Genomic DNA, 71,816 nt, shown 5'->3' with positions numbered 1-71,816 from the left:
AATTGAATTTCGTCTAGAATAATTTTAGCCACTGCCGACGGGTCTCGATCTAATTGCTGAAATTTCCTCCTATTGCGCTCCTGCCAAATGTGATATACTAGAGATGCTAATAGGTTGCGATAGGCGGCGTTAACCACGTGCTTTCCTTGCCACTTTCGCGCAGCTATCATCACATCAATCATCCATCCTCTGTTTGTCCATGAAAATCGGACCTCCCTGCGTAAGATTCGAATACACTGTTTTGAATAAGGGCACGAAAATAGCATGTGTTGGTGAGTCTCCGATGTACCCCTCGAGCAAAGAACACAATCCTTATTAAGATGCTGTATCCACGGACGATCCATGGTGGAAAGTTGTTCATGTAGAGCTAGCCATAAGATAAACGAATTTCTGGGAATTTTGAATGGCCCATAAGGAGTGAATACCAATCTACCTTTGGGCCTAAAAACCGAAATATGTCATACACCCTCCTATTGGTGTAGGCCACCCCTCAAAGTGATTGAGTCTTGTGTGCCTTGTAGTGGAGGCAAGTTTTGGATGATGTCCAACATAATATTATTTGCCCATGTGTGTGTGGGCGCAAGAGGCAGTGGCCAATGTCATACTCCATTGTGAATAACCTCTCTAAGTAGCATGTCTGCTCGTGTGTGGGTGTGATATGAGTCGTGTGGAAATATAGTCGTTAAGATCCCCATAGGATGCCAAGGATCCTGTCATATATATATTAATTCCCCATTGCCAATCTTATAATGGATATGATGTTGTAGTATATGTCGAAGTCCACGCATTTTGCGCCAACCCCATGCCCCGGAATTGGCCTCAACTGTCCATATGGATTTGCCTTGAAGTCTCTTGGTGCAAATCCATGTTATCCATATAGAATCGCTAGATCTGCTTACTATTCTCTAGATATGTCTACTCATAAGAGTTTGATTGACGGCTGCTACATCCATGATTCCTTGTCCTCCTTCTTCCACTGGACGACACACTTGATCCCATGAAACCTTCAGATATCCAGAGGTTGATGCACCTTGGCGGAACCGTTTCTCTATCTCCTTAATAACTCCTTTTGGCAAAATAAATGGCATAGCCCAATAAATTTGTAGCGATATGAGGACTGATTTAATGAGTTGAACACTAGCTGCAAAAGCTTATCAATCTTAATAAGCAAAGGATTGCAATCAGAGATGGAAAATCGAGAGGCAATAAGTGGTAATCCGAGATATGTGACTGGCAATTCTCCCTCTTGAAAGCTGAGAATGCTAAGAATTATAGTTTTAAGCGGCTGAGCGGCTTTAGAGAATATAACCTGACTTTTAGCAGCATTAGTATGAAGACCAGATAAAGAGGAAAAATTGTCCAAACCTTCTTTGAACACCCATATAGAGGACGCATCAGCACGACAGAAGAGTAGCAAATCATCAGCAAACGATAGTTGGAAGAGCCGCGTTTCCTCACATCGCCAATGATAACGAAATCCGCCTTGACTTTCGATCTTCTGTTGGATTATGAGACCAAGAATTTCCGTAACCAATACAAACAGATAAGGAGACATAGGATCCCCTTGTCTAAGCCCTCGAGCCCCCGCAAAGAATCCATGAATGCCACCATTCAATGCAATAGTAAAAATTGTGGTTGTAACGCATTCACGTATCCATCCAATGAAGAGTTTTGGGAATTTATAAAGCCGTAGAACCACAAACAGAAAATCCCACTCCACCATATCATAAGCTTTACGCAAATCAATCTTGAACGCGTTCCAAGGGGGCTTACGTTGTTGGTTGTAGCCCGAAAATAATTCCTGCGTCAGTAACACATTATTCCTAATACTACGACCGGGACAAAAGCATTTTGTGCAGGGCTAATTAATTTGTTAAGCACCAACCAAATTCTCTTGACTAATATCTTAGTAATAGCTTTGTAAAGCACATTACATCACGATATAGGCCTGAAATCACTAACAGATAAGGGATTGTGTACCTTGGGAATTAGAGAAATAACCGTGGAGTTAATTTGCTTTAGTAGTCGGCCATTATGAAAGAACTCCAGTATTGCATTTGATACCTCCTTACCAACGATAAACCATGCGGCTTTATAAAACCCACCGAAAAACCATCAGGTCGGTGCCTTGTCCTCCTTAATGTCAAAGAAGGCCTCTTTAACTTCATCTCTGGTGACTTGGCTAACAAACCTATCTCCTTCCTCTTCCGTTAGCGCATGTGTAGCCCTCGATCTCAAATGTCCTAGAGTCAGCTCCTTTCCTCGGCGTTCACCACCTAATAAGGTCTCAAAATAGCGCACAAATTCTACAACAATCTCCTCCTGGTCGTTGATCATATTATCATCCGGCCCTTTAATTTGGAAAATCCGTTTTGTTGCTCGTCTGGTGGCCACTTTATGAAAGAAGATCCTCGAGCATTGGTCACCCTCCTTCAACCATTGCATTTTAGCCCGTTGCCGAAGCATGCTTTGTTCTAATTTCACCGCTTTCATGAGCACGATTCTACAACAGTGCTCCAATAACAACAATGTCTCATCATGTCTGTCTTGTGCAAGGAGTTCCTGGGCTGTAGCAAGGAATTCCTTGGCTTGCTGTACATTGAGAGAAAGATCCCCTTTTTGTTGTGACATCAACCTAAAAATAGGCTTAAGAGCACATAACTTTCTAGTAACCGCATACATACAAGTACCCTCAATATCATGTATCCACACCGACTTAACAACATCTAAAAATTGAGGAGATGATGCCACGTAGTTATCAAAATGGAAAGGACTTACATAGTTAAGTCGGGAACCACCTTGCAACAATAGCGGAGAATAATCTGAAGTAGCTGGAATAAGGCACCTATAATAAGCATTTGGCCACATGTGTAATACCACATCATTGGCCAAAACCATTGGCCAAAACTTTGTCAAGTCGTTTCCACAAGCTTCTACCATCTCTACTACAATTATGCCAAGATCCTCTCTACTTTTACTCATGAATATGAGTAATACTAAGGGATAATTATACACAAATTAACCATTCTACATATACACTTATTACAAACATCTATATTATTTATATAAATTATCTCTAATTTTTAAAAAATTATACATACAGCCCCATAAACGTCAATTTTCAATATTTTTTTACTATCAGGAGTGATTTATATAATTACGCAAAAAATAAGAATAGTTTGTATAAATAACCCATAGATCATGGTGTGTTAAAATTATCATTTCTAATAATAATTAGTAACCGAAACAAACTCAATGCAATAAAATAAAATAAGTAATTGATTAAAATTGATAAAATAAATTAATTTTAAATGTATATAACTAATAAATAATTGATTTAACTAATTAATCAAAAGAAATAATGATTTATAATGAAATATAATGATGTCCCCTAAAATTGTTAAGCCAAACCCACAAGCTAGCATACTAGCCCAGCTGACGAGAGTCAAACTGGCCCACCAATAGGATGGGTAAAGCCCACCAACAGGACGAAAAGCCCACAGGCCTACCTGCTGCTTTACTGAACTGACAAGCCAAGAAATATGCCCATATAAGTTAGACATGTCATCATACAGCTGGGAGGACATGTCATGTAGCTTCCCAACACGTTTGTACACATCACCTGAAATATCTCTAGGTAGTTTCAAGTAAATCGGGAATAAAGAAGTGGAAAGATTGTGAATAACTAAATCCTGAGAAAATAGGCAAGTTTGGTAGGCTCTCGCCCAACTTACATATCTCTTCCAATTTTTATTTTACTAACAGCTTGTTGCGTATGATAGCTAACGCAAAGAGCTTTTCAATATTGTACGACATTCAGCAATTATTTTCATATCTAACTTTGTACAAGTCTATAAATAAAAATTTTGTGCAGGTATTTTGGGACACATCATCAACATTACTCTTACTCTCAAACTCTCACTTACTAGCGTTACTCTCTCTCGGCCTTTTAGCTATTTCAGGCTTACAAATTGCACTCGACACAAATATTCACCATTTTCAACCATATATTACCATTATTCTCACTTTGTTTCAAGTTTTTCCTTTTATTTCTTCTTTAATCAGTTGCTGACTTAAACATCAGAGTGCTAACTTCTGTTTTGCAGGGCTAGTCCTCTAATATCTTAGGATTTCTTGGAAATCCTTCGTCCCTTGTGGTGTAGCCAAATTTCTGGTACGTATCATTGGCATCGTCTGTTGAAACACTTCAGCTTTGGCGTGAGAAATGGCAAATTCTAATAATGGAGGTGACCACGGATCCTATGAGGGAAACTCTTCCCTCTCTGCTGCGTCCGGGCCTGCTGTTTTACCTATAGATCTTGTTGTGGGAGACATCAACATCCTCGGACCAAACCTAACACCAGAAGCTAACGCTCTGGCTCCTGCTGCAGCTCTTGACCCAACAACTTGGCCTGCTGTTCTGAACTCGCTCTTCTGTGAGCAGCTCCAACAATTCATCATGGAAACCATCAACTCAACTCTTTTGGGATCTCAAGCCAGCGGAGTAGGACCCTCTTCCAAGTTGGAGAGAGGGGAACTGCATAAAACCAAGGTATGGACGAGTGCATCTCTGCTGGACTCTAGCATGATCACTCCACTCTTACTAATTTTTCAGCAAAGAAGTAGCTAGGCAGCCGCCCCCTAACAATCTGGTGCTCCCTAAAGAAGGAAATGGTGGATCTTCACCAGCAGGTAGCCAAGGAGACCCTGTCTGCTGAGCGGGGCATTTCTTTTAGTGAGCACATCATGCCAAAAGAACTTGCTCATTCCAGGCACCTTCGTATGCTGCACAAGTATACTGATAGCACTGAATGTCGTGTTTTTCTTACTACGCCAACAAGCTCTGCCCAACAATCGTTCGACCAGCTCCTTGTTGGATCAGTTAAATCTTTTGCAGAATTCAGTTCCCTCTTCCAACACCAGTTCGCTAGCAACAAGAAGTACATAAAGTCAACTATTAGCCTTTTTGAAATAAGAGGAGAAGGAAACTATGAGGACCTATGTCCAACTTTTCAATATAGTATCTTAGAGCTCCCTACAACCCACCAAGAGATGCTAATCGATGTATCTACTCAAGGGCTCCGTGGAGGACCCCTGTTCGAATCTTTGGCTAAAAAACCAGCGACAAGTTTCTTAGATGTGCTAGCACGGGCTGAAAAGTACATGAATTTGGAGGACGCTTGGCTGGTGAAGAAAATGAACGTGATAGGAGAAGGGAGGGCGACTCGCTTTCCACACGTAGGATAAAGGGAGAACCATGAGGCCGTTTTAACCCCCTCGACCTAAAGAATGACCACTACACACCTTTCATAACTAGTCCAGCTAGGATGCTTGTGGCATTGGATAGACTCACTACTCTGCAATAGCCCAAAGGTTCAGAGGAAGGTCATTAACTCCCAAAATTCAAATATTTTTGCAAGTACCATAGAGAATATGGGCATGACACCAATCGTTGAGCCAACTAAGACAGGAAATAGAAAGATTTATTCAAGCCGAACATCAAGGATTACGTGGATAAAGAAAAAAAATGAGAACAAAAAAAGAAGAGCGTTCCCAGCATCACAAACGAAAGGCTGAGCAGTAAAATGAAGATTCCCAAATGAGGGAAACATAGGAAGAAAGAAACCTCCAAAAGAGAGGCCAACATAGTGAACATCCCTGCTAAAGGGATAATTCATATGATAGCAGGAGAACCCGTGATGGGGATTCAGGACGAGCTAGACGTGCCTATGCATGAGCTTTTAGAATCATCATGGAGATAGACGACAAGGCGCCAACAGGAGGACCCGTGATCCATTTTTGTCCTGCTGACGCCTAGGGAGTATATTTGCCTCATAATGATGCACTTGTTATTTTTGCGACAATAGCTAATTATATTGTTCAATGTATATATTTGGATTCAGGTAGCTCCGCGGATATCATGTTCCACAAAGTATATCAGGAAATGGAGCGGGGGACGTTCCGCTGGAGCTTGTGGACAACTCGTTATATGGTTTTGTAGGAGAGGTTGTCCACCCATTGGGACAGATTTCACTTCCTCTCTCCTTGGGGTTCGAGCTCACTAGGACCAGTATGGTTCGATTCCTAGTCATGGATATGCCATTTGCATACAACCTGATCTTAGGACGACCTACTCTGAACACCTTCTAGGCTGTTGTTTCTACATATGATATGAGGTTGAAGTCTCCGTTGGAGACAAGTACGGGAAGTTAAAGGCGACCAATACACAACACGAAAATGTTACGTAGAAGCCATAAAAAGCAGTAATAACAAAACGAAAGTGCGTACGCCTAACAAAGAAAGCAGTAAGAACTTCACCCAGCAGAAAGATCAAAAAGTTGTGGTCCCAGCTCGTGTCCAACAGGTAGAAGAATTATTAAGCATCCAGCTGGTGCCAAGAGAGCCATATAAAATTACCAAAATAGGTTCCCAGCTGAGCTTTGCATTAGCAGGACAATTAACTACCTTTGTACAACAGAATGTTGATGTCTTTGCTTGGATATCCAGCGACCTAGTAGGTATTGACCCTAGCATAGTTGTGCATAGTCTGAACATAGATCTAGCCTGCCCCCTAGTAAAACAGAAGAAGAGGCATTTCAGAACTGAGAAAGACAAAATCATATAGGAGGAGATAAGTAAATTGTTATCAACATGACACATAAAGGATATCCAATTTCTAGAATGGCTGTCCAACGTCATGCTAGTGCCTAAACCAGGTAAGACATGGAGTATGTGTATTGACTTTTGGGACATTAACAAAGCATGCCCTAAAGATTTCTACCCCTTACCTCATATAGACCACCTGGTGGATTCCACATCTAGTCTGAATTATTGAGCTTAGTGGATGCCTTGTAGGGTTATCATCAAATAATTCTTAATCCTGATGATCAGAAGCGAGTTAGCTTCATCACATTAGGGGTGACCTATTGTTATGTTGTTATGCCTTTTGGATTTAAAATGCAGGAGCTAAGTATCAATGCTTTGTGGACCGCATGTTCCGAGAATAGCTAGGAAGCAAAATGAAAGTGTATGTTGATGACATGCCTGTAGAAAGCAGGCAGATGAACCGATACCTTGTTGATTTAGCTGAGACATTTGACACATTGAGGAAGTATCACATGAAGCTCAATCCAGCCAAGTGTGCTTTTGGAGTAAGAAGTGGCAAATTTTTAGGATACATAGCTAAAGAGAAGGGGATATAAGTTAACCCCGAGAAATTTCGAGCTACCCAAGAGATGAAACCCCCCGCTAACCTCAATGAAGTATAGAGATTAGCAGGACGTTTAACTACTCTAAGTGGTTCATCTCCCGATCGGCAGAATGAAGCTTGCCATTCTTTAGGGCTCTAAGGAAACCTAGTACTTCGTCTGGGATGAGGAATGTAAGCAGGGTTTCAAAATCTGAAAGCATACCTAGCACAATTGCCCTTGCTCACCAAAAAGACACTAGGTAAGACCTAATACCCCTACTTGGCAGGAAGGCAACAGGCAGTTAGCTGCGTACTCATCAAAGAAGAATGACACAAAAAACCTATTCTATTACGTGAGCAAGGTATACATTGGACCAAATAATGGTACCCTGAGGTAGAAAAGTTAGCTTTCACTTTAATTATAACAGCACGCGAATTACGACCTTATTGTTTTATCACATTATATTTGTGTGCGTACTAATGCCCCATTGAGGACCACTTTAAGCAAGGCAGAAACCTCGAGAAGAATGATAAAATGGGCCATCGATCTTAGTGAGTATGATATTTCATACCAGTCCAGGTCGGCTATCAAAGCACAAGTTTTGGCCGAATTCATGAACGAAGCCACACTTACATAAGAAGATGAAGGTAACTGGTTACTAAATGTAGATGGCTCTCCACACTTGCTGGTAGTGGAGCTGGAATGTTGCTCACCAACCCGAAGGGGGATGAGTTAGAATATGCTATTCGATTCGACTTCAAAGCTTCTACATGAGGCCGAATATGAAATCCTCGTTGCAGGTATCAAGATGGCTTTAGATGCACGAGCTAGAAACTTAATCGCCTACTGTGATTCCCAGCTAGTGACTAAGCAAATAGAAGGCGAATATGAGGTCAAAGAGGAAAGGATAAAAGAATACCTCCAGGAGATAGGCAAACCCATAAGCTAGTTGAACAATTTCCAGCTCCACCAAATTCCTCAAACAGAAAATGCCAAAGCTGTTTATCTAGCCCGATTAACTAGCTTCTAGGTTAATTGTAGTACTCGCAGCATCACTGTAAGAATCCTTGTAAAAAATTCTCTCAAAACTGACATTGCTCAATTGCAGGTTGAGATAGATTGGAGGAAACCCCTCCTGGACTACCTTATAGAAGGTTTCCTTCCTATTGATGAAATGGAAGCAGCCCGCTTAAAGAGTAGGGCAACCAAGTTTGCTCTACTTAATGTCAACAAAGAGTAGGGCAGCCAAGTTTGCTCTACTTAATGTCAACTTGTATAAATGTAGTTTTTCTCAACCTTTTTTTCGATGTTTGTCAATGGAGCGAGGGAGAAATGTATTACAGGAAATACATAAAGGCTCTGTGGATCCCACCTAGGTGGCATTGCTTTAGCCAATAAAACTTTGCAAGCAGGATATTTCTGGCCAATCCTTAAGGAAGATGCAATAAGCTGGGCAAAAGAATGTGGGCAATGCCAACAACATGCCTCACTCATTCATGTTCTAGCAGAACCCCTCAGAACACTATCAGCACCTTGTCCGTTCTCTCATTAGGGGATAGATATTGTTAGGCCTTTCCCAGCTGCAGCAAGATAATGTAAATTCCTCCTTATGGCAGTAGATTTTTTCAGCAAGTGAGTGGAGGTGGAACCTTTAACCCAAATCACAAAAAATGAAGTGATAAAATTCTTATGAAAAAATATCATTTGTAGATATAGTTTACCTTGTGTTATTATTTCTGACAACGGTCATCAAATTCAGGGTTGGAAAATCCAAAATTGGTTGCTGAGCAAGGCATTTAACAAATGTTTCACGCTCGTTGCTTACCCCTAAGCCAACGGCCAGGTCGAAGTCATTAATTGAATCCTGGTTCAAGGGATTAAAACAAAACTAACACAAGCAGGCGACAGTGGGTAGATGCGCTTCCAGGAGTGCTATGGTCATACATACCCCTCATTCCACCACTAGAGAAACTCATTTCAATTTTGTGTACGGATTCGAAGCCGTCATCTCAGCAGAAGTGGAGCTGGAGACTTTCAGAATCTAACATTATGAGCAGGAAAATAATGACAGCTTGTTAGGCGCTAATCTGGACCTATAGACAGAGTACGAGAAGATGCTCGTACCCGCACAGAAAGGTCGGTAGTCAACGCTTACAATCGATGAATATGGAGGAGAGAATTTCAAGTGGGAGACTTGGTACTTCAACGAGCCGACGCTTTTAGACCAGTTGGGAAGCTAACCCCTAATTAGAAAGGACCCTATAAAATCACTCGGACCATCAAATTTAGGGCGTATGAACTGGAAGACATAGATGGCAGAAAACTTTCCCAGCTAAGGAATGCTTGTAACCTCAGGAAGTTTTACTCTTGAAATTTATTTACTTACAAAGTCGAATATTAAATGTAAAGCATCTCTTTCTTAATAAAATTAGAGTTTCTTGTTTCAATAACGATTGCAGGATCAGATTTAAAAACTAAAGTGCACAGTACAAACTCGGTTTTACTTAAATTGCCTTGCTGGCGCACTTACTTAAGCCACCCTGCTGGTGTACTTACTTAAGCCGCCCTACAGGCGCATATTTACTTATGTTTTCCTACTAGGCACACTCATTTATGTTGTCCTGCTGACGCACACTCCTTTAAGTCACCATGATGGCTTACTTCTTACTTAGGTCACTTTGATTGGCCTACATTTTTATCACATAGCTATATTTTCTTAAGGCAACTTAGAGATTACATGTGCATTTTGTCGACATAGAATTCGTTGAAAACACCTTGACAATATGTAGCTTGGTTTTATTGAGTAATTTTGAGTTTTTGCAGACTTTATCACTTCGAGAAGAAGTAATACCAGCAGAAATTAATCTCTAAAAACAGAAAGAAGACAACTTCCCCTGTTTTCCCTTCAGGCTATATTGATCCTTTCAGGAATCTTACTTGAAACACTGACGTGTGAGATAGAGAAAACAAGGAGATTGCATAGATCAACAAGTAAAAAGAGGAATAAAAATCCAAAAATCATTCAAAGCCCACAATCGGGCACTTCCATAACCCTCACGCAGGTGGCAACAATACTATTTGGAAAACAGGAAAATAGGAAAGTAAGTTTCATTTATCAACAGGAGGGGTAGCACTATCATCGCGAGCAGGGGGGGCATCTTCAAAAGAGTAGCGTCCTCTACCATGGGATCTTCTAGATCGGCCGAAGCCTCACTTTCAGGGGGGGTATAAAGCAGGCTCTTTAGAAACTCTTGAGGTACTTCCGCATCAGGCTTCGGAGTATCTGTCAAGCCAGCATGAGGGGGACCGTCTTCAAAGGGTAGCGTCCTCTACCATGAGATCTTCTAGACAGGTTGGAGCCTCACTTTCAGGGGGAACATGAGCAGGCTCTCTGGAAACTCTTGGGGTATTTCCTCATCAGGCTCCGGAGCATCTGCCAAGCCAGCATGAATGTCCAGGGAGTAGTCAAGAGCGTATAACCAGTATAAAAAAACTGACCCGAGCAAGTTCGATACCCATGATAGTAGTACCTTAAAGCGTTATTGGCAAGAAGACGCTGAAACTCCTTGGACCTCTTGAAGTCTGCCAGCCTACTGGTCTACAGTTCATCCAATTTTTTCCTTCCCTTCCTCAGTAGAGGAGTAATTCTAAAGCTTCAGCACTGCTTACTCTAGGCGACTATGTAAGCTTAATACTTTAGCTCTCAGATAAGTAAGGCTAGCCTCATCTTGGCGCTCCTTTTTGTGCATATCTCCCTCTAGCTCCTCCACCTTCTTCTGGGCCTCCTCCACAGCAGATCCTCCAAGCTCTAGCAAGTCCCCAATCTGCAAGACAGTCTGCAAACATGTTAAATAAACTTCTCAATTTAAGCATACATTGGAATTAAATTCTTATACCTTTTACCTTGCTAGCATATAAAGCCAGTAAGTTCATGATTTGATCACGAGGAAGGCTCTCCAGAAACCTCTTATCCAAGGGAGTCAGAAACCCTTTGACACAGTTGGCCGCCTGGCTGCTCTCACCCTCTTCTTTTAGTAAGGATGGAGTCTCACTCGCACCAAGTTTCTCTCTTTTTATTTGCACTAACGAAGGTCGAAGAGTACTAGTATAAGTGGCTAGTTTGCGAGCAGGTTGAACGAAGGAGCCTGAGGAGGACTTAGTTTTCTTAGCAGGAGGTGACATGGGCTTTGCTTGGCGTTTACCCTTGGGATCTCAGTGGAGGCTCAGCTGAAAGGTGTCAAAAAGGACTCTTAGCTATGGGACACTTGGAGGAAGAGCCAGGAAAATTCCCCTCTGTCAAAGCCTTGTCTTGCAATAGTTTGTTGAACATGTTGACTGCAGAAACACAAAGAGAACAAGATAAATACAAAATAAATCTAAGGGAAAACACATAAAAGAAATCACAAGAAACTATACCAGCGTCGGTATCCAGGACAACCTCTTTAAAATTGAGCTCGAGATGAAAGAAAAAGGCCGGGTGGGTTAACTCATGAGGCTCAAAATGAAGAGTATTTAAACAATCTAACCTAGTTTGAAAAGTAGCAGAGTGAGTGCGAGTAGAGTACCTAGGTGAATCAAGAGCTACTAAAACCCACTATGTAGGGCAGACCCATGGAATAGGGGAAGAAACGAAGAAATAATGATGCTTCCATTCCTTAACAAAAGAATTAGAAAGCAACAAATGAGCATCACCTCTAGATGTAAAGTAGAATAGACCTGGACTCGCCTTCTTAAGCATGAAGAAAGATTGGAATTTGGGCAGCAGATGGAACTTCACCTAAGTTACTTACTAAAATATAAAAACCAGCAAGAATGCTGAAAGCCATGGGAATGAGTTGATTCAAAGGAATTTTGAATAGGAAGGAAACTTTGGCAAAGAAAGGGGGTTTGGGAAATCGTAACCCCCTTTCTAGCTATGCCATACAGAAACTTACAAAACCCCCAGGAGGCGAATGGGGACGCTCAGAAGAAGTAGGGACCTGGATAAAAAATTCCTCAGTATCCCAAATCTAGCCCTAATTTCTCCTAACTCCTCCTCTTTTATACAGGATCAAAAAATCCTAATAGGACGCGGCACCAGAGGCAACCACCATATTCTCGATTTTTCTCCTCTCTGCTTCTTTCCTAGATTTACTTTTTTTGCTACTAACCTCCTCTTCACTTCTCTCCTCTGGATGATCGGATTTTGAGTTATCAGAGAGAGCTGCCAAGTCAATGAGGAAGTCCTCAATTGCTTGCTCATTTACTTTCTCCTCAAACATGATTTAAAAGTTTTTCAAAAGTTAGGAAACTTTCCTATGAAAGGAGACATTGCGAGATGGGAATGAGAAAAGAACGCGAACCTACGAGATTGTAGGGTTAGAAATTACTCTAGCCTTAAACGCAGAAAAGAAGGAAAAATGGAAGTTTTCTTTACCTTAAGAGCGTGAAGGGAGATAATAGTGGAAAAGAAGATTGCTTATATAATCCAACATGAACAACCCAGCTAATAAAGGAGTTAAAGTCATTTCCACCTCCCGTATGAGTCTCTAGGGAAAACAGGATCCTTTCCTTCATAATCATTATTGCTAATCATTATCTTTCCTTTACAGGTGGAAATTCAAAATTCAAAATTTTACAAAACTCTACATGGAGGGAGTAATAGCATTTTTGGTAGGAATATTCTCCAACTAGAGCCCAGCAGTCGATCAGCAACATTCTCGAAGCTTAGTAGGATTCATCTTGCTAATGACCAGGAAACTTATTCTCTTTTTTGCATGACATCTTACCTACTCCAACAGTTCCACTTTATGACTTGCACTCCTGGAGTGGAGGGGGGGTGATGATGCTCCCTAAAGTTGTTAAGTCAAGCTCAAAAGCTATGCGTACTAGCCCAACCAACTAAGAGCCCAACTAGCCTACCAGCAGGACAGATAAAGCCCACCAGCAGGGCGGATAAAGCCCACAGGCCTGCCTGCTACCTTACTGAACTGGCAGACCCAAGAAATAGGCCCATATTAGCCGGACACGTCACCATACAACTAGGAGGACACGTCATGTAGCTTGCCAAACATGTTTATAGACATCACCCTGAAATATCTATAGATGGTTCCAAGTAAATCAGAAATAAATGAGCTGGAAAGATTATGAATAACTAAATCCCGGGAAAATAGGCAACTTTTGCAGGTTCCCGTCCAGCCCACGTATCTCTTCCAATTTTTATCCAAATCACTAACGGTTTGTTGCGTGTGATAGCCAACACAAAGAGCTTTTCAATGCCATATGATACTTAGCAATTGGTTTCGCATCCAACTCTATAGAAGCCTATAAATAAAGGTTTTGTGCAGGTTTTTTGTGACACATCATCAATATTACTCTTACTCTCAAACTCTCGCCTACTGGCATTACTATTTCTCTGTTTTTTAGCTATTTCAGGCTTACAAATTGCACTCCGCATGAATATTCACCATTTTCAATCATATATTACCATTATTCTCACTTTATTTCAAAATTTTCCCTTTTATTTCTTCTTTAATCAGTTACTGACTTAAACATTGGTATACTAATCTCTGTTTCGGAGGGCTAGTCCTCTCATATCTTAGAATTTTTTTTAAAGATCCTTTAACCCTTGTGGTGCGAGCAAATTTCTAGTACGCATCAAAATAAGAAAGGTATTTTTGTCGATTCACATTTTGCTTATAAAAAATAATTATTTTAAGATTTTGAAACCTTATAAAAATTAGTTGTTGAATCACACTCGATACCTGTATATAATTTTAAATATTAATTTAATTATATAAAGGGAAAAAATTAAATAATTAATTGATCACATTGATGTTTCTTAAATAACTTTTTAAATTCTAAATGTACATGATTTGATCATTATATGTAGAAAAATTATTTTGTTCAAGCATATATATGATTGAGGATATATATTTAATTAATATTAATTTTAATTAACATTAATTAAATACGTTACGTTAAATTACCACTAAAAATATAGTTCATGTTTAGTAATTTATTTTTAAAAAAAATTATTATTGATGAGTTTCCATTAGCGCATTTGCTCATATGTCTACTACTTTAATATTACCCAATTCTATAACTTTTTTAATATTTTCTTCTGCCCCAAACTTTTTATTTTTATTTTTTCGTTATTGTTGGGTATGTTGGTGTTGGAATGTAATTAAGTAGTTCAATACTCAAGCTTGAGGGGCTAAATCGAAATTAGAGCAAAGCCGAGGTACTAAATTGTAATTGTCCCTAAAATAAATAAACAGGGAATCCAAAACAATATTTATCATTTATTTTTTAAACACGTCATAATTCAATATTGTTATGAGTTAATTTCCATAAATCATTTGATTGATTCTCTCTCTCTTTTTTTTTTTTTTTTTTTTTTTAAGTTTTACAAACCTGACTTCAAGAAGTTGATTATGTTATTATCTAATAATCTACGATTCGGATCTTTCTAGATCGTTCTAGGAGTTTAAATATCTATTTTATTTGACATATACATATTGTGACGATATTTTTAAAAAAAAAATATTTAATTTCACATTATATCAATTAGAAAATATTTTTTCAACTGAGTTTTACATAATTATGATTTCCCACCTAATTAAAACTCTTTATTACATATCATTTAAATTATAATTAAATTAATCCGTACATAGCACGAGACACGCACCAGTACTACTATTAATATAAGTTCATCATCCTTCTAGTAGTAAAATGGCTCCTCATAGAAGGCTGCAGGGAGCTGAGAAAACACATCACAATCTTGGCTGTCTACCATAGCTTCAACAAATGATGAACTATTTGAAGATGATGATGCTTCAAAGTTCTTGATCACCATTGCATTAGCCACACCATTCCCTTGTATGTTTCCTCCTTGTAAAACTATACCCTTATTTTCTTGCTCGTCGGGCTCCGAGGGCAGGAAGGCGTCTTCGAGGAGGAAATCGCTCCAACTGAAGCTGGATACTTCTTGATTCACTGTTAATGGTGGAGAAACTTGTCTTGTACAAGTGTCTGTGCTGGCGTGGTTTGAGGCTTCAGAGACCAAGTTTATGGCCTCGAGCTGTGAGTAAAGGTCGAGGGTTGTGTTTGCTGATGAGGAGGTGTGGTGGTCGGGAGTTGAAGAAGCTTGTGCGTGCCTCTGGGACTGGTCTGGTTTCGACATGATCGCATTTTTCAGGTCCCTGGACAGGGAACTGAATCTTGTTCTGGCTTTTGGGAAGGCGCCGATGTTGCCGTAGTCTGCAAGGATTTGGGAGAAGGGCTTGTGAGTAACCGGATCGATTCCCATTGCAGAGAGCTTCTTCCTAAGTTTGCTGTTCCATAAAACTTTCACGTCGTTGTCGGTTCTTCCTGGAAGTTGTTGTGCTATTATAGGCCACCTACACCATCCAAACATGCATAGTGAGTGACGTATTACACTCGTTATATAATTAACGGGTTGTTTTTACAATATGCATAAACCTTGGGGATGCTAATGTAGTTGCCCCTTTTTCCATTAACAAAAGAAAAGAATCCCCAACCTGCTACCTATGGCTGCATGTAGCTGAATGACCAATTCTTCCTCCTCAGGGGTGAAGCTCTTGTGCCTTGGATCAGCCTTTTGATTGCTACTACTCCACCTCTCTCTTCCACTCTTCCCACTTCTTCTTTGTCCTGCAAAACATACTATCTATATTATTAGTTCTTCAGAAGTTATCTAAGTTAATATCAAACATCAGTTCCATCAAAAAATAAATAAATTCGAGTTAAATACAATATACCTCTTATAAAGTCAATTAAACCCGAAAAACAGAGAACACACAGAACGAAAAACTCAGTCCCGACATTAGTCCTACCTGACCTCCTCGAGAAAGTTGCCCAATTACCCGTTCCGTGCCCCCTTGAAGCATACGTGCCCGTTTTTCCATCTCCCTCGTCGTCCCAACGACCCTTTGGCGCATGTAGCTTATCCGAGCAAGCGGTTTTCACCATTTTATACCGTTGGATCAAGATTTGTTTGGGAACGATAGGAAGAAACAAATTATATAAATGGCCTCAAGAAGTATTAGGATAAATGTAAGAGCTCTTTAATAAACACCATTTAGGTCATGGGAGGGAGGCAAGAAAAGCATGGGAGTGAAGAGATCATTGAGCTATATTTGCATGATCAAATGCATATTATACTCATTTTTCTAAAACAAATTTGGATTGATTGGTTTAAAGAGCATTTTTTTGGAGATTCAGGTTCAAATTGGGTGAGTTTTTTGGTTAAGTATAGATTGAGTCTAAGTTGATGTAATAACTGAGATTTCTCAAGAGAAAGGAAGTGCTTTTAATTCTTGTTGTAGTTTAATGCGATCACAAGTTTGATGAGAGTAATTAAATATCTGAAACAAGGATTGAAGTGATCAGATGGGGGAAAGAATTATGAGAAAAGGTGTGGAATTTGTTGACACTCAACAATAAGCTAAGCCATAAATTACAACCACTTCTTCTAAAATTTGACATAATTATAAATTTTTTTTATTGTTCGAAAAATTGTAAATTCCTAATTGATATTTGACCAAATTATGTAATTCTTGTTTGGGTTTAAAAATGTCCACTTTGCCCCTTTTTCTAGTTAATTTTCTTTTGAAAAATTCTTATAGTCCATAAAAAAAATTACAAAATGTTTTTTAAAAAAACTAAAAATATTTCATAGTCCACGAGGATATTTTGGTTAATTTACCAAAAAAATAGATAGAAACATTAGGAGATTAACAGAATTGGCTACTTGTTAGATGAATTAAATTCAGGAGAATATTGATAATTTTTCAAATAACAAAAGATACTTATAACTATATCAAATTTTATAGAAGATGGTCGTAATTTATTCTAAAAGCAAAATATATCCACCAATTACGCATGAGTTAGAGAAAGTGGATCTGTTTAGAGACATATAAAGACGGATGATATTATAGGGTTAATTGTGTGGCAGTGGTAAAATTACTGATGTGGTATAGAAAAAGAATTCCCAAAAGGGAACATCACCCTATAAAAACAGAAAAGAAAAAAAAAATTAATTTCCTGCAAGTCACGAGGTTGCGTTGGTCTTTTATAAAAAGTTCAGGGGCGCTGCGGGTCATATTATCTTCTATTTTTTTTTTAATTCAAGAAATTTTTTATTTATTAGTATTCTACAAGGAAAGTTTGTTGCATTTAACCCATATTATATATATATATATGTATTAAAAAAATTATATAGGTGATATATATAAAAAGTGCAATATTATACACAACTCAATTTATAATAGAATGTCTAAATTGGAATGTGGAAGACGCATTTTGTGGGGACAAAAATGCGTAGAATATGGGATCCATTGTTAAGAGTTAAGCCATTTTCCACATTAATGTCATTGCAAGTTTGTTGCCAAAATTGCATTTGGTCCCACGGAATAAAGGGTGGTGTTAGAATGAACATCTTATCAGAACCTATAATAGTGTACTTAATAAAATCTTTAGACAAATTTTAGATTTATATATTTTGGGTCCGTAAAAATAGATGATGGACTCTCCTAATTCTCTCTGTTCTCTCTCACATACTAGCACACCTCACAAAACACATACTACTACCCTACACACGGCTCACGGCAGAACTGTTGGCGGCGTTGGCGAGGAGGTGGCGTCCGACAGCGGAACCGATGGCGGCGTTGGCGAGAAGGCGGTGTCCGACGTTGATGATGATGGAGATGTCGAAGATCGCCGTGGAGAGGGCGATCCAAGGAATGATGATGTGCTTGACGGAGCCTTTTTCGTTGATGCGAACGGTGGGGAACTGGCTCCATGGTCGCGGCTGCTCGCGATAGAGAATCTTCCATGGCGGCGGTTGCTCTTGGAGATGGCGTGGTGGATGAGGCTGAGGTGGGGTAACTATGGATGTATCCATCCAGAGTTTGACGATGCTGCAATGGTGATGAACGGGCTGCGCGTGACAACATTGAACGGGAGCGGGTTTTTTATGTTTTCAACATCCATGAATTCCTCCAACTAGCTCACAAGGTGATTGATGTAGGGGATCACGACTCCATGGTTGCGTTGGCGAATTTGAAGAAAAAATGGGAGGAAAAGTTTGGTGTTCCCGTGGCTAAGCCCTCTGTCCCATTCGTGGATGATCACCCATTGGCGAGGGAGCTTCGTATGGCATGCCGCTGACTGTTAACGCGGGGGAATGGACCTACAATAACAGTAGTGATAGCGTTGCCTTTCATGGCGGCGGCGGCCGTGCTTCCAAACCCTAACCCCGATAGGGTTGTGCACTTGGCACCGCGATCTGCAGCAGCTGCTCCAGTGACGAATTCTAATCATGCAGCGAGCGCACCAGTCGTGACGGTCGAGGTTGAGGTAGGCGAGCCGGAGACGATGCGACCAAGCACTATTCAGTCCATGGGTTCGTCGATCGTGGCTGAACCGATCCCACCACCTGAGGCTACGAAGGTGAATTCCTCCCCTACTGGTTTGTTTGTTGGTAATATCCTGTTACGTACTTGCACCAAAATTCCTACTATTGATGATAAGATTGCACATGCGTCTAATAAATCATCACGTAAACTTTTTTTGTATATCGCTCCTATGATGCAAAATGGTGAGGTGATTGTACGCCTGACGTTGGAAGCTATTCGTAATGAGTCTCAGAGGTGGAAACCCATGGATGTTGGGTATTTTCTGGGTAAACGACCATACTTCCATCACTTGAAGGAGTACGTTACATCGATTTGTTTGGCTCTTCGAGAGGTTACCGCTGCTGCAAATGATTTTTTCTTTTTCCAGTTCAAATCGGTAATTGATATGGAGGAGGTATAGAAGGAGGTCATTGGTTGTTCTAAGGGTAGCCGATTGTGCTTCAGAAATGGTAACTTGGAATGGTGATGCGAAAGCTCAAACATACGCAAGTCCTAGTTTGGATTAAACTCAGACATCTACCTATTGAACTATGGACGACGGAGGGATTTAGCAGAGTGGCGAGTGGAGTTGGAAAGTCGTTGTATCCTGATGCGACCACTAGAGCATGCACGAGACTGGACTTTGGTCGTATATGCGTTATGCTTGACATTAACTCTAAGCTACCGAAGCACATTATTATTATGACACCGGATGAAGATGGAGGTGAGTCGTCGTGTAAAGTGGATGTGGAATATGAATGGCTGCCACCTAAATGTACTACTTGTATGAGCTTGGGACATCCTTCGAAGGATTGCTCGTTGAACAAAGTCTCCAAACCAGCAAAGCCTCCGGTTTCGGTCTACGTTCCTAAAACTGGCCCAACTATGCAGCCGTCCGCCTCGGTTGACAAGGAAGAGACCACTACACATCGATCGATCGTACATAAAACCCCCATTTTACGTGGTGATAGGGATGGAGGGGGTAAGGGTAAGGAATTAGTCATCTATAACACTTTTGATGCATTTAATCTTCTTGATGATGAAACAGATGATACTACTCAGGGTCCTAAAGCAAGCAGCCCCACCAGTGGTGATCCATGTTGAACGTTGTTTTATGGAATGTGCGTTGCCTGAACAAGAGAGACCATCAGCTAGCTCTGAAAGACCTCGTAGTTGAGTTCAGGTTACAATTCCTTGGTCTCTTAGAAACTCGCATTCACATTAATAATATCTCTCGCATTCAGTCATTGATTTTACCTCAATGGAAGTGGTTTGTTGATCCTATATCTGCTAGTAATCATATTTGGATTGCATGGGATGATGATCTACTTGATATTACTGTGATTGATATGGGTACCCAATTTATGCATTGTCGTGTGACTGTTAGAGCGCTGCATGAGACTGTGTTTATTGCTGCTTATCGTGCTAATGAGGTTGCTGAGCGTTGCGAGTTACGATGCTCTTTGGGTTTGCTTGCTGGTTAATGTGCGGATGTACCGTGGTTGGTGGGAGGAGATTTTATCGCTGTCCGTGGTCTTAGTGAGGTTTGTGGTTCCACAGGCGATATAAAGATGGTTATGGATGAATTCAATGCATGTATTTTGGATACTGGGTTGCTTCCTTTGCCCATGTAGGGTGAATGGTACACGTGGCATAATTGTAGCATGGTATCATGAAGCCTATGGAAGCGATTGGATCGTATGCTCGTTAATGATGCTTGGCTTGCGAGATCCCCAATATCATACTATTCTAGTCTCACTCCACATACATCAGATCACTCGCCCTTAGTGTTGTATGGGGATAAACAACAACTGGGAGGTATGTTCAGATTTTATAATAACCTTACACTTTCACCGATTTTTATTCCCAGTATGCAGAATGTTTAGCAGCATGATGCAGGCATGTGATTCACTCTGGTATTTGAGGCTATAGGCGAGGCATGTGCTTACAGAGGAAGAGAATCTACAACTCCTTTAGCATGTCACCGCTACTGACGTTAAGCAGGCCGTTTTTGATATTGCTGAAGATAAAGCACCTGGACCAGATGGATTTTCTTCGGGTTTATATAAAGCAGCATGGCCAATTGTGGGCACAGAAGTCACGAAGGCAACATTGGATTTTTTTATCATGGGAAAACTGCTCAAGCAAGTCAATGCCACGATTCTGGCACTTATTCCTGTGGTACAGTCCCCTATGCTGGTTGCTGATTTCCGACCTATATCTTGTTGTAATGTCCTTTATAAAGTTATTGCTAAGATTCTTGTACAGAAATTCAGTATTGTCCTGGATAAATTAATTAGCTCTTGTCAAACCACCTTTGTTCTTATAGGCGACAATGTACTGTTAGCACAGAAATTGTTTACAAGATACAACCAACAACGTCTTCCATCACAATGTGCCCTCAATTTGGACATTAGAAAAGCCTATGACACTGCTGAATGGAATTTTCTAATAGCAGTTCTTTAGCTTTTTGGATTTTCGGCACCATTCATTCGGTGGATTGAGGAGTGCGTCACGATCCTATCCTTCTCTGTTGGACTTAATGGAAAACCGCATGAATTTTTTGTGAGGGCTCGAGAGGGCTAAGATAAGGGGACCCTATATCCCCATATTTATTTGTGATCGTGATGGAGGTTATGCATTTATTATTCCTACAATTCATTGACTAGGACATGCAGTTTTCCTTCCATTGGAAGTGCGAACCCACTTGACTCTTCCAACTCGGATTTATAAATGATCTGTTGTTATTCTGCAAAGCTGACATGGAATCTCTTGGTGTATTTAAACAGGGGTTAGATCTATTTGCCTCCTTATCAGGACTCCGAGTTAACGCTCATAAAAGTTATCGACTATATCCCGTTCGATCCATGGATATGAGACCAGTTGCTAGCAGTACTCGGATTTTAGGAAGGGTATCTCCAGATAAGGTACTTGGACTTCCACTCCTTTCCTCCAGACTATCTATAGTCGACTACCAGCCGATGTTGCTGAAGATCGATCAGTGCATCTAAGGATGGGAAGGAATGGTGTTGTCGTATGTATGACGTATCCATATCATTGAATCTGCACTCATGGCATTGAGGGTATATTGGGTTTCAGCATTTCTTCTGCCTAAGGGGGTTAAGGGCGATTGAGAAGCGGCCGAGAGCTTTTCTGTGGAAAGGTACGACGAATTAGGGATATGCAAAAGTCGCTTCGAGGAATGTTTGTAAACAGTTTGAGGAAGGCGGTTAGGGATTGCGTGATATTGCAACCCTAAACCGTGCACTAATGTGCAAAAAACTATGTGATGTAATTCCTGAACGCTGAGGTTCGTGGGGATGGAGAAAGCCTATTTGCTTACGTACTTTATTGAGGCCGATGGTGGAGTATCGGATTGGAGATGGGTCTTCTGTCTATCTTTGGTAGGATTCGTGGCATGAGATTGGCTTTACTTCACAGATTTCTGCGAGGGCCGAGGCTGCTAGGTCTAGGGGTTCAGGAGAAACTCAACCCCATTATTCTAGATGGGCAATGGCACTGGACCATCAATCCGCTTTACCTTGAGTATTTGGAAATCCTACAGACGCTACCTACGATTCATGGAGGGAATGAATCCATTATATGGCGTTATAAGGATGGTCTACCTACTGTAGCGTCTCTTTTTCGATATTTGGACCCACCAAAACCTAAGGTAGACTGGTCTTCACTACTTTTGGGTTCCTTTAAGATTCCTAAACATAACTTCATCCTATGACTTGCAATCCTAGAGAAACGTTTTACTGCCGATAAACCATGGCTCTCCCACATAGGCACCTGTATATTGTGATTAGGAGAGGCTAAAACACATAACCATTTGTTCTTCAGGTGTCGGTATTCTCGACGATGCTTAATAATCCTTAGACGGTCTGTACGTTTTCGTTGGCCTAATCATAACTGGCTAAGGGATATTACTTGGGTAACAACAAAATAGAGAAAGAAACACATCATAAACGTGGCATATCGGGCAATGCTGGCTTCTTGTGTCTATCATATATGGCGGGAGCAACCTACGGAGATTTGAGCAGAAGGATCGGACGGCTGACTCGCTAGCCTTCCTTACTTTAGAGGATGTTCGATAGAGGATACTTAGTGTTACATTACCTCCCTCGATTAGTTCTTGTGCGGTTTATAGAATATGACGTATCCCTTGACCTGTTGAGGGAGAACCCACACTTTGAGCATAATTTTATAGGAGAATTTTATACAATTTATCCTGAATATAATTTTCGTCGTACATTTTGTTTTATAGAATTCTATATTTAAAATCTTTTGGACAGGTAATTTTGGATGAAACCGAGGATAAGTTGCATAATGACCCAATGTATCTTGGCGAAACAACGTGAAATACTTTTAAATTATGTTTATAGACAAAAAGCAAATATTGTTATTTAAAATCTAGCCAAAAAAAACCCTCTCCGTTGAAAACTGGCGCACAATATTTGACACGCACCTGTTGTGTGAAAGAGCTTCATTTTTTTTAATCATTTTTGCGGTTATTTGAAGTGTGCAAATGTCCATTTTGCATCCCTTTCTTTCATATTTAATCTTGGATCTTGGTCAATACCCTCCATTTTCTTTGTATTCCTATTCTATCATAAAGCCTAGCATAAGGTTAGAGACTTTCCTTGATCCTCCATACTCAATTTACTCATAATATTTGAAACCATGTTGCTGCTCCAACAACCCAATAAAAAATTAGTTGTCAAGGAAGGTTTGACAATGCTCATACTAACCTGGCAAACGAACAATCCAACAGAATGTACTTTAAAGATTCTACTTCAGCCTCGCATAAAACACACTGTGTATCCCCCTTTAAATATCGTCTAGTCAAATTCTCCATGGTAGGCACTTCTCCGAGATAGAAGCGCCAAGTTTGGACTCTAATGCGAGGAGGAATCGGCAAAGCCCACATACATTTCCAGAAACTCTAGCTCCCATCGGCTAATAAGGGAAAGGGAGCTAAAGTTGATGCCATAAATCGGTCCACCAACTCCGTCACGATATTATACGTACTTTTAATCGACAAGAGACCCTTTTTACTTGGCTTCCATACTAACCGAGAGCTGACAATTCAATCCTCCACTGTTAAGTGTCCACATCCTGCACGCGGTACATTTTTGGCCTCAAGTATACTTCTTTAGGTAAGGGATGGCCTCGACCCACTGGAGCCTCCCAAAAAGAACGCTGAGGGAAGTACCTAACTTTTAGAACTCGACTCAGCGCATCCGATTGTGATAGCAGAAGCCATCCTTGTTTTGCAAGCAGTGCAAGATTAAAGTTCTTCAAATGTTGGAAACCCAGCCTATCCATTGGTCTACACATCTTACACCAAGCTACCTAATGAACTCGTTTTCACCTCTTGAGTGCCACCAGAAATCCCCCATTGATGATTCCAACTCTAGCAGCAAGTGATCCGGCAACTTGAAACATGACATGGCATACATTGGTAAGGATTGTAATATCGCTTTAATGAGCACTCCTTTTCCTTTTGTATAAGAGCTTGCTATTCCATCCTGTGATACGTGCCCACACATGGTCCAGGATATTGTGGAAAAGAGCACTTTGTGACTTTCCCACCACCACAGACAGGCCTAAGTAACAATCATGGGCGTGCATTAACCGAACCCCCAACAAACTAGCCAACCATCTCTTAAGTTCATCTCCTACCCTACCACTAAGCATCATACTAGACTTTGAGAAATGAACCTCTTGCCCTGATGCCCACTCGTACACCATTAAAATCCGTTGAACCTTCTCAATTTGTTCATCATTCGTCTTGCAAAATAATCAGGTGTCATTTGCAAACAATAAATGAGAAATACATGGTGCTGGCGGGCTAACCGACACCCCTATACTCTATGTCTCCTGTTAGCCTGCTAAAGTAAGCCTGAAAGAGCCACTACAACAAATATAAACAGATATGTGGATAACGGATCTCCTTGGCAGATCCCTTGCTCTGATCTAAAGTATCCAAAATGTGAACCATTCAATGTTAACAAATAAGATACAGAAGTGACCAGTAACATAATCAAATGAACCAATCTACTCTCAAAATCTAATCTAAGGAGTATACGTCTAAGAAAAGACCATTCTACCCTATCATAAGCTTTGCTCATGTCTAAATTTAAAGCAGTGAACCTACCTTTTAAACGAGAAGATACTTTAATAAAGTGATTGAGCTCAAAAGCAAGAAGCACATTGTTAGTGATCAGGCAAACAGGAATGGGAGCAGACTGACTCGGTGAAACAATAGAAATTCATAATATCTTTCAATTGATTAGTTATGCATTTAGATACAATTTTGATAATCACATTGCAAAAGATAATTGGACGCAACTGAGTAATGAATTCCGGATTGCTGTCTTTAGGAATAAGCACGATATGAGTATAGTTCATTTTATTCAACATAATATCGTTATTTAATATTCGAAGGACCGACTCAGTAACATCAAACCCAAATATACCGCAAATTTTTTGAAAGAACAATTAGGACATATTGTCTGAACCAGGGGATTTAAGTGGTGACATACCCAATAATGCATGCTAAACCTCAGGCTCCGTGAAAAGCTGAGCTAGCATCGAGTTCATATCCGAGGTGACCTGTGCCAAGACTAGGAAGACTGCTTCCTCAATGCATAAATCCGGTGGGCCAGCGAGAAGTGAAAATCGTTGTGAAATGCTGCAGGAGCATGTGGCGAATTTCTTCCTCATCCCTCCACACTCCATCACTTTCTTTCAATCTAGTAATAGTATTATACCATTTCCTAGCTGAAGCTCTACAATGAAAAGACTCGTATTACCATCCCCATTATCTAACCAATGCTCTTTACTACGCTGCTACCCCCTTCGTCATTTCTTGCATCTAAATGTGAGTCAACCTTTCTTTTACTCTAAGCAACTCCTGATGTGTGTCAGCATTTATTTGCCCACCATCAAGTTTTGTATACCTTTCCTCAAACAGTTTGATTTCCTTCTTAGACTGTTCGAATTCGTCTCGATTCCATTGTAGAAAACCTATGCGGCAAGCTTGGATTTTTTTCCATAGTCTAGTATGAGCATCACCCTCCACAGAACCGGACCACACTGTATCAATAACTCGCTTACAACCCTCGAATTGCAACCACTTTCGCTTCGAATTGAAACTGATTCTTTCTCTAAATGTGATCCCTCACTTGTGTCTCCACATCCACCGCCAATACTTTATGATCAGAGATGAGACACCACGGCTCTGGAAAACTCACCTACCTAAGACGGGCTCCAACTACCTCTGAGTATTGTCGCTGATTAAACCATATAAACCATTATCACTGAAGTTACAGTCCGCCAACGCACGTCTAAAATTGTTCAATTGCCACAATGGCCCAGGCACGCTTGTCTTTTCATGTTGGAATAAAATCTCATTAAAGCCTTTAGCGCACAATCAAGGCATCTCTACCTGACTAGCCAGCTCCTTCAATTTGTCCCACCCTAACTTACGCCTAAACGAATCAGCAACCCCATAGAAACTTGTAAACCTCCACCCCGCCCTCGAAATCGACGACAAGATTTCTGCATCAATATGGAAGCGAGAGAACGAGTGTAACTGAATCACCGCCTCCTTCCGCCATAAAAGAGCTAACCCCCCCCCCCCCCCCGAATTGACCCTCAACAGGAACACATACACCAAAAAGGTCCAAATGCTATTTAACCATTTCAATACAACGATGGCCACATTTCGTTTCTGATAAGAACACCACCACGGGACTCATATCTCGGATTACCTCTTCGAGCTTACGAACTGTCGAGATTGTCCCTAAACCTCAACAGTTCCAAGCCAAGACGATTATAATGGTCAGCGGGGCTGCGGTTAGGATCAATCGCGCCTACACTCTCAACCACATGAACGGAGCCTATGCTACTTGGGCCCAACATCAGCTTCTTATGTATCGATTTTCCCGCCGAGAACCCTTCTTTTCATTTCAGCACCCTTATAAACCTATATAAAATCCCCCCCCCCACGTGACTCCCAATAACTATCGGTAAGGACGTACGAACAGCTCGTGATTCCCGTAGCCATACCCCATACTGCAACTCAGTTCCTCCACCCAATACTCCTCCGTCTACTGCTGTTAGACAATCTCGCATTATATGCCCTAAGATCCCTCATCCGTAGTAAAAATTCAGTAATCGTTCATACATAAATGACACTATCATCTCTCCCTCTGGCCGAGGAACCGTTTTAATGGTACCCTAACGTCCAACAAGACCCTAATTATAACACTGGCGTCCCATGTTGTCTCCTAATCAAAATACGCAAATTTACCTATCATGTTACTTATAAACTCCGCCACTTCCCGATTAATCATTCATAGAGGCAAATCATGAATATTCACAAAAAAGCAGCACCAGTTCAGATCAACCTTGAGTGGGTTTTCCTCCTATGACATCGTATTTGAAATCGCCATGTTCAGATCAAAAGTCCACGAACAACCCCCCCCCCCCTCCCCCAAGGCTCTATCACGATCCACAATGTGATCAAATCTAAGTAAGGATCGATTGTCATATAAAAGTTGAACCTCCATTCCCCGCACTGGCCGAAGCACCGTTGATAAGATAGTAGACAAGACGTATTACCTAAATACCCTAGGCATGAGAAGCCTGTCCACTGATAGAAAAACTCCATTCACTCCATTACCCAACCATACCTCCGAAGGAATATCCAATCCCATTTCCTCATCCTCCATCAACACAAGAGCTTTTCCCAAACGCTACATATTTTGCTCCATCGGATCATGAAAAATAGAAAGACAGTCTCGCCAGTTCCATTCACTCTATCCCCAAAAGTGAACCACACTAGCTCCCCTTCACCCGCACACAACAGCCAACCACCCAAGAAAGATAGGAAACTAAAATACCAAGGATGAATTGACAACCAAGAAGAACGAAGAAGGGAAACTAAAAGGACAAGGATGGACTGAAAAACACAAAAGACAAAATGAAAGCTAAAAAGAAAAAACAACCGAAGACACTACAACAAGAAAATAAAACACAATCACACTGAACAAAAACAATCGCTAAGTAACATATATCAATCCTCCTGTATCAGTAAGTGAGTCCGCGATTGGATATCGCAAAACCATGATATAGTGAATCCACCGTCCTTAGACAAGGAACAAAACCTCTCATGTGAGAGACGAAACTTCTCATATGAGATACTGAATTCGTCTTACATTCATACTTATTTAGCAGTTGAAAATAGAAAAATCAAGTATTATGCTTGTTTTCATTTTTGGCCCATCTTTGATATGGGCCAGAATATTTGTATGTTTGGGTCAATTTGTTTTGTAGTTTTTAGACTTGTTTTCAATTGTTTCAGTTAATTTTGTGTTTTCTAAAGCCTAACAAAAAATAGCTGCTATGAGATAACCTTTTTACATGTTAAATGTATAATATTTTTTTTGTAAGATTTGTATTTAATTTTAAATACAAATATATTTCATTTTAACCACTTAATATTTTGTAAGTAATATTTTTCTACATCATTGGAATAATTAGAAAATTTAGAAAACACAAAATAATATATCAATTCTACGCTGTTAATTCATATATTACATTATTTGAATAATGTATCTAAATTTATCACCTCGAATAGAATGTCTAACAAAAATATTGTTAATCCATTACTAGAGTGCATTTTTTATTTATAAAAGTATATTTATATAAATTATATTTTTCATTTCTGTACATATATAATTAGAAAATACTATTTATATGAATCCACTCACAACTAAATAAATTATATACATATTCATACATATATAAAAGAGACATGATTTGACAATGAACAGTACTTTTTGTCTCCCACTAACCAACAAAACATACCATACTAATTTTATATTATTTCCAAAAATAAATCAAAACATACACACTATCTCTAATTTATATTTATTTATTTTTTATTTTTTCTCCATCTCCACAAAACAAGTTAAAATAAAACCAAACATAGTGGTCTTCTCTACTATTTTTCCACCTATAAAACTAGTCCACCTAAATAGATTGAGTCATATGCATAGAAAAGGTGTAGATATTATTATATTAGCATGTGGTTCGTGCTATGCACGGATTTAGATTATTATGATAAAATGATGTTTTATAAATGTTTCATTACGTAAATAAAGATGATTTTTATTCGATTATTTATATAAATAAAACATAGTTTTATTTTTATCGATAAAAAATAAATATTCATGATAATTCTCGACAAACTTTCAATCTCTAATATTCACAGCATACTGATCCCACATGAATTAAAAATTGATAAAATAAATATATTATAAATTTTAATTAAAAATTTCAAGTACATTTATTGAATATCCTTTCGCAAAAACTATTATAATCGTATATAAAAATGCAGTTCATTTCATGTGAACATACTTTTACAATATATATATATATGGTATGAAGATCCGACAAAACCAGCAATTAGACAGGTCAAATTACATATGGTCACGCCAAATGACAACTCGGGATGCGATATTTCAAAATTTTTATTGTATAGTAATCCTTTTGTATTCTTTCTATTTGTTCTTTTAATATTCCTAAAAGATGCTATTTTTTTTATACTATATATTATACGAATCTTATTCCAATTAGGATCATATATTTCAATAATTATTTGGTAGGCCCTCTTCCCTTACAATATTCAATTTTCTATGGCTTAATGATTGAAGGATCATCTGTTCATAACATTCTTGAATCAATTCACTATAATTTATTCATTCTATTTGTTGTTATTGCGCCGATTAAGGAGTTGTGTACAATAAAATAATAATTATAATACAGTATTTTTATGAGTCTCAAACATTAAATTTTTCTTTTTTTTGGATGAATCGATTATATTAGATCATGATTTTTAATGATCAATAATTAATATGAATTTGAACCCGAACTCACGACTTCTTGTTTACCGTCATTGACATTATCTGACATTGATAAAAATGTAATTGGTCGAAAGATAATTGTTTTATGCCTAACAATAATGGAGGCAAAACTTGTTGATTGTCATCTTAATGGGAGTTTCTAATAGCTTATGCTTTTGATGGGAATAAGCTGCAGAGGTTGGTAGAGAGTTGTTTATAACTTTTGGATTAAATTAATTTATTTTAAACAGTTCAAATAGCATAAATTGTAAAATAAAATTTTTCGACTTATTTTCATAAATAAGTTGATAAATGCTTATTTAAGTGTTTGGAAACACGCTTTTATTGGCAACAGCATTCTTCGTTTTTAAAAACAAAAATGCAATTGATCATGGCGATCGTCGCCCTTATACAATGCTTTCCGCAATGCAATAGAGTTATCCCGCTGCTAAATGCCGTATTTTTTTGCTGGGAAAAGTATTATTTTAGTCCGTTAAGTATGCCTAATTTTAATTTTAGTTCGATAATTTTGTCCATTTTTTTTAGATCCAGTAACTTACGAAATTGTTTACTTTTAGTCCTTTGGCAGATTTTCGGACAATTTACACCTATGACTGCATATGGAGTAAAACTGCCTTTCAAAAGTTGTATAGGGGTAAAATTGTCCGAAAATCTGCCAGAGGACTAAAAGTGAGCAATTTCGTAAGTTACTAGACCTAAATAAAAATGAACATAATTATTGGACTAAAGTTAAAATTAGATATATTTAGCGAACTAAAATAATACTTTTCCCTTTTTTGCTTAATCGTAAACGTTTGATCTACACATAGTTTCTTGGTTTTAAAAGAGAAGCGTAATTGGTAAGAACTAACAATCATACTCGTGACGTTTGTAGGGGTGTAGCCCTTTCATGCCAATGGTCCTTAATGTGATATTTGTCGATGTTAAATACGTTCTATAATTACAAATTATATTTTTATTGGGCTTGCCTGACACACTTACACACCCATCTAAATTTGGATTCAAGACCTCCCGTAGAAAATTTTGAACCCGAACGTACAGCTGGATTTTTCCCAAATGACACTCTGTGGGTATAAAGTTTTTGTTCTAATACACGCACCTAATGCGCTTATGCACATACCCGAGTTCGAAACAGGATCCATTGTAAGAAATCTTGAGCTCAAATTATTAGGTCGCCCACTGAGGAACCTGTGGCTATAAGGTTATGAGCTCAATTTCCATTAATATGTGGATGTTGTTTTACTTTAATAATAGAGTTAAAACGCATTTTACCCCCCTATATTTTGTTGAAATAGCTAAAAATCTCTTGTGTTTTTTAAATACACTAAAACCCCACCCGTATTTTGTAAAACTCAACAAAAAAGTACATCTTCCGTTAATAATTAACGAAAAGTGCATTAAACGCGCTCCTTGTTTGGGGATGCTTTTTAGTTGCTTTTTACCTTATATTTGGTTGTTTTTAACTAAAATACCGTTATGATGTTTATATATTTCACATGTACATTTTTTACTTGTTTTAAGTAATTTTTTATTTTTTTGCATTTTCATCTATCTAAAAAATAAATATTTTTAAATATATTTACTTAAAAATATAAAAAAAATTATATAAATTTTTTGAAGTTTTATAAATTTTAAATTGAAATATTAAATTAAAATCACATTATAAAAATTAATATAGTAAACTCATTTTTCAAATATAAAATATCTTAACTAATATAAATATTAATAATTATAAAAATTATATTATTATTTTTATAATTATTAAAATTTAAATTTAAATTCTTTTATTATATTTAAAAATATTTCAATGAATTAAAAAAATTATAAAAAAAATGAACGACGCGCCGTCCACCGTCGCCCAAAAGGCAACCACGCCCAAAACTGCGATGTTCGGGGCGACAGGAGACAATGGCAGGGTCGCATCACCTCTAATCTAGGCGACGGCTATTGCAAATCTGTGGGGCGATTGGAGATGGAGGGTGGAGAGGCTGGTGGGGGGTGAGGAGTGGGACTTGGCAGCGGGGGGTAGGGATGGGGGTGGTTAATTTTGTTTCATTTATTTATTTATTTAAAGAGTAAAATACACTTTGTCTTTTTAAACTATCCGTCATATAACATTTACTCCTGAAAATTAATAAATGTAATACTTATTCCCTTGATGGGACAAAAATACCCTTCATGCCTTGAATAATTTTATTATTTTCAATATATTTTAGTATTTGCATATTAAGTCATCATCAAATTATTTTTTAATTAATAAGTGAAGAATTTAGATTAAAAGTGGTATATAAATTAATAGATATATATAGTAGATACACAATAAATATAATATCACCAATAACTCATATATGCTTCTTAAAAATAATTATTTTTTAAAGAAAATATGTTAAAAAAAAACTAATATTTAATTATTCATTTTTATCTAAAAGATCATAAATAGTTAATAACTTGATTTTATCACCAAATTAATAAAATCTTTTCATAATTTTTTTTGTGTATTTACTGTACTCATTTATTAGTTAATTTTCGATTTCAAAAAAAACATTCAAACTATGTAACTCACTAATTATACTTTATGTTATTATAAATAAAATATATTTTTTCCAATTAAAAAAATTTTAATTAAACTTAAAATGCAAAATTACTAAAAAAAGAAATTCTTTGAATTAAATTTATATATATAATATAAAGACAATATTATCTAAAAGTTTAATTATAGGGGGTAAGTGTTACATTTGTTAGTTTCGGGAGGTAATTGTTACATGGTGAATAATTCAAAGGGGGCTTTGCCCTTATTTAAATAATAACTTATTTTACAGTATATATCTTAAAATTAATAAAATATGAACCCTTGATATTTTTTTTATAAATTAAGATCCAATGGTTAAAACTAATTGATTAAATCTGACGATTCTGATATATCAACATAGATCTAATGGTTATTAAAATAAAAAATAATATATATTAAATAAGTATATAACGGTCATTTTATAAAAAAAATTAACGTCGTTAGTTATATTTAACGGAGAACAGCGATTGAACTACATTTAAGAAAACAAAGACGGAGTTTTTGCCTATTTTTAAAATAAAATGTGATTTTTAACGGAGTTTTCAAAATACAGAAGAGTTTTATGCATTTAAGTCTAATAATAGTTATTCGTCTATTTCTATAATAATTACTTAATATTTTTAAATATTTGATACAATTCTACCAATTCCATTTTAAAAAAATGCCGAATTATCTATCAAAAGAAAAAAAAAATCTAGTATTATTACATATATAATGATGAGTACAAAATTTATTTAAAAATAAAACTAGACTTATTCAAATTCTTGGTTTCATTTCAAAATTAGGCAACGGCTATGGTGAAAAGACTAGTGTGTGGTGACCTACATGGTAGCCCCCACATATGGTAGGTTGGATTGGACAATGACAAATCAAATTCCTTGTTGTTGGCACTTGAAATGTACAACTTTTTGATGCCACGACAGGGTACTACTAATCATAACGTGAAGCAGACACATCTCTGGCTGGCTGTGTGTGTTAATGATTTCATAATCACATAAATTATCTGTGATCATCATTCCTTCAATTACATTAAAGAGGATGAACATGCTTGTGTGTGAAGTGTAACGGCACGGTATCGGATCTTTTATCACACTTTGGTGTTACATAAATCGAGATATCAATCTATGATATGTATTATTATTTTTAAACTACAATTTATATATGTTTCTGTTAATACAAAGATGAAAGGTTCTCTACATTCAAAAATGACTTTACGTCATTCTAACACCTGCAATATTGACGCGGATTCACTCTTTTTTCTTTTAAAATTATAAAATTAGGGATATAATTGTCATATTTAAAAATATGGTTTGTCAGTGTCACTAACGACATTTGTGAGTATAAAGGATTTATATATATATATATATATATATATTAGTGCAGATTATATATACGAATGACATATATAAACCAAAAAATTACATTTTAAAAATATTAAATTTAATTAAATCAATTTAAGGGATTATCGATCCAACAAAAGAATTAGTGTAGTGGTATTAAAATGGCATGCAGTTACTTTCATAAAAAATACTGTCATATTGAAAAATCAGTACAGTTAGATCATTAACCGTCATTTGTGAGTGTAGGGCACGTTTCTTTCTTATATTCGTATAAACAAAATGTTGCATAACTCTTCAGTTTGGCCAAGAAATCTTGAGCTCAAACCATTGGGTCGCAAAGCTTAGAATTAAGATGTTATAAAGTGTTTGGTAAACTTTTTAGAATAAGATTTTATAAGGTCTAAAAATAAGACGTTATAAGTTTATAGGAATTACCAACTTATTTTTAAGATCTTTACAAATTCTTTCGGATTAATAATAAATTTGTCAGTACTAATATTTTATAAGCTCTTTAATGTTTGTTTGTGTTTTTATTTTTAATTTTTAAATAAAATTTAATATTTTATAGACTTTAAAAATATTTATAAGATGTATAAATTTATGAAATAACCTAACAATTCTTCGTAGTAATGTTAATTTCCTTTTAAAAATATTTATAAGATATATATTATTTAGAATCACTTTAGTTCTTTAAGTTTATTTTTTAACTTGAGTATTGCTAAATTTTAAATTTTATCTGAATTTGGTGCCTCTGACCATTTTTTGACGAAAATGTGGCTGGAGTTTGACCTTTGCAAGGGTAAAATAGTCAATTTAAATTTAATTTTATCACTTTAATCTCTTAAATTTGTAAAATTATCAAATTATTTTTTTAAAAGGAAAAATAATATTTTTACTAAAATTAAATCTTAAAAATGTTCAAAGAAAAAAATTGATGGATTATACTTTTAATTAAATTATTTGCTGAATTTCAAATACATATATATATAATTCATTTTAAGTCTTAAAATGAATTTTATATATGAAATCCAACAAAAGATCTAGTTAAAAAGAATAACATACCAATTTTTTGTTCAAAAATCCAAATATTTAAAATACTATCAAGGTTTAATTTTTTTGGCCTTATCTTTAACTTTTGAAATAAAAAGTTACTGACTTAGGTTTTCTTTATTATATTTTGAGATTATATAAATTTTATAGAATTATTCATAATTTTGGTTTGTTTTAACTATTGAAAAAAAAGAGAGAGAGAGAGAGAGACTGTTTATTTTAGGTTAAGCAATATATTATTATTATATTTATAAGAGTTCAAAGTTTTCATTATTCATATAAGATAATTACAACATACCAATATAAAAAAAAGGGGCTAAATTACAACAACCTCCCTTGAAGTTTAGCATAGTTACGAATACCCCCTCATTGTTTGAAATATTATCAATACCCTCCTGATTTTAACATCAATTTAATAATTAGCCCAAGTCGTTAGATTTTCATCCATTTTTTATAATGAACTGATCAAAATGCCCTTGTGGATTAAAAATTATATTTTTATTTATTTATTATGGATTAAGTGGATAATTTTTTTATAATTTCTAAAACTTTTTCATCCATTCCATCCAATTTTTTACAAATGTTTAATATATTTAAAAAAAAAACAGTAAGACAAAGTAGACAATTCCATATCTATATTCAATGATTACATAATTTCATCAAACATTATGATGATATTCGTAATTTTTCAAATGACAAACAGGTATTGGTAATTATGTCAAATCTCAGGAGGGTATTCGTAATTTTTCAAAGGACAAACAGGTATTGATAATTATGTCAAATCTCAGGGAGGTTGTTGTAATTTACCCTAAAAAAATATAAAGAAGTTAGTTTTTTTTCATTTAAGAAAAGATTAATTTAATGATTTACAAACTTCAGGGACTAAAGTAGTAAAATAAATTTATTGATGTCGAAAAATGGTTAGAGGGACCAAACTGAGATAAAAATTAAAATTTACAAATGTTAAAAATCAAAAAATAAACTTAACTAACTAAAATGATTTTAAACAAAAATTTAAAAAAGCCAAATATAACATTTACCCCTAAAATTTTGAAACATCTACATTTCCACTTTTGATGCAATCTGATGAGCATAATCGGAACCGACATTAATGGATTAGGTGGCTATAAATACAAAAAATAAGTCAACTTTAAAATAGAAATTTCGGTTTTTCCATTTTTCAAACTCTCCGTGCTGTTTTGACAGCAAAGCAACAATCAACTCCTCGAAGCTTCGCATCCCCAAGCCACCTTCTTTTACTTGGCATACTTTAGACCAAGCGAGTCAGTGAATTGTCCTCCCCGCTTCTTGCTTCCAAAAGAATGCCGCCAACAAACCCTCCACTTCTTTGAGGAAACTCTCTGGAAGTTTGAAGCAGCTCATAGAGTATGTCGGGATAACCTGGGACCTGCCTGGGATAATTTCTTTCCTGACCAGCTCTGCATCTTTCGCTAAATTTGGTCCTTGATGCTCTAGAACACAACCCGTTTTGATTGACCGACCACCGAGGGAAGTCCAAGGTACTTGTCATGCTTGTCCACCATCGGCACCCCTAGGACTCGGCCACCTCCGTCCTCAAGTGTGGAGGAGCGTTCTTGCTAAAGACAACCGCTGGTTTGCTCATATTCATCCTAAGCCCGGAGGCCTCGTCAAGGACATCAAGGCTGGCGTTAATGCATTCTCCAGCTTCCTTGGTAGCCTGACAAAATATGAGGGTGTCATCAGCGAAAAGAATGTGGGAGATTCATGGACCGCCCCGGCATGTAGCTACTCCTCGGATATTCCCCATTCTCTCAGCCTGCTGGAGACTTGAGTGGTATGTGTCCACTAGACCTCCAATATTTATGGGCAAGATAATAGTCAAGTTCATGAGCTATCAACACATTGTCTATGATCTACCTACCAGGGACAAACGCAGACTGAGACTCCAAAATGATATTGCCAAGGAACGGCTTCAAACGATTAGCTATAGCTTTAGAGGCTATTTTATACACGATATTACACAAGCTAATGGACCGAAAATCCGAAACCCTCTCGGGATTGGCACACTTAGGCAACAATACGATATGAGTATGATTAAGGTTAGTATCAAAGACCCCCTCATTAAAAAAACGACGAACACAAGCAGTAGTATCGTTACTAACGATGCGCTAAAAATATTTGACAGAATAGAGGAGACATACCATCAGGACCAGACAACTTTAGAGGATGGATTAAGGGCACACTCGACCTCTTTCGAGGAGAACGTTCGTAGAAGAGTTGCATTCATCTCATCCGTAACCCTTGGCTGAGAGTTTCGATAGCAACAGATAGTCTTGTGCGTAGACTGTTTAAGGCTCGATATTGCTCCGGGACGACTCTCGTAGACACAGTGGGGAAAGGTTCTATCTTGTATGCATGGAGGTCAATTCTGTCAGCCAAACCTGTATTGCGAGTAGGTTGTCGCTGGGGGATAGTAGATGGATCGTCCATTCAAATAGCTAATTCTCCATGGATACTGCGGCCCACGATGTTCCGACTTGTGCTGCCTCTCCTCTCACTTGATACTGACGTGATGGTGGATGTTTTGTTGGATGATGACGGAAGATGGGATGAGGAGATGGTGAGATCTGAGTTTAACCCGTTAGATGCTGAGTGGATCCTCAACACTCCTACACATGCAGGGGAGGCAGATCGTCTACTTTTGCACTACAACAAGAAGGGGAAATTTTCAGTTCGTAGTGCATACTGGCTTGCCAGTCACTCGGCAACTATGGGAACTTCGAGTCAGTGGGAAGAGGGTGCCATTTGGGACGTCTGGGGCTTCTATGGAGGACGAAAGATGCCCCTAAGGTTATTCTCTTCGCGTGGAAGTGCTGACATGCTGCCCTTCCCACCCAGCATAACCTCAGCCGTTGGCGGGTGGAAGTGGATGGAATTTGTTCTATCTATGGAACACATCCTGGTAGATTGTACATTTGCAACGTTAGTATGGGTGTTCTCCGGTATTCCTTAAGGTAGTGTGCTACGCACGGTCTGGCGGGGGAGGAATGGATACGTCAAGTCCATAGGAACCTATCGTGCTCAGATTTCTCTAATAGTAAAAGATGTCTCTTTGAGGGTGGGGAAACGGACGCACCGACCCTTGTTTCTCAAGCTCGTCGTTTTTGTCGTGTGCAGTTTCCTAGGTAACGACTGGTTTCATTTTCTTTGTTTTCGTTGGTAGATAGATTTTCAATTTTACAAACATTTTTGCCTTCAATTGAGTTGGTTATAAAATCATCCGATTTTCTCTCGAAATATCAAAAGTAAAAAGACATTGCACTTTCTTATGAATGTTTATCTCATTTTCTCATTTTAGTCCAAATAAGTTCAAAATAAGAATGAAAATTGATCCGGGTCGAAATATGGCACCTCTCAAAGGTAGGTTCCAAGCTCTCAATACTCCTCTTAGATATCGAAATGGTCCCTGAGAAGACACACGAATGTTAGGATAGTCGGGTGATTTCCTGACTAAGATCCTCCAACCCACAAGTCAATTTAAGTTCGAGATGGAATATAGGTGGTCTTAAGCAATAATTGAGGTAGAAAGTAATAAGAGGTAGGTGGTATCATACCATAAATGCTCTAGAATGAGGGTATTTATAGGTCCAAATGTACTTCATCAAGTGGGCCACGTGGTATCATCCTAAGGTAGCTCATGTCAAAGTTCGCATGGTGTGGTGACGAACACGTCAGCCAGGTCTGGATGTCGGGTTGTCAGAGCGGGTCTATGTTATTTTTTATATTTTTACCCTAAAGAAGGACATTTTTGTCCTTTCTTCTAATAAATGGGTAATATCCCAATCAAAGATGTAAGAGTTGGTAAAAATAAATAAAATTAAGTATAATATATCTAACTTTCATTCAAATCTCTTAATTATCATTTGAATTTGCATTTGCATTCAACTTTGATTTAATGAATTTTTAATAATTTGATTCAAATAAATTTTATTTATTCCGTATATTACTCAAATTTAACTATATTACATTTCGTCCGTATTTTTTTATTTCTTAAATATCAAGTTAAATTTGGTTAATTTGATCATAAAAATAATTTTGAGTGATTATGGAATCAATATGAAAAGCTCTACCATATTCGGTCGAAATTTCAATAAGTAATTAATATAAATAAAATATATAATGAAATGATTATATACTATTTATTTTTTGAAATATTAAATAAATTTAGTTGATTCATTTACTAAAAGTTTACCAATTCAAATGTAAATTAATGGATAAATGAATATCTTTGGGCATCACGCTGCATCAAAACCCATGGGTATTTTTTAGGGTATTATTAAATCATTACCCATATCCATGGGTATTTTACGGAATTAGACCCTATCCATGCCCATTTATTTAATTTCATGAGTTTAGGGTAGGGTAGGGTCTTTTACCCATTGAGTAGGATATGTGCATGGGTATGAAGATTATTTTTTGGGTATGAATAGGTAATACCCTATCCATTGACAAGTCTACCTCTTATGGGGCGTTGCTGTCATTTTACAAAAAGACAAAAGTGTTTTTATACTTGAGCCTAATTGTAGGAGTGTCAACGTAGTATTATCTTCTTCTTTTTTAATACAATGTGTTAATTTATATATCCTACTCTTATTTATAATATATTTTAAAGTATAAAATATTATCTATTATATATACACATAAACGATATGACACGTCAGTTAATATTTAAATAATTAAATCTAAATTCAAGAAATGTAAACATAATCTGTCCTAGATCAATTGGAGTTCTAGGTCAAAATCATAATATGTGGTATTACTAAAAAAAACCCATTTTGGGGGTAGTAACTGAAAAAATCACTTCCCATCAATAAAAACTTATTGACTTAAAACTCTTGATTAAATATTGTTCTACCCATACTTATTTTTAATTTACTCTCCAATTAATACATTCTACTAATTTCAATAATGTTTTTTCCTTAATTTTTTCATATTATCCTATTAATTTTTTTATATATATAGGGTGCAAATATATTAAATATTGAAAATTAAATTACACCAGTAGTGAAATATATATTAGGAATAATTACACTCCGAGATTTGGTATAATTACACATAAATCTCATGTGATTTAAAAAATTACATCTACCACCCTTGTGGTTTGCTTCCATCTAACAAACAAGTCTCTTCATTAATCAAAATTCATCAAATTTGTTTATTTTAATAAAAAAAATCTATATTTATCTCAATTAATTTATTATTGATTTATTTCAGGTCATATAAATCTTTTTATAACCAAATTACCGTTATATGTATTCACGCGTTAATGCTTGTGATGAGGTATGTCTTCATTGTTATAAGGGTAAGTTTGGTCGAAAAAAATTGTCGGACATGCTATAAGTCAGGGGTACAACATATAATTTCTTATTCTATTTATTTTTTTGTTAAATGAGCAAATTCAATAAATTTTTGGACTTATTTGTTATATAAAAGCAAACTTCAGGGATGCTAAATGTAATTTTGTAAATCATAGAATATCTATATATAATTACATCAAATCTCAGGAAAGAATAGCGTAATTTTCCCTATATATTATATCCACGTAGGAAATTACATTATTATTGCGAAAATAGTAGAGTTGTACATCGTGCATAAAAAGATGTACATTGCTTACATCCGAACGTGGATCTTGCCTCGCATGTTGCACCAATGCTTGAAAGTATTTTTTGGTAGATAACATAATAATTATTATAAATTAGATTAATATTTTTATATTTCAAAAAATATTCCTTAATAATCTATTAATATAAAAAGAAAAGTCCCTCCGCACTCATAAACAACTAATAATTACACCGGCCCACCAATTATTTGTAAAGTAAAAAATGTCCTTTATGATAAAATAACTAACTTATTCAACTTTTTAAAATTTACATTAATGTATACTAATATGAAAAGAAAAATCCCTCCACACTCGCAAACAACATTTAATAACACTGTCGCACCAATTATTTTGAAGTAAAAAATCCCTTCATGACAAAATAACTAACTTATTGAACTTTTCAAAATTTACATTAATTGATAAATTATTATTTTTTTTAATAATATAATATATTAATTTATATATTTTATTTTTATTTATAATATATTTTAAATTTATAGAAAAATATAATAAAAAAAAGGAATTTTCTTCAATACTAAACCAAAAAAGTGTCTGTTAAAATTTAAAAATAACTAAAGTGACCCACCGAGAAAAGGAGGCCTCCAACACCACCACCACCATCACTTCTTTCTCTCTCCTCTTTCTCTCTCTCTCTCAGCAGATACGTACACACCTATATATCTAACACCTTCATCTCTCTTTCTCCATATCTGTTGAGACGCGGTTGCAGCTATGTGGTGCTGACCTAGCGCTTTCTCTTTCTTCTTTACTTATTTAGTTGGGTTTTTCTTGCCGTTTCCTAAGACATTCAAGAAAACCCACGATTGTTTTTGGCCTTGAGAAGCACCGTCTTCTACCGTTTTTGTTTTTCTAAATGAGCAGCAACTGTTATTGAGGTTGGAGAGTGATATTTTTGTGTGTTTTTGGCTGGGTAGTTGTCAATTCGTGGAAAGATGAAAAGGGCGAACTTGGACCTGTTGTTTTCGGTGAGCCGACAAAGATCAACGCGGGTGCTGATTGTGATGGGGCTTTTCTACATACTTTTCATGAGTTTCGAGGTCCCTTTCGTGTTCAAAAATGGGTTGGGCTCGGTTTCGCAAGAGGGATTGTTTAGCAGTGGTAATGGGTTGTTGAATCCGAAGGCTTTCGCGCTGGACAGCGAGGAAAATTTGGAGGAGAAAGACGCCCCAGTTCGCCCTCTTGATGTCCCGTATAAATCGAGACCCGAGAGGAAGCTGTTTTCGAGCTTGAATTTCACTGCCGGCATTGTGAATTTGAGCCTCGAAAGTGGGATTTTGAAGGCTGCAAAAGACGCTCTCGACCTTGGGGGGAAAGTCTTGCGGGAGCTCGAATTGATCGGGAAAAATAGAAGTGATCGAGGATTAAATGGTGTTAATGGTAGTAGCAGCAGTAACTCTGAGTTCTGTCCGCATTCAATGTCGGTAACTGGGGATGAGTTTTCAAAGAAGGGGAGAGTGATGGTGTTACCTTGTGGGCTGACATTGGGGTCACATATAACGGTTGTGGGAATACCGCGGCCGGCCCACGCAGAGACCGACCCCAAGATTTCTCTGTTGAAGGAGGGGCAGTATGTGATGGTTTCACAGTTTATGATGGAGCTGCAGGGGCTCAAAACGGTGGAAGGGGAGGACCCGCCTAGGATCCTGCATTTTAATCCACGGCTGAAAGGGGATTGGAGTGGGAAACCTGTGATTGAGCACAACACTTGTTACAGGATGCAGTGGGGGACCTCGCAACGGTGTGAAGGTTGGAAGTCTCGAGCCGATGAGGAGACTGGTGAGTGGAAGGAATTTGCATTGTGGACTCTGTTTTTTTGCTTAGTTTTGATGAAGTGATTTGGCTCAAAACCCAGAACTAGAAATGCTTGATCTAGAGATGGGTATATAGTTATCATGCTCGTTTGATTTGGTACTTGGATAAAGTTGGGGTGCATCTGGGCCGGGGGTGGGGGTTTGATGGTTTCATGCTACTTAAATTGCAATCTTTAGGGGAAGGCTGGGAAAGCTGGTTACTTCATTCATTGAATTTGCTAGGTGATGGAATTTTAGGCACTACAGTAATTTAACAACTTAATTTCAATGTGATTATGTTTCATCTTTTTAAACTTTCAAAGGATGGAGGACACAGTTTTTCCAATCATGATAGTCTGGATTTTGGATGCGTAACTAGAATTTGGGATTACAAATCATGAACAAGTGCTGTGATCCTTCTACTATTTTACATCTGCAATACTATTGTGGCACTGCAAGTCATGAGCTATTTTTTGAACTTTCTTCAGTTGATGACTTGGTGAAATGCGAGAAGTGGATACGGGATGATGATAATGGGTCAGAGGAATCAAAGGCAACATGGTGGTTAAAACGGTTAATAGGACGAACGAAGAAGGTGGCTATTGATTGGCCATTCCCATTTGTAGAAGGCAAATTATTTGTGCTCACTCTTAGTGCTGGCTTGGAAGGTTACCATGTCAATGTTGATGGGAGGCATATCACTTCATTTCCTTATCGTACAGTGAGTAACTTACTTCTGTTTTTAGTCTCATAATTTCTCAGAAAGTGCTTAAGGTTCTGTTATCTTTAGGGATTTACTCTTGAGGATGCCACGGGATTGTCGTTGAATGGAGATATTGATGTCCATTCCATTTTTGCTGCTTCCTTGCCCACATCGCACCCCAGTTTTGCTCCTCAGAGACATCTTGATTTGTCTGATACATGGAAAGCTCCTCCTATTCCAGAAGGACCAGTTGAAATGTTTATTGGAATTCTTTCAGCTGGCAACCACTTTGCCGAACGGATGGCTGTGAGGAAGTCTTGGATGCAACATAAGCTAATCAAATCATCAAAAGTAGTTGTGCGATTTTTTGTTGCGCTGGTGGGTAAAAATTATTGGTTCATTGTAAAATTATAAAGATCTTCCTTACAAATCTTTACTTTTGGGCTGTTGAAACTAATCTTGAAGCCATCTTTGGACAGCATGCAAGAAAGGAAGTAAACATAGAAGTAAAAAGAGAAGCTGAGTTTTTTGGAGACATTGTTATAGTACCATACATGGACAACTATGACCTTGTTGTGCTGAAAACTGTTGCCATCTGTGAATATGGGGTGAGTAACGGATTGCTTAGAAGAGTTTGAGTTTGGATTTTTCTCTGTTTTCCCCTGCCCTGATTAACTGATAGGTTATGTGATTGCAGGTGCGGACTGTATCTGCAAAGTATATTATGAAGGGTGATGATGATACATTTGTTAGGGTTGATGCAATTATTACTGAAGCTAAGAAAGTTCCAGATAGCAGGAGCTTATACATTGGAAATATAAATTACTATCATAAGCCCCTGCGCAGTGGTAAATGGGCAGTTACTTATGAGGTAGTACTCTTAAAGCCTTTACTTTTTCTCTTTGAATAATTGATCTTTGATTTGTTTGGCATTACCTGTGCCTTATCTTTTATACCCTGTGATTCATCATTGTTCACATGCCAACCCTCTTTCTTCTCCTTTTTGTGCAATTTTCGCACAGCTCCATTATATCCTCGTAGTGGTGGTATTTACTCTGTTTTCAGTAGAAAAGCACTAAAAAAATGTCAATTGCCAATATGGATAATTATGCTGTGAATGGGGTCTCACAGTAAACTATGTTGGCCATAGTGTTACAGCGGACATGTAGTTAACTAGACACAATATGGGTGCAGCTTGTGTAGTTTGCAAACCACGATGGGGTTTATAGCCCATATGATTATACTGGTGCTCATTTTACTCCAAAGAAATACCACTGTCTCAAAACAGGTTTATACATCATTACAAACCCTCTTCTGTGCACTATGCCATGACTTTGAAAGTTGAGTCATCCAAGATTAATGTGGAGAATTCCTTTTTGAATTGGGTTAAATTGTCTTTCACATGATCTATATGTTCTTCAACTCATTAAGTAAATGAAAAATGTGTATAATGTACATGGTAAAGAGTCTTAGATTGTTCTTTTTCTTTTATGTCTGTTCAGGAATGGCCAGAGGAAGATTATCCACCCTATGCAAATGGGCCAGGCTACATCATATCATCTGATATTGCAAACTCTATTCTTTCAGACTTTGAGAAACACAAATTAAGGGTGAGGCTAAAATACATCAGTTTTCTCAGACGCAATGCTCTTAGTCTATGCCTTGGTAGAGTGTCATTTTTAGCAAAAGGTCCTTAACAGTGTCCTCGATTTGCAGTTGTTTAAAATGGAAGATGTTAGTGTGGGAATGTGGGTGGAGAAGTTCAATAGCTCAAGACCAGTGGAGTACGTTCATAGCTTGAAGTTCTGCCAATTCGGGTGCATAGAAGACTACATAACAGCTCACTACCAGTCCCCAAGGCAGATGATTTGTCTCTGGAACAAACTAAGACAGCAAGGAAAACCTTCGTGTTGCAACATGAGATGACATTTCTGGTCTTATGCATTAGCAACAACATAGCACCTGTATGAAAATGGGATGAACAAATTTTGCAGTTATAGCATGATGATACTGTAAATCCAATAGACTGGTTGGAGCTGTTCAGCGGTCGTTGACCTCTTAACTTTCTGGTTCATCTGTGGATGGAAGAGACTGAAGTATAGGGTAAATATGTGTTGTGAACAGCTCCATTGCGTATTCTATAACTTACCATAGAATCTTTAGCAGAAGAAATCTGAGATTGTATAGATTTTCTTCCGTTTAATGAGATGAATGATCCTAGACTAAACTTTTATGAAATGGTTCTCTTTACTCATCCGAGTTGCTACTTTGTGATTTCTTTAAGATATGGGTAACATGAGTCGTGACGGTTCTTGGCTCAAGGCCAAGAATTGGTTTTGAGCAGTATTGGAGAAGACAACAAAAATTGTGGTGCAGCAAGATTACAAGAAAGGATGTGGGAATGTGACATACAAGATGGAACATTGGTTTATTACTAGGAATATGACATTTTAGCCGATTAACTTTAAAATCTTGTCTTCTAATGTGAGAATTGCTAGCCCTTAAGATGTGAAATTAATTGTGGGGGGGGTGGAAGGTGGGTCAAGAGCATTGCCCTGTGCCCGGACCACATGGTCGTTTTCATTACAGGCAACTCCAGCACATTCCTTTAGCTGAAGAAACATTTGGATCATAACTATGTTGCTGAATAAGCAACGACAAGTCTTCACTACTTTTGACATTATTTGAGAAAATAGCTTATCCATAGTATATTGTAACTACCTCATCTAAATAATCATGACTGCAAGAAATGTTCTTTTCTTAAATCTAATTGAAAGATTGTCCAACTTGATCGCTGCAGTTCGACCAACACCCTAGGTCCATTAAGATTAATATCTACTAGATCATGCATTATGAGACAGACACTGTCATAATGCATCCTCATAATACGACTAAGTAATATAGTTAAGGCTGGGGTCTCAGAGGAAGGTCGAACGGAGAAACATATTGAGCTTTTTACCTGGAGGTAGAGGGAAGCAAGCTATTCATAACTCATGACTAGTAAATCAAACAGAGTTGCAAGAAACTAAGGAGCTGTCCAGAAGTCATCCATCATTACCTTACATAGATGTTTCCCGGGTCATTGGATGTTAAGCTGGGAAACACGCATGGTTAGGACGAAAAGTCCATAGAATCTAACAGAGAACTTACACTACAAATTATCAGTTAAAAGGTTATTGTACAATGGCTTTTAGATCAGAAGAGCAAATACTCTAACAAATTTCCCATCCATATCTCATTTCATGTTTTTTTTTCCCTTGTTTCTCCCTAAAGTAGGCATACTAAAAAATCGACTACATCTACATAACTTTCTCAAAATCATGCTGCTTAATGCAGGAAAATATTAGGATCTTACTTAAAACTTTGCAAGGAAGAATGCCCTCACAGCCACTTCCTTCATGGAGTGTTACCACATAATATGGTACAAGTCAGCTAACCAAGGGGAAAATACCTGCGCTGTTGGTGGAAGAGAAACTTTACAAGTCATCCGTATCTTCGTCTCTCATCGAGGTGGGACCATCATCGAATCCAGAACCAGGAGCAAGCTCGTTTAGATCAAGAAAATGTCTTTCTCTAACACCATCAGCTGCTTCTTCTCTGTTATTTGATTGTTCTGGAGGGTTGGTTTGCTTTTTGTCAACCATCTCCGGACACTCCTCAGGAGGTTCATTGGCATGGATCTCCTGCTTATTTATTTTCTCCTCAGAATCTTGGCTACCCGTCGATAACTCTGCATTATCACTCTCGTCAGAGTACTCATGTAATGCATTTGACTTCTCTGGCTTCATCAATTCGGTTTCTGATTCAGACATCTCGTATTGCCTATAGTTGATGCGATTTCTGGTTGCCCTTTTACTGCGCCTAAGACCCGACTGGAGGTCGTCAACCGACCTCAGTTTAGTTTCCCTCCTAGTGCGACCTGGCAATCTTTTTAATCTATGGGGCTTGTCACTCTCGACACTCGTACTTAAGGAATCATCATCTTCTTCCTCTTCCTCCTCTTCAGTATTTTCTTCATCCCAGTGGTACTCCTCATCGCCTTCTGAACTACTTGATGTTTTTCTCCTCTGTTTCCTTCTCCTTAGGTATTCATCATCATATACAACTTCACCAACTATATCATCATCACTGTCAAAATCTGCCTCATTATCTGAGACAGCCTCGACATACTCTTTCACCGAATATCTCTGAGGCCTCTGCCTCCGGCGGTTGCTAAGGCCATAAGGAAAGTGGAGTTATTTCACAAATTTATGAAGGAAAGAAAATTTAAACAAACTGTATTCACGAGAGGAGAATGGAGTACCTGCGGTCCAATGTCTCAGTTTTCTGATCATCATTCAATTCATCATTGTCGGGTGATTTTGGAGACGGAGCACTAAAAGAGTCGTGTCGAGAGTATTGTGAAGGGCCACCCCATCTACCGTTTGTAGAAACTTCCTGTTTCACAAGAGGATCTCTTCTTTCAAAAGGTTCTGGGGATGGCTGTCTTTTCCTGTTTGAGAGCAAATAGATACAGGGAAAGTATATGGCAAAAGAGTGAGAACTTCTGAATCGAATAAATGTGCAAATGCAATCTATGAGAAGTAGCAAAACTTCTGGGTGGCTGAAATTCTTACTTGGTGACCTTTAAAGCCTCATTAATTGATCGATCATAATCATCTGCACCCAAACAAAAAAAAGAAGGAAAAAACGAAAAAACTATTATCAGAATTACATAATTGGCATCATGTTGAAGCACACAGTTAGTACACTAAGGGTTCACATTTAAAGTACTTCGAAGCCCAAATGACTCAGAATTAATTAAAAAACAATCAATAAAAAACGATATGTAATGAGAAGAACTACACTGTACATACCAAAAGTATAAGTGACGGGCTTCCTATCGCGAAGAGAGCGTCCAGCACCAAGACCATCGATATTCATCATGCTATCAAGCATGAGTGCTTGTCTATGCTGTTTCTTTAGCAGTTTCTCCTTCCTCTGCAGAAAGCACGACTTAGTGCCAATAACACCAAAGAGAAGAAATATAGCCCATTCATATCTTAAGAAGTGGTTGTAACTGTTGGTCAGAGAAAAGAAGGATTCACAAACTGAACAGAGGTTAAGATCGATACACAAACTGAGCAGAGGTTAAGATCTGAAATAAAGAAAATGCCAGGGTATATAGTCTTTCAATCAAGAAACAGTAGACCACCTTGTGGACCTTCTCAATTTCAGGAAGCATGTCGTTTTTCAGTTTCTTCCCAACGGAAACCTCTGTTCTATTTTTACTTGAAAACAGCTTCTCCTGCAATAAGAGTTTATAAATCATATGGAAGAAGGCACAAAAATGAAAAGACAAGTGTACCAAAAGTTCAACTTATAACCAAAAGGTCCTTTAAAGTGTAAATCAGACCATGTTGCAAAAATGAGCTTTATGTCCTCAACAAAGGCAACCCCTTGGACATTCAAACATGTAAAGTTTTTGCGTTGATATAGGAGAGATTCTTAAGATGTATATACAAGCATACCCACATCCGAACATTCATCAAGATGGAATAGACCAACAAGCAGCTGGAGTATATTCCAACATTCAGTTATCATCCACCAGAAGTAAACAGGGTACCGGCATCAAATATTATACTTGTTCACTGAAGTGCAGTTCTTCCTATTTCCAGGATTTGTCTTAGATGCATCAACTCATAGATTCAGTCAGACTCTGTAATTATTGATTTTATGTTAATAATATGTTTAGTGATTTAGTCTGAAGGTCCATTTTAACCAGGGACCTTTGAGGAACATATGCAAGTGACTGTGTCAGCTAAACGTCACATTTCTCAGTTAGTAAATGATTTTTTAGGGTTTATTGAGATGTGGGGTGCAATTAAAAAGTTTCTTAATATCAAGTAGTCTTTGTTCAGGAGAAAACCTTCTGGCCTTTTAATATTTCGGATATGGACCCATAAGTATATTCTATATACAATCTACAACTCCTGGATAGTTGACAAAGACTTTGGTCTTCCTTCTGCATATTTTCCTGTGTTCAAATTTTGGCTGTTTTTACTAGTTATATCGTATTGCTTTTTCTATAGGAAAAGGAACAAGAGAAGCATTTAGCATTATTCAATGAAATATTAGCTGATACGAAGTACTGAAAACAACTACTTACAGAAACATCCAAGAATTCATCAAAATTAGTTGCAACTGCTTCCCACTGGTAAGACGAATGAGGAATTGGTGGAATATTCTTCCCTTTTCCTTTTTTCACCTCAACTTTCCTAATCTCTCGGTACAGACGATGGCCAATGATGGGATCATCTTCATACCTACATGACATAATAATAACAAACAATTTTCTATGAAGTTCACAGAGCAGAATATACAAGTTGATACATATGCAACAGGATAAAGATTCTCTGAAAAGCAAATCAAATTTATGCTCACTATTAGTGATTGAGGACCAAAATAAGCCTGCCAATACAAACAATAAACTGATGTACTCATTCAAAAGGATATACATATTACCAATATGAGACCCCATGAGAATCACCACCTATACGTTCTTTGCGAAATGCAGAAAGGTGAACACCATGTTTTATTGAGTCCTCTATATAGCTCCTTATATCTTCTTGCTGCAGAATGAGACGACACAAGAGATAGCCGATATTGGTGTTATTAGCAGTGGAGTGAACAAAATGAAGAACTAAAAAACTACAAAATCAGTAACACATTAAGAAAAGGATGGGTTGCCTAGTGAAGAAGTAGAGCAACAAAATGGAAAAACTTCACTTATAACAGATGTATACCAGAAAAATGTATACTCTCAAGCGCTGCATCATGGTCCGCAACTAGATTGCGCAAATTAGGAACAAGTAAGCAGCAATTTGCCTTAAAAATTCCTTTATGTTTTTTATGAAGTGCTCCATGGAAAAGCAATGTTATGAATTTCATGGGCAGAAACTATGTTCCTTGGAGGTCTACAGTTTTGAAATAATAATTAGGGATCTCTCACGAAATTAGCCGAACTTAGTAACTTTGAGGACAAACCTATTGATCAGCTTGCAAATACAAGTTCTTGTTTACCAAATTTTTCATTTTGAAATCCTAATACCTCCCTACAAACATCCTCATCCATTAGTCAAACAATAGTGCATTTATCCAGTTCAAAATAGAGCAAAGCAGAACAGATTCCATCAGGTTAACATGTAATAGACTGGTAGGAACACCTTGCATCCAGAACTGACAGAACTGCATTATGACCACCAATACAGAGAAAATAGCGACCCATATTGATGACAAGAATGAAACTTCATCTCAAAGAATAAAATAATCTGAGAATGCACTTTCATCAACCAAATATTAAGAGAATACTGAAAACCATGATTATCTACTGCACAAACAATCCAGGACTACTGCAGCGTACAGTTTCTAAAATAACTGTCAGGCTTAACACTATAATAACTCAACAAGGGAATGTTTTCAATTATTTTCATTATCAGAACAAAATGAAAGATCGGTCAAGAATTTGAAGATTACAAGAATTAGAGGAGAATATACTCAGGAAATTGGTACCTCAACACGGATATCACATAATGCCTTCAGAATCACCACTCTAACCCCAGGATCCAGTGTATTGTATGCTTCAACCTCAGCCCTGTAGAAAAACCCAAACTCATTAGCATGCACAACCTGTGTCTCCCATACACGAGTATAAGCACAAATATTTGAATTTCCTCAAGATACATTTGCACTCACCCATGTGATGCAACTATGGGTATATCTCCTTCAGCAACCTGCAATTAAGCACCAAAACCAAGTAAATCCAACAGTGCTGTAGCAAATATTGGCTGTACAGAAGGCATTCATCAAAAAGCTGTTCAAGGTTGAGTGATCGATTACCCAGTGCCACCAATCTCTCAATTTTCTGCACAAAACTGTCACCCAAGTACTGTGGCTGAGAGCCATTCTAGTGACAGGAGGAATTGCCTACAGAAAAAGCTAAAAGACTACATTAGAAGACCTCCTATGGCGTCAACAAGTGGCGTGTAACAAAATAATACTTCAGCAATTTCTGACAGAGGATAATAAACGTACAATTACAGACATGACCACATATAAAGAATAGCATGCAGATAGTTATAATGAACCACCAGACCATGCTACATTGATGAAACTTCTCATGCAAGAATGAACCCATCACTACCATCTTCATGAACCATAAAATGTTACTGAGTAGACGCTAAAAATAATTAATGAATTGCTAGCATGGTCAAAACTTAAATAGACAATTAAAACACAAAAGGCAAATCACTGAAAGCAAGTACCAGAAATTGGTCGGCCAATAATTCCAAAGCCAACCACCGGATATGACAAGGCTTCATGATATTTCAGACTGTTACCAAAAAGTAGGAACAGCGAAGAAACCATAGGATTGCCAGTAAACTATAATTAATTCTATGTCATTGGCCTACTTCTTTTGGAAAGAAGGAAAAATAATATTTTAGCACAATTCTTGCTCACAAGAAAGGTAAAGTAGTCTCCCACCCTCAAGTCAAGATTATGTGCTAAAAGCCTACTTATCTCTAGTCATCACTCATCCTGTCAACAGAAAAGTTTCACTAAGCTTTCAGTTATACCAAAAATTTCTCTCCTAGTTCAAAAGTTTTCAGACAACTCAAAACCATAACCTACTTTCTTTACCTAATGACCATTTAACATAGTAATTCAAAAACCAGCAATAGGCGAAGACTACATCTCTGTGCAAGTAGTTTCACACCTACCCACAAATTTGACAATCAAATCATCATGAAAAATGCTATGCACCAAGAGCTTGGTAGTACCAAGTACTACAACTTAAAAAAAGGACAATACATCAAACCATTCAGTATTATGGATAATGGCTTCCGCAATAAACTTTTGCCAGACATTTAAGAAGAAAATACTTGCAAAAGAAGAAGTCCAGAGATGGATCTTTAAAGTTGAAATATATATACTATGATGGAAACGCTGTCCAGCATAATAGTAAAAACAAGTAACATTTTGGTCATTTAAAATAGTTCGTCTAAAGTGGCATCTCATCATAATTTGAATGCACAATCTATTGAAGACCAAATATGACCCAGGTGATACCCTAGACATCCATTTCATGCAACAGGAAAACAAAATTATTCCTCAAGACCAAAAGTTGTTCACTCGAGAAAATTCCCATGCTCCTTAAGTCAATATATTTTTATTCACACCCTCAAAACTCCAGGATTTTTAAAGATACAACATATCTTCTAGAGAAAATCTAATTAACTCCTTCATAGATATAAAATTGGCGAGGTTTTATTGTCTACTTATTACAAACAAAGCACAGGAGCGTGGACTTACTATTTCTAATACCTCAACACCTTCATTAACAGCACAATCTCCAATAACGTCCAGTCAGAACGAAATCCATATCATGCATCTCAGCAGACATGAAAAAAGGGACCACAAAGCTACTTCCCTGACAAACATTTACATAGTATAACATCTTAACAGATACCAAAAACCCACCCACCTCACTTTCCAATTACTGTTGCTGAACAAGCTCGCTCAAATCATGCTAGACCATTCTCGCCACATTATGCATGCTTCTAAATAGTACATGCCAGAGAATTGTTTTGCGTAAACATTTCCCAAAATCCAAGTATTATAGGACCTTCTCATCTCATCAGGATGCTGAGAAACAGGCATAAGTCTTCCCCAGAGGTATAAAAAGATAATTACCAAGAGAACCAGTGAGGACATAATGATTGGCAGAGACTAAAGGGATCTCCATCACATGAGGCATATACAAAAAAAGTATATTGCTACTTGCCATCCTGTCCTAAACTACACTCGGGAACTACCTTCGCAAACTTAATATAAGACAAAGCATAGCATATAATGTAATGGTATGCATTGCAGGAACCACATGAGACAAACAAATGCAAAAGGCAAATAGCAAACCGCAGAAACTATGAGAATCAGCACAACATTTATTAACATATATGGCCATGAAAACACATCCCGCCAAGATGTACTCTTTTAAAAAAAACCAGCATATATGTGCATGTGTGTGTTTATATATGCTCATGCAGATTGCAGAATAAAATCAATACTTTATCCATATATGTCATCCAACAAAGTTTCCATTGTCTGAACAAGTAACAAAAAAAAGCTACACTAAATTCTCATCCAAAAGTTTTTTGAACTCAATGAAAAGCCCAAAATGATAGCTTGCATTTAAGACATCTCACTGCTACAGAATATCAATTAAAGCATACAACCATGCAAAATGCCAATGCAGCACAACAAGCTTTATGTAAAGGCATCCAAAATTTTAGAAACCAGCCATACCAACAACGGGTATTATAAGCTGAAATAAAGGGCAATCAATATGCCTCAATTCACAAATTTGCCTATGCAGGCGTATAAACTTTTATTAAGAAGGAAGCAAATAGCACCAACCTTTAACAGAGGCATATGTACATCCCCCAAAGTACTATTCGGAGTAATCAAAGCTGTTTCAAACTCCTCCGCAGAAAACTCCACTTTAATATTCAGTAAGGGCCTAAACACCTACACCTCACAACACAGAAAACATAGATTAGCTCCAGAACCGCCAAGCTGCACATAAAGCTCAAAGCTTGTTCATTTCTTTATCCTTTTTCCAAAGCTCATACATACATTCAAGAAATTGAGAATAGAAGCCAACTGCCACATGGACCGTATATCCCAGCGCGGCAACTGCGACGGTTCCAACTCTCCAACCAACGGCGTTACTATCTTACTGCATTGCAAGCGTGATGAAGGAGACCCATTCTCCTCCTCCTTCACTTCCTCCTCTTCCAACTCCTCCTCCTCAGACTCCTCCCTTAACAGCCTCGCTGCCAATCTTTCCCTCTTTCTAGTCTTCTTCTTCTTCCTCTCCACCTCCGCCATTGCAGCCTCTGCCTCAGCAGCCGCCTGCATCCTCGCTGCAGCTCGCTGTGTGCACGCCCTCGACGGCCTCTCCCTCCTAACCACTACACTATTACTATCATTGTTTTTACTAACACTGCTATTCTTTACACTATTCTCATTCTTGGTGTTACTTTCGACATGGGTTCTTTCATTCCCGGGGTCTTTGGAGGAGTGGTGTTTAGGGGACTCGATCGGCGAGTTGTGCTCAGGCATGGCGGAGGGATCGGGGGCAGGAGCGTCTACGCAAGGGTTACATGGGAGATCAAGGGCTTGCATTGAAGTAAAACCGAGAATACTCGTATCGAAACAAAAGGGCAACAAGAAAGCCGGGTTTTTCAGAGCAACAAGAATGATAACAACAATACTGAACAATAAGAAGCTGCAAAAAAGGTGAAAAGGGCATAATCAGATACTCGTAATACTCTAACAACAATTGGTACACTAAACATGAAAATATACAAATGGGTTTTGGACTTTGTTTTTAAGTTTTCCAAGTCCCTCTGCGCAGAGAGAATTATGGAAGCGGAAAAAGGGAGAAGAGAGGGACACAGTGGGGAATTGAAGAGAACTGGGTTTTGTGAATATGCTGATGGGGGTGAAAGGAAATGGTTAAATTTGGGTGGAGAAGGTAAATTTAGGGATTTTCAGCGAATAATTTTAACCTAGAGAGTAAAAATTTTGCTGGGTTTTGATGCTTTTCTTGAATGGAGTTCGAATCGAGAGGAAAATCCGAAAAAAGAGTGGGATTTGTGGGAACAGGGAGAGAGGAATTTGTGTTAGATTTTCATCATAATTTAAACAATCTTGTACGTAATTACGACGCCGTATCACGCTTTTCTTTCCTGCTAAGAAGATTTTAGACAAGACTTTTTTCCTTATTTTTCTCAATGCTCGAAAAACAGTCGAAATACGTATATTGCTCTGTATTTTATGCAAAATACCGTATTTTTACTTATTTTACTAGCAATAAACGCATGCATGATGTACGAATAAATACAAAAATTATAATAAAAATATTAATATATTAATCAATATATTTAAATACGTATTCTGATCAATTTTAATACATAGCATTAAGTAAGACAAAATAAAATATTAAAAAATAAGATCAAATATATGTACGTATATCATCCAAATAAATATACGATTCGAGATATCATAAATCTAATATTTACAAAAATACAAATATAAACATCATTAATAAAATTATACACATTTTTCCCTTTTCTGCATTGAAAGAATTATGATAATACAAATTTGACTTGCTCGCTTACTTGTATTCACGACCTTCATACCCCACTTTTGGTGACGTTCATCTTAATGTTATAATTGTACGTAACATAATTAAAAAATCGTACAAAAATAAAATGCTTTCATCCAAATCTCTTCGTATTTTTATTCAACAAATATGTATATGTAATAAAATAGATTTATTAGTGTAAATAATATTTTTTTACAATATTTTATAAAATTATTAAAAATATTTATTTTGTAAGATCCCACCCTGCTATTCAAGCAATAATTTTTTCACTATTTGCAACTAAAATTAGTATTTTCAATAATTTCAAATTTTGGGATGAGAACTATTAAAATATATTTAATTTTTTATTTTTAACCTATACAGATTAAATAATTGAGAAAATTATCTAAAAATGTAAAAGAAATTACAGATTTAGGGTGATTTTCAATTAAATAAAAGAAATTATTTTTTTCAAATATTCTTTTAACATTTTTTAAAATAATTCATTACGTAGAAATAAAGAGATGAGTAGATTATGTAAATATTAAAAATTAAAAATTAAAAATTAAATAAATATCTATTTTAAGTTTTTTAATACGACTCAGACCCACAGTTTTTTTTTTTATTATTATTATGAAATTTTGATCTTATCATTCGAATAAAGGTATTTATAGCACAAATGCTGCGGTTTGAAATTTTAATTTTTACTTAGATTCATAATAGTTTAGCTCATTAACGGGATGTCTAATGCACTTTCTATGTTGGATTTATCTAAATTATATAAAAAATTAATTTATCTTCGATTGCAAGATATAGAAGTTAATATTTTTTATGAAATAAAGAAAATGGAATTTTAAATATAATAATTTTGCAATTTAATGCAAAAAGATAAATCAAATAAAGCCACCATACAAAAATTTACTTTGGGCATTTTCTTGTTCCTATGTGTGTTGGCCACATGCTTAAATTATGTACTCATGTGCTTTCCATGCCCAAACATTTCCCCATTGTGTACTTCATTTACCAACTCAAAAATATTGTTTATGTAAAAGCATATGAAAAGAAAAGGGTAAATTATATTGACAATCCTGATATTAGATTTAATTACATAAATAAAGGTATGTATGTAATTTGTTTCGGACGGTATTTGTGTAAATTTATTCACTGGATAGGGAATATATTTATAATTCTAACTGCAATTTTAAGTGTACTTTGTAATTTTGCAAAGGGCAGGAGGTATTGGTGTAATTAGATATGAGCTTAAGGGGTGCAAATGTAAGTTATCCAAGAACGTGTGCATGTTTGTTAGGCTTTATGTGAAACTATTGTAATTTTGTTTCATCATTCTTTGTTACAATGATATATTGATCGAATCAATGTGTTGCTCAATTTATCTAAATACTGAAAAATAATATAATTACCACTTAAAAAATAAAAAGGGTTAATTCTACTTTATATTGATATTTGATCTCTTGAACACGTACAATATTAACTGAATTTTCAGCAATATAAAATATACAAGAGAGAAAAATCGTGTTTTCAGATAAAGAGAAAAGAAACATATAAAAAAGGGTTAGTACTATAAAACTCAAATTAGCAAGAAAAACAGGACAAGGAAAAAAAGACGATAGTTTGCCTGTCGATTGTGTGTTATATTCTAACATGCACGATTATCAGGGATGTGGGCGATTCTCCACCGTCCATTTGTACTCATCAAATCAGGTTAATTAAGGAAAAACAGCGAACCCCCATACTGTAAAAAAAGACAACTTTATAAATTTTCTTTCATGCTGCATTTGGGATTTGAAGGAAGGATTCGAAAAAAGAAATTCAAATGACTCAATATCAAAGGGATTTGAATTTCATTAAAATGTCACAAGATATAGTTCAAAATACGAGTTCAAGGATATAAAATTCTTAATTACGCGTAATTAGCCAAACAAGGTTAAAGAGTTTGTTATTATGGATTTAAAATTCTTAATTTCAAATCATTCAATCCAAACGCAACTTTAATTAATTAGCAAGCTTATGTGGACCAATTGGGCTTTCTTACTGATACCCTTGAATTGGTCATAATGGACCTTCAGTCCAATTTATTCAAGTGGGCTTTCTGTAGGCCCAATACCTCTCTTTTTATAGGGTTCTTGACGTGGGTCTTCATAATCTCTGATCAGGACTTTCTCCCATCGTCTGACCCGACCCGTTCAAAATATGGGCTTCTTGGGCCGAAAGGAATACCTAGGAAACACCATCACTGTGTATTCTTAAAAGTTGGGCTTTGTTTGGATATTATTTTTAAGGAATAATTATATTTACATCCCCGATCTATGATCTATTTATATAAATTATCCCTATTTTTTATATAATTATAGATACTATCCCTAACAGCAAAAAAATAAGGATAGTTTGCGTAATGATGTTAAAATTTTTAGGGATGTAATTTTAAAAAAAGTAAAAGGTGGTTTGTGTAAGTAATTTTGATGGGTGTATTTATAATTATCTAAAAGATAGAGGTGATTTGTGTAAACAAGCTATAGGCCAAGGGAGTCTTCATAATTGAACTTGATATGCAAGTCAAATAAATTTTTTTTACCAAACTACCCCTATATATCTTCACACGCTAAAGGTGAAAATATACTTCCTCCCATTAGCGTTTGAAGATGTATAGGAGTAGTTTGGTCAGAGAAATATTTGAAAACTTACAATAAGTCAATCGAGGGTAAATATAGATTTTCGTTCAATTTTTTAAATAATATTACAAGTTCAGTGAATATTTGTTAGATAGAATAAACATCAGGAGTATTAGATATAATATCCCAAACCACAAAAGGTCTATATATAATTACACCAAATATTAGGGAAAGACTATATAATTATCCCTATAAAATACTGAGAAATTTCAGAATTCTTGCAAGATGGAGTGATTTAAAATTCTTCCCTTAAATCCCTCAATCAAATTCTAATTCTTCTATTGGTAAATTAAAATGGACTCTCACGAAAATTGTCATGATTACAAATGTTCTGTCCATGTTCAAAAAATTGCATATAAATAAATAGTTCTCTGATGAACACCTTTTCGTGACAGCCCATTATAAAGAAATTTACTTTGATAATTTCAAAAAATTATTTATAATTTTATAAATAACAAGATAATATTTATAATTATATATATATAGATAAAAGGCCTTTAACTTAGCCGACTTCCATAATAGCATGGATCACACACACACACACACTTTCTTACAAATTTCTTGGAGGTTACATGCACCATACCGCAATATAATCAAATCAAATCAAATCAATCATAAAACTCAGTTTGACGTTTTACCCGAAAAAAATATTTTCTTTAATTTTTATTTTTTATTTTTAATTTATAACTATGTTCTTTACTTTATTCTGAAAAATTCAAGTTGTCAGAATAATTAGTCTACGCTTCTCCTGCAAGATGAAATTTCTGGATGTGTCAGTACTGTCATAAAATATTATCAATTATTATTGATTAGTAGTTAAAATTCAATATTGTCACATTGAATGTTGTCATGTGTATCAATCTTAATTATTACAGATAGAAGTCCAACGTAAAACGATCAAGATATATTAAAAAAGATTCATGAGTAATTCAAGCCATGCAAAAAATTCGAAAAAAAATTATATTATTGTTACTTACATTATACGAGTATTTTCCTTCAACACACTAAAAAAGAAAAAAAGAAAGTAGCGACAAAGAAATCAAGTGGTAATTTTAATATTATCATTAATTATATATATAGTGACTTTTTTTTTTATTTTGTCACAACAGTAACTTTTAATTTAATAATAACTATTATTTTATAAAATAAAAAATGTTATTAGCAAGAATTAGGTGAAAAAATTGTGTATAAAGTCGTTACTACAAATAATTAGTAATACATATATAGTAATGACTTAGTAACAAATTATCACACTAATTACCTAAAATGACCACGTTGTTCACAATTCTTACCCCTGATTATAATCTAATGACAAAATTAAAATTATTATCACATAATACATATATATATATATATATGTATGTATTGACAATTTTAAACTTATTATTTGATATTTTGCTACTAATATTATATTTTGTTACATAATATTTGATCCATTGAGATTATTAAATTAAAGAAAATTTAGATATTTATATTGAAAAAAACTCACAATTATTTAAATTGAAGAGTCAATATTGGGATTAATTAATACATTGCCACCATTTTCCATTATAGTTTGACCTTTTGAAATGTTGTTCTTCTACACTTACTCTTTCCTGGAAATTGGCAGTGGAATTGATTTTATTTTTCTACATCCGTACAACCTTTTAGCCCATGTTAAGGTTGATACTGCATTAACAAATTTGAGATCATAAGTTCGAGAGTTATAAAGTGTATGGGTACGTATTTGTCTCATGATTTTTATATGAATTTATTGTAATATAATTCATAGTTAAATATTAATGTATGGAAAAAGTATTATTTTAGTCCGCTAAATATGTCTAATTTTAACTTTAGTCCGATAACTATGTCCATTTTTGTTTAGATCCAGTAACTTACGAAATTGCTTACTTTTAGTCATCTGACATATTTTCGGAATAAGACTCGCTCTATTCGAAAGGTTCTTCTCATACATCCATCTGCTCAACTATCTTAACATGCTGATGAGTCCTATACACACACACACACACACACACACACACACACACACACATATATATATATATATATATATATTATAACATTACATTTAATTGAAAAAATTATAACAAATATAATCAATTTACAAATAAAGGGTTGAAGTTGTTACCTGATCAAAATAACTCCAATATAAAAAAAAATTCAAGACAGATTGACGAACAAGAGTACAAAAATATTAGTGGGATAGTAAGAGATTAAAAATATTCGAGATAGATTGAGGAAATAGAGAGAAAATAAGAAGAATGGAAGAAGATAGTGAGATTAAATGAAAAGAGAGGAACACATTTATATAAAAAAATTTAGAATGGGTATAGAAACACATATCTAGGAGTTAAAAAATAGCCGTTAATTTAGATTTTGGGACGGCACTTGAGACGGCCTTAGGAACGGTCATTCCGATCGTTTAAATATAGATGTTGTATTTTATTTGGAACAGTTTCAGTAACACTAAAGAAATAATACAAAAAAACCATTTCCAATGTGTACCGAATTTTGAAACAGTTTTAGAAACACATGACTTTTTAAATAAAACTCATAATTAGGAACGATTTTTCGCATTATTGATTAAGGGTATACCAAAATCGTTCTAAATTGTACCTCATCTTGAAATACATTTTCAAACTGCTATTTTTGAGACATTCATTGTATAGGAATGGTTGACTTAGGATTTTTCCTAATTCTAATATAGTGTTCCAAATAGAGTTCCAACCATTTAGCGTTATTACTTTGAAACGACAGTTGGAACATAATTACTGATTGTTTGTTTGGAACTTATTTTGGAACGGTTTGAACCTTCCAAATTTATAAACCAAATAAAAAAAAAGGCCGAACATGATGTCATGTTTCAAATATCCGTTCCTGATTGTTCCGAAGACCATTCCAAGATGGAATGGGCTTTGGAACGGTTGCCCACATCTTGCCAAATCCCAATTTTTTTTTGTAGTGGTAATTTGTTCATTTTCAATATCGTAAGGGGTAATTTAAATTTTACCCTAATATTTGTATTGGATGATATAATAAATCAAATTCTCTAACAACTTGCCCAATTTGTTAGTTTTCATTAGGTTTTCATTTATTGTGTGGTAAACTAACCAAAATTCCCTTGCGGACTATGGATTATAATTTTGTAGGATAATTACACTCCCTTCTCATGAAGTTTGGTGTAATTACATGTAAATCCTTTGCGGATTGTGAAATTACATTTAGCACCCCTGAAGTTTTTTTCCATTTAACAAATAAGTTATTCCGTTAGTCAAAATTCACTGAATTTCCTGATATTAACAAAAAAATTGAATGAGAACTGATATTTACCACCGATTGACTGATTTTAGGTCAAATAATTTTTTTGAACTAAACTAGCCTTATAATGGTGAAGATATACCTTTTCACATGCATTAACACAGGAAGACATGAGGGTAATTTGATCATAAAAAATTTATTTGACCTGCAATAAATCAGTAATAAGTCAACTGGGATTTAATATAGATTTTTGGTGAATTTTAATTAACAAATGGATTTATTTGTTAGACAGAAACAAACTTCAGAGGTGCTAAATGTAATTTCTCAGACAATAGGGGGTCCACATGTAATTACACCGAAAATTTTAGGAGAGTGAGTGTAATTATCCCTAATCGTATTTATTTTCAATTTTTTTGAATTTTTTATGGACTAAGTGAAATTTTTTTCATAATTTTTTAACTCTTTTCATCCACCTCATCCAGTTTTTCACAAATTCTTATTTTTTTAGGAAAAAAATATAATAAGGATAAAATTGACAATTGTAAATCCCCATCCAAAGTCAACATAATATTTTCAAACATTAGAAGTATTCATAGTTTTTTAAATAGTGAGAAAATATTCATAATTATATCAAACTTTAGAAGAGTTGGTTATAATTCACGTACAATCAATAAAATATCCGTGCCGAAAAAGACTGAAAATGATGTTTATTTGTTTTGTATTAGCAACTACTTGCTTTCTTTACACAAGAAAGAGCGTAGAAACCTACACCAATTATTACCTAAACATGTGACAACTACCCCTTCAATTCCTTCTAGGAACCAACATATATACTATGTTGCCTAGTTTTAAACTACTAGTTGGACTCTATGTCAATGATGTTTTTTCAAACAAATGTGGCTGCAGGTAAAGTTCCCTTGTACACACAAACAAAAATAAAATAAAATAATAATTTAAAAAAAAAATAAGAGTAGCATTAGTTCGAAGGAATTGAAAAGAAAATTAAGGGATCCTTCCCATTGTGTTCCGAGTCTTGATTCATACATTGTGGTATAAACAGGCGTCAACTATATCTTTACGTTTGGAAAGTGCCAAAAGATATGCTAATACTGAAAATTATTACATGTATGTGTAGGAAAGAGGGTTTCAGTGCTGATGCCGCAGGAGAGATGGCACCTGCTCTACAGGAAACACACACACTGCAATAAGCAAGGGCCATCTCTCTGCGACACTAGCTACTGCAACGTCGTTTACATGATCAGCTTCTCATTGTATAAGGTTGTAATGATTGCATAAATCGTGATCGTGGTGCTCTGCAACAGCTGATATCCAACACAAGAGAGGTTGGAGTTTTGTCCAAATTGTGAGTAAGGTTGTAGTGATTGCATGTTCCAGTCTTTTACGTGTAGTTGCATATGATCCTCTCTCTCTCTCTCTCTCATTCTTGGATTTTACATCATAGCTTTGTGGTTTGCATAAATAGATGATGATCTTCATGTACATGTTTTCATTTCATTAATCCTCTGCGTGTGTGTGTGAGAGAGTATGTGAATGTGATCAAGTGTGTGCCATTAACCGTATACTCTGCTATAACACTTTGATACTGGCAAGGCTGTGCACCATTATCGGGATCTAGTGTTGATGGATCACAGTTCACATCAGAATTACACGCACACCTGCCTGCACAGTTCGGCCACTTCGCCCTGTCACAGTTAAATGAAACGAAGAACCGACCGTTTTCTGTGAATTTTGGATGAAATGCAATCCCCAAAAGTCCTAACTCAGTATCAAAATGAACTTCATCAGTTAGGTCTAGAAAAGGGTCGGCCTCATCGAGCTCCAAGTTGCCAACCAAATTTCCCTTGCTGGTTCGAGAAAAAGGCACGATTTGAGCCGTCCGGGTGACCAGCCATGTTGAGATAAGATCCGTTGGGTATTTTCTCTAGGCACATACCACTCAAAGGGCTCGGAGTTCCAGTACTGTTTAGTGTAACAGGCGCACCAGTGAAGCATGCTGCTCCGTCATTGGATGTACCGTCAACAGCGTTACAGAAATCTGTTTGTGATTGCCATAGATCCGTCAGTTTTGTGGAGTTGGAGTTTCTTGGCGCTCCAGCTCTGCCTTGCAATGAAGCGGCAAAGGGTGAGTTCAAAATAGAGACATTTTGGCAAGTGCTCCATACTTGAGAACAGTAGTCGTTTGTAGCTTCATTAGACTGCGTTGAGTGTGCTGAAACCGTAGAGTTACACAGCACGGGGACTGCTCCAGAATCGACTCTGAAAAGCTCGGCTGAAAATTGATCACACCTCTGTAAATAGTGAGATACAAACTACTTAATGCAAAATTCTGTCATTTCAGTGCAAGATAAGCAACAAACAGAATTCAAAACATTCTTCAGACTTGTAAGCTACACATAAACGACTAATGTCGAAAAATAAGACATTAATACTATAGGAATGATTGCAAACAAGTATAAGATTTATGGAAATATCAAGAACAGAAAAAGAATCAAGTGGGCCTGGCATTGGTTTGGACATTCTTAAAAGGGATGTACCTTAATCTAAAAATAATATCTGGACAATTTCATACTCCAAAGATCCTAATACTAGAAGAAAATCATATGCCAGCAGAACAATCAAGTCGACAATGCTCAGATAGAAGCTGCAACAAGCAAAACTGCAGAAGACCTAAAAAAAACTGATCCAAGTGGATTCAGGAAATCAAGGATTTTAACATAATGCTATATCAAACATCATAGTACAACCCCTTGAGACAACAACAAATCAAGAATCAGCAGTGGAACCACATTAATTTTTGCGAAGCTCAAATGTTTTCTTACCGCGCAAAGGATAGATTTAAGGAGAGAAGCACAGCCGGGATCTGAAATGTTCATTGATTCAAACTGCTTCTTTATACTCAAATCGTCGGTGTCGTTGCAGCATGAGGTGCCATTATAGGGACAGAACTGCAGATGAGAGCTTGGAATAAAGGGTGCTCCTGCAACACACAAAAAGTGGGAAAAAACACAAAAATTCAACTCACTATTGTGTTCCAACAACTGAAAGATTAAAAGAAAAACACAGAACTTCAATCAAACAGTTGGAATGTCACACTTAACTCGAATCAGTACACAGAGGGAGACCAGAACAAGAATCAAGAAATTGCAGCAGAATCAAGAACAGAATACCAACAAAACAACTGCCTCCCATGATTTCAAACACAGAGTTCCAGCCCAAAAAACACCTCCTTTTTCAAGAACTACATGAAAGATACTCAAGAGAGGGACAAGCACAACCCCACAAAGAATTGACTACAAAGACAGAAACAAAGATTGTCTGCAACAAAGCCAAGAAAAGGGGTTTCTAGGATTCAAACATCCAAGGCCATCTGACCAACAATTATTGGTCATAACAATAGAAGAAAAGAACAAAAGCCCCCATGTTTATCCGACCAAAATATGTTCTTAAAGTTGCTGTCCTTTTCTCTTACTCACAAGAGTGTTTGACATTTTCCCTTCTTAACAAAGATGGGATTCCATCAACTTGCAGCAAACAGTCCACAAAGTTGACTTCAAAAACATCAATTAATAGAGTGCAAAATACAAAATATTAGGAATACAATTCTAATTCAAGAACTCAATATTAAAATTAACATGACAAGTATTCACTTTTGCAATAACAATTCAAATTCAACAACAGAGGACACAAGTCAAATAACAATTTTGACGATTTGAATTGTGACTTTGATGCTGATGAGATTTCACTTTTCACTAATTAAGAATCTTGAAATTGAAGTACCTTCATCACTTCATGGGCCAACTTAAAAACAAAACGACCAAAAAATTATAAAACAAACTATAAATGAAAAAGGAAGAAAACAATTTATACTTTTGTAACATATAACATAATAACCAATGATAATTTACTCTATAAGTATAAAATAACTCATTAGAAAAAAGATATTAAAATTTTATAATATGATATTGAAAGATGCCGATAAAATAATATTTACAATATATATTAAATAGGTTATATTTTTTTCAATTGTTTGGATGAAGTCATAGTTCCCTTCATCACAATAAATTAGAGTTTGTGCTGATTTTAGAGTCATTGACGTTTTAAAATCATCAATTATAGAATCTTCGGTACTAAAAGTGGACTATGAGACAACTATAGATATAAGCATAGCTAACACATTCCGTGCCAATCTTGATATGATAAGGAATTTGGGAGTATGCAACTTCCACTAATCAATAATATCAAAACTCAACGAAACTTTCTCCATTTATTAATTTAGATAGGCATCCAACTCCAATTCATCCATGCCTCTAATCTCATATATCATTTGTTGGTATTTCTTTCTGTGAGCTCTAATTTCTTTCACTTAAGTCATCTTGATCCTGCCCTGATTCACTAGAATAAGTGGTAGAGAGCGTTATATGAGAATGCATTTTCTTGTATTCTTCAAAAGTATCATATAGGGTAATTCTGGTCAAACTTGTCTTTCTTCCTTTTCTGCTTCAAGAAATATACATATTCTTGAAAATATATTGGAGTTAAAAGAACTTATAACAATGATCAATCATGACAGCAATACATAGCATTATATTCATATTCTCAATATTACCTTAATACTTATCAAATTTCTACTTCGTTTGCCATGCCATATTTACCACATAAGCATCGTTACTTCTAAGTCACTCTTCCTACAAGTCATAAACATTACTTATTCCATCGAAAAATGTGTTAGATTCAACATACAAAGATCCAAAGACTCAACTCGTTAGCTCATAAAAATATTGCAATACTTTCAAAACTTCCGACCAAAACCCGATCATATTTTTAGGCAAATCAATTTTGCCATAAAGTCCCTCAAGCATGTAATCACCATGAAAATTAGCTTCAGGTATTTTAATACTTTTTAAACATACCTTGAAATACCACAATTGTCTTTAAAATGTATAGACCGAATTCCACATTATTAGGACATATAAATTTTACCTCCTCGAAGAAGAGGGCATAACATGTGATATTCCAAAATATCCTTTATATATTTCTCTAACACATAGACTAACACTCACTCTCCTCACTCTCTCTCCTTCTCTCTCTCACACACACACAACATTCTTTCTCTATCTAGAATTTAATTTTTTTTATTATTTAATTTTTCAAACATTCAAAAAAGAGAAAATATTCAATTATTTAATTTCATAGTTAAATAAAAATAAAATTAATATTGATATTATATTTATTAAAAAATATAAATCCAAGACATTAATTATATTAGAAATTATCATTGCATTAACAAAGAATATTTTCTTTTATCATCATAGTTTGCCCTTTCTCTAGCCCTCCGCGCGGCCCCTTCCCCTTCGCACTCCAACACTCAAATTTAGATCTTAAAAGAGCATAGGTCGTAAAGTCGGAATAAATATAATGTAAAGTCTAGGCGTGAGTAGTTTACCTTGACTTTCATAAATGCCAGGATATATACCGAGGATCATTCGTACGAATGATATCTGTCCTCAAAGATGCAGGCATGTGTCTTTCATCAACATCTCGTGCTGACTTATATACTTATTTACCCCCAATTGACTTATTACTGACTTATTGCAGGTCAAATATGACCAAATGATCCTCACACTTCTTCACGCGTTAATACATGTGAGAAAATATATCTTCATCATTATAAGGGTAGTTTAGCCCAAAAAATATATTTGACCTGTAATAAATCATACGTCAATTTTCACTCAGTTGTATCAACAAATTCAGTTAATTATCACTAATAAAGAGACTTATTTGTTAGATAAAGGCAAACCTCAGGTTTTAGAGATGTAATTGTATAAAACCTTTGTAGTATATGAACCCTTTAACTTGAAGGTAAGGACTTGGGACATCTTGTAAATGATTTACCTCCATAAGAATCTAAAAGAACACAAAAGAAGGAAAAAAATGAGAAACTATTTTAACAAATAGGAGCAGAATACAGTGACTTCTACCAACATGATAAACCAACTTGTCTCTCGTAAAGAAAACTTGCCCATAGTTGGTCAAATTAAAGTAACAATTCCATTTTTGAGATAAAAGATATATATTACCTTTCCATCCTGGTAAATATATGCAACAGCTTGATACCTGAAGAAAAAATCACAAAGATATATGATCCAAATGTCTTCGGTCCTAATAAAGCAAAAGAGTGTACACAACAAAGTAGCAAAACAATTTGATGTCATACCACACCACAAGCGAGCGCCAGTAGTCTCCAGATCAAACAAATGTTGGCAATTTTTTATATCATTAATGTTCTGCAATGGCCAGGATGACAATTCAGTTAATAAATGAAGGAAAAGATCCTAGAAGCACTACCAACATGCATCACAAACATTTCTCCATCTAATGCTTCTATACTTGTCATCAAGACATAAAGCACTGGCGAAGAACTACTCTGAAAAGCATCAATTTCAGAATTTGGAAAGAAACAAAGCTTCTGAACTTCATACTCACCTGATAGGATAAAAATTGCTGCAACTATTTGGTGTGCCGGGAAAGAGAGTTCCTTATGACCGGAAGTCCCTTATTTTCCAGCAGCGCCTGCAATAGTTATATATAAATTCAAGTTTGTGCTCATTACAGATTTTGGCAGACTATGACTCAAACTACACTAGAGTACAAGAAGCAAGCAACAAATCCCATGATTTACAACAAAACTTACTTGTATTGCTTGTACAGCAAGAAGCAGTCCTCTATCTAAGTCGTATAATTCAGGCATTGGAGCAAGCTGCAGTGAGTCCCTGGAAGACGGAGAACCTGAAGTTGTTTTATGACAGTAGTCGAGCAATAGGGGATAAACCATAAATGTTTTATTTCACTTGTACAGACATTTTAAGGCACCCAACTAGTACAAAAAGGACATACCAGCAGCAGATCCCCCCGATAGGAGTGGATCTGATGAGATAAAATGCCATGTTGCCAAGGACATGTTCCATTTTAGACTTGGTAGGTGACCGAGTCCATGGCTGAGACAAATCATCAATCCGGCTCACCAGGTTGGGAGTTATATGAAGTGGCTTTGGAGCTGCAATCAACTGCCGGGGATGCATTAGACAAAAGTGGAGGTGTGTTGAGCCTTGGAACCCCTGCAACTTGGATAAATCTATTAGAAAGAGAAATGGCTGATAATTATGTAGGATGCAGAAAATATCACAATGTAGAATTTCTCCATATGAACCACAGGCTGGGATAAACAACTAAATTGCTAAACTATCTGATCATTCACTTCACAAAAATGTAACGTACACAAATAGTAGGCAAAAGAAATACATCTTCCCTATCTTCCTTTACTGGGGTGCTATATGAGAATAGGACTAAGTGCGTGATTTAATTGACTTTACTGGGAAGGCCTTAAGGCAGTGGTTGACTAGCAACAAGCATCTATCTCCATATGTTGGAAAATTCTACCCAATAGCTATCTCATTGGTAGCTCATATTAATCATTCATGAGAAAGCAATAGCAAGAGCAACTATATAAGACAGAAATAGAGAAGCATCAGAAAATCTAAATACAACCATTTTTCAACAACTTTGCACATCAGCACATATTGACACAAAAATTCCCAAAACAGTGAAGAGAAACACTGATAGATAAAGAACAAATTCCAAAGATTTTCCTGTTCGGCTATATAAATTCAGGTGTTATAATTCTTAAAGAAGGAGAAAAGGCCATACTTTTCTATTTGTGCCCCTGAGCACCATGTAGGTCTCTCCAAGAGTATCAATTGTAGAGATTGCCGTCAAGAACTGTGGTTGACGCCCTTTTATAACTGACCACCACTGTATACCCCAAGGCCAGTGACACTTTCTGAGAATATGAAGGAACATAATCACAAGTGGAACTGTTTTACCTCAATTTCGGCTCTTGCCCGGATGATATAATTTTTATCAACAATCCTCTGATCACCCAAAAAGAGATAGCATTTGATACCCAGATTGGCGCACCTTGATCCAATCATTTCTTCACGGTCTCAAGAACATCTCCATAAAACTTGAAGCAAAAATCCACAAGCTCAGATTCTACTAACATAAAGAAAGTGAAAAATGAAATGGCAATTGACCATCTTCATGGACAATATACTTTCCATGAAAATTGTAGGCAGAAAAGCCCACTTTGAGACTGCAACTCACAATGAATCCCAAATGAGAAGGTTTAGGAAGATGAATAAAGATATATCTTTGAAAACCTACACTTCAAGATTTTAGATAAATGACCGCGCCTCCAACGCCAACGGTAATATTTCTACTGCAACGGTCACATTTTTTCGAAAAATTATTTAAATAAATATAAAAAAAGAATAAGGGTAGGTCGAACCTCTTGCTAGTTGCTCGACAGCACTGCACCTCCAACGGTAAAATTTTCTTACTGCAACGGTCATATTTTTTGAAACATAAATAAAAAAAAGAAAATTATAAAAATAGAGTTCTTTGAAAAAATAGGCAAAGGCGGTATTTTTTTGGTTTGCTGGGCAGTTCTTTGTCTGTTTTAGTTTTTTTTAATTTTATAATTTTTTTAACTAATAAAGTAATTCTATTATTAATTAATAATAAAAAAATTGATATTTTTATTATTATACGTTTCTTGTATGTGATTTGAATTGATTATACATATACAATATATAATATTTATAATAACATATACTTTTATTATGAAAAATTAAAACCCAACTCCCTTCCCCCGCCACCATCCCCCATCGCCCCTGCCACTTGACCCCCTTTCTCATCGCCATTACTCGCCCCAATCTGAACTCCCTTCCTTATCGGCCTCTCTTTTCCCCGCCTCTTCTACCCTCGCCCTTCCTCCCTTTTCCTAAAAAGGGTGCAAATGTTGTTATTCAAGCAAAAATAAGAAAAATAGGATGACATGCAAGTATAAAAGGGCGCCACAATTTCCCTCCAATTTCCTAAGCATGTTAAAACTACATGCGTTTTGCCTCCAAAATGTTAACTAAACGATTATGTACAGAGCATGTGCAGAAATTGTGTCCATTTTGAATATTTGTTTGAGTGGATATCCAAAAGTGTCGAGGTTTTTTTTTTCATTTTGAAACTTTTTAACCTTTTAAAATGGAAGACCAAATGTTTTAACACCCTTTATTCTTTTTTCGATAAATGTAAATTTTATTAAGTAAAGGGTATAGTCGTATAGTACAACAATGCTCAAAGTGTGGGTTCTCCCTCGACAGGTCAAGGGATACGTCATATTCTATAAACCGCACAAGAACTAATAGAGGGAGGTAATGTAACACTAAGTATCCTATGTCGAACATCCTCTAAAATAAGGAAGGCTAGCGAGTCAGCCATCCGATCTATTTGCTCAAATCTCCGTAGGTTGCTCCCGCCATATATGATAGACACAAGAAGCCAGCTTTGCGCGATATGCCACGTTTATGATGTGTTTCTCTCTCCATTTTGTTGCTACTCAAGTAATATCCCTTAGTCAGTTATGATTAGGCCAACGAAAACGTACAGACCGTCTAAGGATTATTAAGCATCGTTGAGAATACCGACACCTGAAGAGCAAAAGGTTATGTGTTTCAGCCTCTCCTAATCACAATATACAGGTGCCTATGTGGGAGAACCATGGTTTATCGGCCGTGAAAAGTTTCTCTAGGATTGCGAGTCATAGGATAAAGTTATGTTTAGGAATCTTAAAGGAACCCAAAAGTAGTGAAAACCAATCTATCTTGGATTTTGGTGGGTCCAGATATCAAAAAAGAGAGGCTACAGTAGGTAGACCATCCTTATAACGCCATATAATGGAATCATTCCCTCCATGAATCGTAGGTAGCATCTGTAGGATTTCCAAATACTCAAGGTAAAGCGGATTGATAGTCTAGTGCCATTGCCCATCTAGAATAATGGGGCTGAGTTTCTCCTAAACGCCTAGACCTAGTAGCCTCGGCCCTCGCAGAAATCTGTGAAGTAAAGCCAAGCTCATGCTACGAATCCTACCAAAGATAGACAGAAGACCCATCTCCAATCCGATACTCCACCATCGGCCTCAATAAAGTACGTAAGCAAATAGATTTTCTCTATCCCCACGAACCTCCGCGTTCAGGAATTACATCACATAGTTTTTTGCACATTAGTGCACAGTTTAGGGTTGCAATATCACGCAATCTCTAACCGCCTTCCTCAATCCGTTTACAAACATCCCTTCAAGCGACTTTTGCATATCCCTAATTCATCGTACCTTTCCACAGGAAAGCTCTCGACCGCTTCTCAATCGCCCTTAACCCCCTTAGGCAGAAGAAATGTTGAAACCCAATATACGCTCAATGCCATGAGTGCAGATTCAATGATATGGATACGTCTTACATACGACAACGCCATTCCTTCCTATCCTTAGATGCACTGATCGATCTTCAGCAACATCGGCTGGCAGTCGACTATAGATAGTCTGGAGGAAAGGAGTGGAAGTCCCAAGTACCTTATCTGGACATGCCCTTCCTGAAATCCGAGCACTGCTAGCAACTGGTCTCGTATCCATGGATCGATCGGGATATAGTCGGTGACTTTTATGAGCATTAACTCGGAGTCCTGATAAGGAGGCAAATAGATCTAACCCCTGTTTAAATACACCAATAGATTCCATGTCAGCTTTGCAGAATAACAACAGATCATTTATAAATCCGAGTTGGAAGAGTCAAGTGGGTTCGCACTTCCAATGGAAGGAAAACTGCATGTCCTAGTTAATGAATTGTAGGAATAATAAACGCATAACCTCCATCACGATCACAAATAAATATGGGGATATAGGGTCCCCTTATCTTAGCCCTCTCTAGCCCTCACAAAAAATTCATGCGGTTTTCCGTTAAGTCCAACAGAGAAGGATAGGATCGTCACGCACACCTCAATCCACCGAATGAATGGTGCCGAAAATCCAAAAAGCTAAAGAACTGCTATTAGAAAATTCCATTCAGCAGTGTCATAGGCTTTTCTAATGTCCAACTTGAGGGCACATTGTGATGGAAGACGTTGT

At 36.4% G+C, this 71,816-nt stretch overlaps 6 protein-coding genes and 1 long non-coding RNA gene across 13 annotated transcripts; 2 read left to right on the top strand and 5 right to left on the bottom strand.

Annotated features, from left to right (window-relative positions):
• Positions 1–2,115: 2,115 nt before the first annotated feature.
• Positions 2,116–2,940, bottom strand: LOC148788592 (uncharacterized). Its single transcript, XM_088879052.1, has one exon. It carries the CDS (start codon positions 2,938–2,940, stop codon positions 2,116–2,118), a length of 825 nt encoding a protein of 274 aa, XP_088735178.1.
• Positions 2,941–10,148: 7,208 nt separating this feature from the next.
• LOC105157132 (uncharacterized) lies at positions 10,149–12,750 on the bottom strand. Of its 7 annotated transcripts, none has more exons than XR_016064441.1 (4): positions 12,607–12,750; positions 11,094–11,525; positions 10,721–11,026; positions 10,149–10,623 (listed from the first exon to the last, which is right to left on the bottom strand). XR_016064441.1 is itself a non-coding variant. In XM_011073439.3 (3 exons), the coding sequence occupies exons 2-3, from the start codon at positions 11,370–11,372 to the stop codon at positions 10,856–10,858; spliced, it is 450 nt and encodes a 149-aa protein (XP_011071741.1). In that variant the 5' UTR covers positions 11,373–11,525; positions 11,607–12,600; the 3' UTR covers positions 10,149–10,855. The 7 variants fall into 7 exon arrangements, 1 of the variants encoding a protein (XP_011071741.1); XR_847416.3 differs by lacking the exon at positions 12,607–12,750 and adding an exon at positions 11,607–12,600 and having other exon boundaries at positions 11,087–11,525; XR_847417.3 differs by lacking the exon at positions 12,607–12,750 and adding an exon at positions 11,607–12,600 and having other exon boundaries at positions 10,721–11,014; positions 11,087–11,525.
• Positions 12,751–14,840: 2,090 nt separating this feature from the next.
• Positions 14,841–16,327, bottom strand: LOC105157148 (transcription factor MYB35-like). Its single transcript, XM_011073458.3, has 3 exons — positions 16,028–16,327; positions 15,713–15,845; positions 14,841–15,571 (listed from the first exon to the last, which is right to left on the bottom strand). Exons 1-3 carry the CDS (start codon positions 16,161–16,163, stop codon positions 14,893–14,895), a joined length of 948 nt encoding a protein of 315 aa, XP_011071760.1. The 5' UTR covers positions 16,164–16,327; the 3' UTR covers positions 14,841–14,892.
• Positions 16,328–35,628: 19,301 nt separating this feature from the next.
• Positions 35,629–38,366, top strand: LOC148788591 (uncharacterized). Its single transcript, XR_016064807.1, has 2 exons — positions 35,629–36,569; positions 36,656–38,366. It is a non-coding gene; the product is annotated as an uncharacterized LOC148788591 (long non-coding RNA).
• Positions 38,367–40,714: 2,348 nt separating this feature from the next.
• On the top strand, positions 40,715–44,897 carry LOC105157131 (hydroxyproline O-galactosyltransferase GALT6). Its single transcript, XM_011073438.3, has 7 exons — positions 40,715–41,926; positions 42,429–42,661; positions 42,731–43,021; positions 43,123–43,251; positions 43,341–43,514; positions 44,146–44,253; positions 44,360–44,897. Exons 1-7 carry the CDS (start codon positions 41,083–41,085, stop codon positions 44,567–44,569), a joined length of 1,989 nt encoding a protein of 662 aa, XP_011071740.1. The 5' UTR covers positions 40,715–41,082; the 3' UTR covers positions 44,570–44,897.
• An 874-nt stretch (positions 44,898–45,771) lies between these two features.
• On the bottom strand, positions 45,772–54,366 carry LOC105157130 (DDT domain-containing protein DDR4). The gene is made up of 12 exons (XM_011073437.3): positions 53,318–54,366; positions 53,099–53,209; positions 50,522–50,608; positions 50,378–50,415; positions 50,195–50,276; positions 49,148–49,254; positions 48,792–48,948; positions 47,838–47,930; positions 47,500–47,623; positions 47,260–47,302; positions 46,947–47,135; positions 45,772–46,855 (listed from the first exon to the last, which is right to left on the bottom strand). The coding sequence occupies exons 1-12, from the start codon at positions 53,867–53,869 to the stop codon at positions 46,120–46,122; spliced, it is 2,319 nt and encodes a 772-aa protein (XP_011071739.1). The 5' UTR covers positions 53,870–54,366; the 3' UTR covers positions 45,772–46,119.
• Positions 54,367–61,872: 7,506 nt separating this feature from the next.
• Positions 61,873–67,069, bottom strand: LOC105157129 (HIPL1 protein-like). The gene is made up of 4 exons (XM_088878310.1): positions 67,017–67,069; positions 66,880–66,916; positions 63,622–63,779; positions 61,873–63,090 (listed from the first exon to the last, which is right to left on the bottom strand). Exons 3-4 carry the CDS (start codon positions 63,673–63,675, stop codon positions 62,611–62,613), a joined length of 534 nt encoding a protein of 177 aa, XP_088734436.1. The 5' UTR covers positions 63,676–63,779; positions 66,880–66,916; positions 67,017–67,069; the 3' UTR covers positions 61,873–62,610.
• Between the last annotated feature and the right edge of the window lie 4,747 nt (positions 67,070–71,816).

The sequence above is a fragment of the Sesamum indicum genome, linkage group LG3, assembly GCF_026168435.1.
Source record: "Sesamum indicum cultivar Baizhima isolate 11 linkage group LG3, ASM2616843v1, whole genome shotgun sequence".
Classification (NCBI taxonomy): Eukaryota; Viridiplantae; Streptophyta; class Magnoliopsida; order Lamiales; family Pedaliaceae; genus Sesamum; species Sesamum indicum.
The sequence above is the reverse complement of the archived record's forward strand: the minus strand, read 5'-3'. Positions and strand labels throughout refer to the sequence as shown.

Coding starts and splice junctions, on each gene's coding strand:
- LOC105157131 (XM_011073438.3), top strand. CDS start 41,083: ATGAAAAGGGCGAACTTGGACCTGTTGTTTTCGGTGAGCCGACAAAGA. Junction 41,927..42,428: donor TCGAGCCGATGAGGAGACTG/GTGAGTGGAAGG, acceptor AACTTTCTTCAG/TTGATGACTTGGTGAAATGC. Junction 43,252..43,340: donor TTGCCATCTGTGAATATGGG/GTGAGTAACGGA, acceptor ATGTGATTGCAG/GTGCGGACTGTATCTGCAAA.
- LOC148788592 (XM_088879052.1), bottom strand. CDS start 2,940: ATGGTAGAAGCTTGTGGAAACGACTTGACAAAGTTTTGGCCAATGGTT.
- LOC105157129 (XM_088878310.1), bottom strand. CDS start 63,675: ATGAACATTTCAGATCCCGGCTGTGCTTCTCTCCTTAAATCTATCCTT. Junction 63,091..63,621: donor TTAAATCTATCCTTTGCGCG/GTAAGAAAACAT, acceptor CACTATTTACAG/AGGTGTGATCAATTTTCAGC.
- LOC105157132 (XM_011073439.3), bottom strand. CDS start 11,372: ATGTCACCTCCTGCTAAGAAAACTAAGTCCTCCTCAGGCTCCTTCGTT. Junction 11,027..11,093: donor TGGCTTTATATGCTAGCAAG/GTAAAAGGTATA, acceptor ACATGTTTGCAG/ACTGTCTTGCAGATTGGGGA.
- LOC105157148 (XM_011073458.3), bottom strand. CDS start 16,163: ATGGTGAAAACCGCTTGCTCGGATAAGCTACATGCGCCAAAGGGTCGT. Junction 15,846..16,027: donor AACTTTCTCGAGGAGGTCAG/GTAGGACTAATG, acceptor TATGTTTTGCAG/GACAAAGAAGAAGTGGGAAG. Junction 15,572..15,712: donor CATGCAGCCATAGGTAGCAG/GTTGGGGATTCT, acceptor TGGATGGTGTAG/GTGGCCTATAATAGCACAAC.
- LOC105157130 (XM_011073437.3), bottom strand. CDS start 53,869: ATGCAAGCCCTTGATCTCCCATGTAACCCTTGCGTAGACGCTCCTGCC. Junction 53,210..53,317: donor CTATTCTCAATTTCTTGAAT/GTATGTATGAGC, acceptor TGTGAGGTGTAG/GTGTTTAGGCCCTTACTGAA. Junction 50,277..50,377: donor CCCATAGTTGCATCACATGG/GTGAGTGCAAAT, acceptor GTTTTTCTACAG/GGCTGAGGTTGAAGCATACA.